This window comes from Megalobrama amblycephala, linkage group LG12 (assembly GCF_018812025.1).
Source record: "Megalobrama amblycephala isolate DHTTF-2021 linkage group LG12, ASM1881202v1, whole genome shotgun sequence".
Lineage (NCBI taxonomy): Eukaryota > Metazoa > Chordata > Actinopteri > Cypriniformes > Xenocyprididae > Megalobrama > Megalobrama amblycephala.
The window spans coordinates 15,719,133-15,780,080 of NC_063055.1; the positions used below are offsets into that span (position 1 = coordinate 15,719,133).

The following is a 60,948-nucleotide window of genomic DNA, read 5'->3' on the forward strand; positions in this document are numbered from 1 at the left end:
GTTCTTGTCCTCATAAATTTTATGCTTCTTTCCCATTTTATTCACTTTATATTTTTTTTTGAAACAGTGTTTTAACATGTACATTCTTTTTGTCTGTAATTGTAATTTTAAACGTATTTGTTTTCCATTACCGTTTTACCCATTACCGTTTCACCCATTCCATCTTGTCCGAAAATCAGTGTTTTCTACACATTTAGGTGTAATGCGATGTTGAAATTGCACTCTCGCTGTTCTCTGCATCTCTTTTTTCGTACCATTTAATTGATTTAATAAAAAGGTGGTGTAACCACAGTCTTACTCATTTTATGTAGCCTACTGTATTATATTTTACGGCGGAGCAAAGATCTTTGAAACATTGTAGCCTGTAAAACATTTAAATGACTTCAAACGCCATATATAGACGTTTTAAAGTCTACAGGTCCTACTTACTGAATAAGCTTTAGGAAACAGTCTGCAAATCTAGAATGGCTACTCCACAAGTTCCTGAAACTTCTGTTGAAAGTTATATTAAAACGGAAAAAAATCTTCCTTACGCTCAGCAGAAAAAACACAGGATTCGTTTGACCAAGTTTCTTCGTGAAGATGAAAATTTTGTGAAACAGGAATTTCTGTTGGAACAAGACGATTCATGACCAAAACCTCATTAAGTTGATGAAACCCTGTGAGGGATATGAAATGGACTTTTGGTCTAAAAGCAGCGACGTTTCTGACGATAAGTGGGACAGAAACTGGCCGGTTCCAGAGGACGAGCATCCTGGGTTTCCTAACCGGTCTGTGTGAGGGAGCTGGTGCAGCAGCCTATAGACAGCTGTACCAAAGCAGACTGCTGTGCTACTGCAACATCTCTTTGATCAAGGAACATTGTCTGGTTGTTACATGGACCGCCAAAAATCAACTTTCCTGATTGTCTGAGCCTGAGACTTCTTTGACTCACACTTTGGGGGATCAGACCCAAAAACCCAAACTTCAAACCATTAATAAACTGTGTAAACTGTTGGACAATCGTGTTTTAAGGACTCGCCCACGGGATATTGAAGAAAGTTTATATCAAAGACAAAGTTTATACCGTGCACCAAGTTGACTTCTGAAAATCCATCTTCATTGCAGAGTATTTCTGAAATGTCTACGCAAAATCTGAAGGAGAATGACCCGCCTTTGAGCTCTGATGAGGGTGTGCACCGACACCCCGCGTGCCGGTGCGCCACGGGCAATGAGTGCCCTCTAAAAGGGATCTTGGACTGTATGTTTAAAGATTATTTCAGAGGACCGATGGTTGACCTGATGCACAGGATCATCGAAGACACGTGCAATCAGGCTGATGATGATGATGATGATGATGATGATGATGATTGTACGGAGGAAACCAAACGTGTAACAAATCTCAAAAGAGAGATGGATGTCGTAAGAGACCTGTCAAGTTCATGGAATTCTGATGTGACGAGCATGTGTGTTTACACCAAAGAACCAATCTGTGTAATAATAAGAAAAGTTCTGGATGTGATGTCTGGATGTACCGAAGAGTTAGGAGTTACTGACATCATATGTATGTGTACATTTGTAACAGATGTCTGTGTCTCACTGCGTTCAAACAATGCTGATGATACCACCATTGGCAAAATTGTCGAAATGCTGGTCAATCATGTCCTAGACCGAAACATGATAGCATGCAGAGATTTTCTTTTATGGTTAGATCACATGTAATTTCATGATGACTGTTTTACTTATGTATGCATTTCTTCAATGTACATTCAACAACTTTAAAATAAAAGTTTGAATCATACGTTGTTATTTATGACCATGTCAGGGCTCATTAAAAAATGGTAATGCAAAGTCTCTAACCCCTGGAGGGTAAAACGTCTATATATGGCGTTTGAAGTCATTTAAATGTTTTACAGGCTACAATGTTTCAAAGATCTTTGCTCCGCCGTAAAATATAATACAGTAGGCTACATAAAATGAGTAAGACTGTGGTTACACCACCTTTTTATTAAATCAATTAAATGGTACGAAAAAAGAGATGCAGAGAACAGCGAGAGTGCAATTTCAACATCGCATTACACCTAAATGTGTAGAAAACACTGATTTTCGGACAAGATGGAATGGGTGAAACGGTAATGGGTAAAACGGTAATGGAAAACAAATACGTTTAAAATTACAATTACAGACAAAAAGAATGTACATGTTAAAACACTGTTTCAAAAAAAAATATAAAGTGAATAAAATGGGAAAGAAGCATAAAATTTATGAGGACAAGAACGGTAGTGCCCCTAAACATGCGGATAAAGTCAAGATATCTAACTATTGCGAGTATTTGAGATATCCATACCTGGGGTCAGTCTGGTTTGTGAAAGAGTTAGAGTCATGTGTGTATGTTGTTAGGCTTTGTTTTAGTTATTCATAGCGGATATTTGTATGGTTACAGTTATTTCAATGTATCTACAAATACAGTTACAGAGCTTGTCTTAATGACGCTGAAACTTTTTATTAACGACAGAGGACGTCTTGAGTCCTAATCATCTCTTGCTCTCTCTCCTACAGACACCCAACTGTACCTAGGGCCTGTAACACTATCATAGTTATTTATGAATATATATATATATATATATAAAAAATATTTTGTCTGACCTCATTGTAAATGAAAACAAGTAATATTTAAGCAGGAGCATATATTAAAATTTAAGAGATGTTAAACAATTTTGATCGTAAAATGGCCTGAATCAACTAACCTTTCACTTAAAATAACTAATCAAGTTACTTTTTATTGAAGTCTTGTTTAGAGTACAGAGGCAATATTTTTTCACAGCTGTAACATGCTGTAACTAAGTGTAATAGCATGTAACAGAATGTACCAGAAAAACAGCAAGACTTGTTTAAAGTTTAAAATGATGTGTCCTTTGACCACAGACAGACCAGAAAGATGAGATCAGAACATCAAAAAGAAAGTCAGTACTACATCTCTCATGTTTTCATTCATTTTCATAAATACTAGCTGTAAACTCAAAAAAATGAATTGTTGGATTTACTTAAAAAATAAGTGTCAAGTGGTTCCACGCAACAATATTGAGTAATTTGTACAAAAAACGATTTAGTTGAACGAACAAAAGAAATTCAAATAAAGCTGACAACATTTCTTTGAGTAAATACAAATAATTTGAATGTCACTGTTACATAATATTTATATGTGCAGTTTACTTAATAATGTTATGTTGATTACGTAAGGTGAACACATTTTTTTTTTTTGAATAATCATTTCAATAAAAAGGATACAACATATCAGAATGCAGCCCCTCACCCCGAAATGCACTCAAAAAATAACTCATTGAACAAACTCAACTGAATTGAGAGCAGGAATTTCATCCTATAAGCATGTGTATATGAGCGCTCACAGCCTAAACACAGACGACACTCTTCTGCATGATGGTAACCACAAAATTCAAAAACATTACAGAAACTACTCTAAATGTCCAACATAACTGAACATTAAACACTAACATAAATTAACAACATCTTTCCCTTTACTGAAAAACACATAAAATAACACTTTAATCCCTAAATTTACTCTACGAATCCACTGCACAGTTAATTATGTCAACAATAATGTGTGCGTTTCACACAGCAATGTTAAGTTGACTGAACAAACACTTACTAAGTAAAGCTGACAATACTCAATTTTAGTAGAAACAACGCAGTTAAATTATGTTCATGTAGTTACATGAGTTTTTTAAGTAATGTGAACAAGGGTGGTTTGAGTGAAACAGTGAAAGTTCATTTTTGACCAAACTCAGAGAGCAGTCTTCATCTAAAACTGTATTTTAACAAAATTAATAAATGATAAATTAACAAAAATTGGAAGCAGGGTGATAGACTGAGAGTGGGGAAAATGGCATTTACAATCTTTTGCAATAGATCAGAAGAGAGCTTTTCTGTATTATGTTTACATTACAGCTAATTGTATCTTATACTGCATGTCGTACACACATGGTAAATTATATAATACCTGTATAATGATTGTTTGAATTTCTTCTTTACAAGGGTATGCAATGCTATAGTTCTCAAATGAGCTTGCATTACAACAGCGTGGCATAGACTCTAACACAACTCTGTACTATAATATGTACACGCATTCTTTAACGTCATGCTGGGATGTTGAAAGAAATGATTTGTTAAACACTTTAAACAGAATTGGTTTTGTCAAAAGTTCAGTCATACATCTAAAAGATGCTTAAATGAATGGCCTGTGTTCATCACACATGTCATGAATTGCAAAAACTTACACTGACAGTGGCCCGAGAGGTTTGAGATGTATCTATAACTTTACTACAGTGTGTAACTTTGTTTACCCATCTCAAACTGGATGAAATCATAACTTTCAGCGCAATGGTTAGATATGTCTCAGTTTTAATCATTTCAAGTGCAAACAACCAGACTCACTTTTCGCATCGACGCTTCACGCAAACCCCCATCGAAGAGATGGATAATTGCACTACAAGATCTATCAATTTATTTTCTCTGTAACAGCGTCCTTTCAATTTCTGAAAATATCATAACTGTATAAAATATTCTCATTGAGTTAATTTCTACATAGAAAATGTTTGGCTTTTTTCTGTAGGGGAAAAAGCAATGTCAGTAAGCTATATTCGATATCTGTTTGAATAAAAAATTATAATCTAAAAAAATTGTTATAAACAGTTGAGACACGCTGGTACAACTATGTAATGGCATGTTGGGTGCCAAAATCTGGATTCTGATCTAAAGCATTATTAAAACCATCATGGTGTGGACCCTTGATACTAAGGTACAAATATTGTATAATGCATGTTGAAAATGACCAAAACTTTTAAACAAGTCCTGTTCAAAAACCACTGGGGAAAATCATTTTTGTGTAATAGTCTGTAAAAAGAAAAACATTGTGTTATCTGGTTTAGTTGTATTTAAAAACAAACAAACAAAAACATATTTCTTGTGTCAAAAGAATTTGGTAACATGATTCTCTTGTTTCATCATGTATTAACTTCATATTTAACAGGCTGATAATGGTAGCATGAACCTAGAAATAACAACGGTCAATGTTCTAATGCAAAAATTGTGTCAGAACACATGGTATGAAGATACGCTTGCTTTTAACTTTTTATTAAAACAATATTATCTTTTTTTTTTTTTAAATGTAATACAGTATTTGATTTTTGGTAAAACTATCTTACATATCTTACGTAGTAATGTGTCATTGTCATGAGCCTTTGGCTATCCTTAATGGTTTCATTGTGTGAGGAACTGTTTGGAATAAAGTAATCTATTTGTTAAAAACATTGCCGCAAACATATTTGTTAGCAGTATTCTTTTGGTTTACTTTATATTTATTATGAATTGAAGGTATAGAAATAAGTAAATCATATAGATCTATGAGACATGCGTCACCTTAAAAAAATGTACGTTTACATGTGAGGATTTTTAAACATATTTAACAGCAAAGATATTTTCAAGCACCGAGTCTGATGTGGACGCGGTCATGTAGGGGATTTGGCCTGATCTTTGGTTTTTAAGCACAATTAAATATTCTCATGAGACCCACTGATCTTGATGGCTCTGAAAGTCCTCAGATGTGTAGATTCACTCGATTAAAAAATGCTGTTTTGAAATTAACACAGTTGAAATAAATGACTACCAGTAGGGTGTTTAACACCCATGCAAAATTGTTGGGGACAAAGGGGCATGTATCCTGCTAGTGTCATCTCCCCCCAAAGGATGCTCAAGGGGCAACAGACAGACTCAGCACAGAGAAGTGACTGATCTGTAAATGACCTCATCAGCCTATATCCTGAGGCCATCATTAATGATTGTTGAGGGTCCCTCTCTGAAAATGCATAGTGATTTTCTTAAAGATGCAACTTAAACTAAATAAGAGCAAAGCTGAGTCCTCGGTTTTACAGGGACGTGTTAGTTGCATCTGCGAGTCGTCAAACACATTTGGATTTTTTTTTTTTTTTTTTTTTTAATCAAAGCAAATTAAATATTTCTAGTTAACATAGTGTTTTTAACATGCTGTTTTCTCAAAAACTTAACCCTAACCCTTCTGCTTGAATCTTTGAGAAACAAGATCTAAGATGACTATGTACAGGTTTTTGAACAGATGTTGTTTAATAAAAAGTATACTTTAGGTTAAATTTAAGCAAAATCATCTGATTGGCATCAGATGTTATCCTGATACTGTAGAAAAAGAATATTTGATTTTTTTTTTTTTTTTTTTATTAAATCTTTAAAGATTTAATTTAAACAATATTTTAATTTTAAAAGACTATTTTTAAACTTTTAAGATTGTGCTTTGAAATAAATTTAGCACAAAAACACTCACTCTGGAATGAGTTAGCTGTCTTAACACACACTGTGACAGAGCCTCATCTGTCTGACTCCACCCTCCCATCTCTCATTCACACTGGAGTTTGTTCCTGGGAGGATCTGGGGCTGTTTAATGAATGATTTTATTTTATTAATGCTTTTTGTTTTATTTTTACTTTTTTGTCATTGCAAAATTAACTTCTTGTGAACTACTAAAAAGTGAACTACTTCTTCAGCTCTCTGAAAATGTAAGTTTTTAAAAAAATATATATTTATTTTTAATTTATATTTTCATTTAGCCTATATTTCAATTGTTTAAATATTTTTTTTTAGCAACATATTTGATATTATTTATATTTAGAATAATTTTAAAATAGAGACAAGTTCCTTTTATAGAACTAACCCGAGGCATCACAGGGTCTGAATGAAAACATTGTTTCTCTCTGAAAATGCTGGGTGATTTTCATATTGAATTATTGAAAATGTTACACAATGTGAGAGATGGCTTGTGAGACCCATACATTTTTACACATACACTGATAATAAAATGTCAAATGTTTGATTTATTAAGACTTCAAAAATATAATTTAAAAACTAAAAAGATTTAATTTGAACAATTGTTTCATTTTAAATGATGTAATTTAAACTTTTACATTTATGCTTTAAAAATAAAAGTTAGCTTGAACAAAATATTGTTTCATCTACCCCCCACTGACCAGTGCTCTCCCCCCTCTGTCTCTGACACTATCATGCATTGTTGCAAGTCACTTGGAGAGACAATGAGAAAACCATTTAGTGTTAAGGACATCAAGAAGGAACACTTTACCCTACTCACTGAAAACTGTAAGATATTTTTATTTGAATTTATTTGAATTTTCATTTAATTTTATTTTATTATAAACTAAGTCTCAGTAAATTTAGTAAGTGTTTTTATTATTCAGTCTGCTAGAAACTTTTGGAGATACAAATGTTTTTCACTTTTGAGTCTTATGCAAGGCTCTGTGTGTCTGTGCGTGTGTGTGTGTGTGTGTGCGTGTGTGTGTGTGTGTGTGTGTGTGTGAGAGAGAGAGAGAGAGAGATTTAGATTTCAGTATAAACTAAAAGCAATTTTTTTTTTTTGATTTTTTTAATTAACTACCAAAATGCACCCCCCATTTGCAAAACACCTTTTGAAATTATACTAAATGATATTTTTGAAAATATAAAGAAGAAAACGTTTACTACGGTACATGGGGACAGATTATACAGAAAACTAAAAAAGTCTATGTAAACCCTACATAAACCATGGAAACCCCAACATGTCTGGACATGTCTACACATAAAATTCCTTTTGCGATGGCGTTGTTAAAATTAATATACCTTTACTTATATGTCCACATTTTGGGTGTTTTATATTTCAAGCTAAAAGCAATTGTTAACCCATTCTGACATCTTTGAAGTTTTTATATAAATAATAATCAGTTTCAGTAAATTTAGTAAAAATAAATTTTGTTTTTTATTATTCGGCGTGTTATAATCTTTTGGAGATATGAATGTTTTTCACTTTTTGAAATGCGTGTATGTGTGTGTGTGTGTGTGTGTGTGTGTATTCTATTTTATAAAATGTACCATGTTTATTCTTTTGTTATTTTGATCTGGCTGTTTCTTCATTAAAATCTTATTTTTGTCACATACACAGAGATGAACCAGAATGCAGATATCTGCTCAATAAATCTGCTCAACACATGTGACCCTCAACCCCCGGAAATCAACCCTAATGATGTACAATTTGCACGGTCATAGTTAAAAAATTATCAATTTGTTCCACATCATTAATGACCCTGGGGGTCAACACCAGAGGTATTTCAAAATCCCCGGGAATCAATGGACACATTCACAACCCATGTCAAAGGTCAACCTTGGAGGGAGGGGTAATATCCCGAGGGCTAATATCATAATTCATAAGGTCAAATGTCAGATCATAGGTCACGTCAGAGGTCAGAGGTCACGATCCATCAAATATTTTGTCATTTAGTGTAGTATATTTACTACTGATTGGATTAGGCACTGCCCTGGTTTATCGAGAAATTCAGAAAACGGTGACAGCTGTCCAAGCCTAACAAGGCTGCCCGTTATGATTGAAGCAGTGGGCAGAGCGGTCAGTACTGAGACTAGGACTATCAACCGCAATATGGATAACATCACGGAGAAGCTCACGGCTTTGCAAAGGCAAATGGATCGATTTGGAGACCAGAATGGACTAAGAGAGTAGCCATGTAATTGAATGCGGCTGCTCGACCTAAGACCAAACAATCCCAATCTTATCTGCTTTCTGTCAACCAGCACTGGCCTCAGCCAAGGCCGCTGTTGGAACATCAACTCCCCCGGAAGAGCACTGCAGTGAGACGCTCTTGTGTTCCTCCCCCCATTCCCACAGACACCTGCTGATTGTTGACTCTGTCTGGGACCTTATCAAGGTTGTCTCCATGGCAATTTGCTGTGTATCGCTATGACAATCCTGCGGACTGAGGCACCTAGATTTGATGCCAGGAGTAGCGACTCTCCAGGCCTACACATACAAGAACTTTACATACATACATACACACACATATGCACATATATAAAGATATGCATTCACCCCCCAACCCCCCATCCCTCGCCTTCGCCGCTTTGTACCGCCAGTCTGACAAGCGGGTCTGTGACCAGCGCCTAAAATGGCTGCAGGACCGGATGGCTGCCTGCCTGTGCTGGGTTACCTCCAGCCCCCACTTCCCTCCCCTGTTGCAAGTCATGTGTTTTCATGTTGTACTGATTATGTGCTTATGTTGCTGAGGTGTTTTTTTTTTTCCTGTTCCCACACTGTACTCCCCACTAGGAGCATTGTCTGGGGGTTGGGTTTTTTTTTTCTCTCTTCTACCCTCCCTCATGTTATGCTGTATTCCTTCCTTAATCTTCTGTCTTCCTGTCCTGTCTATCCCCCCTTGTCATATTGTATGTATGGACAGGTTGATGGCTAATTTCGCTGGTACCTGTGACTAGTGACAATAAAGTACTACTACTACTACTACTACTACTACTACTGTTTTACGTCTACTATATAGTAGGGAAGTATGCGATTTCAGATGCAGCCTCAGGCTAAAATTGCCCACAACCAATTGCACAAGGATTTGATTAGAACTACAAACACGAATAAAGTGTTAACATCCACCATGTTTGTGGTTATTTTAAGTAGAGAGGTTTACATAAAGGCATCTAAGTGTTTATTAATCAGTATCTAATCTGACGAAAGTATATTTATACAATGTTATCCACATTATATTTAATCTGCAACAGCACTGTAAACTTTGGCAAAGATATGTTTGGTCATTAACTTTTTAATGCATCATTATGCAAATTGAAAAAAAAAAAAAAAAAAAAAAAACAATATGAGGGCGGTCTCCGCATGAAAGACCTAGGACATTTCTCTCCGAAACGGTAGGAAATAAAATTAAATTTAATGTGGATGATTTTAACTGTGGCAAGATGATTGGCAGGGCAGTTTAAATGGTGACATGATGCATGTAACTAAGGGACAGAGCTGTCCATTAAATTATCATTAAATCCCAAAGCTTGCCTACTCTTCTGCTGCATACTCAAAAGTATGAACTTTTTCTTCATACTAAAGTACATACTTTTAGGGCATATTGGGACATATTGCCACAGTCATTGCAATTCAATCCAGCATTAAAATTGATAAAACCCGAAAGACAAAGAAAGAAACATCGATGTTGTTAATTTTCTTTAGAAAATCTAGGCCAGGGGTACTCAACAGGCGGCCCGCGGGCCGCATCCGGCCCGTCAGCATTAAATTTGTGGCCCGCATCATGCTACACGCGCGCATTGAATAGTTTTTGCACTAATTTAGTTTGTCCACAAGGTGTCAGCACTGAAACGGGCTGTTGTTTCAGTCTGAAAAGAAACGGAGAAGACAGAACAAGAGTAACAACAAACACAATAGCCGACCGAGAGCGCTCGTTTGAGGGGATTAAAAGATACCAGCAACTCTAATTTTAAACAAGTACAAAGACATTTTATTGTAACTATTTGAGCGAAAAAGACTAGGCAAGCATGAATCTCTCTAGTGCGCATGTGTCGAGCACTTACGTTCGTGAACGCCATCAAAGGCTCGAGACTGTGCGCGCAAGTAAAAAACAAAGTAAACTTATTTTTACATGATGAAATGCAGTTGACATTCCTCAATCTTTGCAGTGTGTAAGTTGCCGAGCAGCATGAAAAACAAACCTTTTATTCTTAATGTCAATGTGTTATAAACAGAAAGCAAGCAGCGCTCCCATTACAGATCTATCACATCATTGAGCTCACGGAGAATATCTTATTCATCATGTTTACAACGTTGGTTATAGTTATATAGTTCAGTAATAATAATACAAATAATAAAACGTTTATTCTCTGAGTATAAATAGGTGCTATAAAAAGTGTTAAAAAGGTGCAAAGGAGTATAAAAAGACTATAAAAAGTGCAATGTTTTCGTCTTACGGACAAACTCTCATCAGCCAGTGAACAACAGCCAGACCTTAAATTTCTTGTGAAAACAATGCAGACATTTCAAATGAATAAGGATTTCTTTTCATCAGTTCTTGTTTTTCTTTATGCATTTGTACATTAAGAATACAGCAAGACAAGCTATTAATCATTTTTTTAAATGTCATTTACCATGTTCAGTGACACTTTAAAAAGGACACCATACTATTAGGACTTAGCTGGAAAATAAACTGCACTTTTAGTAAATAAACAGTAAAACTACAAATATTGTCTTAAGTAGGCCTGAATAAAAGTCTTACGATCCAAGTTATAATTTGTGGCCCTTCGAGTTTCATTTGGTTAAAATGTGGCCCTCTTGGCCTCTGAACTTGAGTACCCCTGATCTAGGCAATTCACGAGGCTGAATCCAGCTTCTTATTCGCAGCTTCTTATTGACGCTATCCGGTCCACCTTAAAAGACGCGACGCTTCCGCGTTTGTAGCTTCTTATTCACGCTCAGTTTAGGGACAGTGCGGTTTTTTGTTTTCTGCTTTTTGTGTCTATTTTCAGGATTAAAGGAAAATAAACTATTATGAAATGCAAATAGCACTGATATATCAGCGAAAATATGCTGCAAAAATGTAAAGGCACTTAAAATATAATTATAGTATTCTTTGTTTATTGAACGTGTCATCAGCTCAACTTGAAGGACCGTGTGGTTTTTCTCTTGTTCACGCTTTTTATGCTATATTGTCTATTTTTAGAAAAAAAGAATAAACTATTCTGAAATGTAAATAACACCGAAATATCTGTGAAAATTACTGTACAATTACAAAGGTATATAAAAACAATTACATCATTCTTTTTTGCACGTCATCATTTGAATGCATTAATGAATCAATTGAATAAAAAATTTATTCATGCAAATATTACAGATTTCAATATCACAAGGTAACTAGAGACTATCAGCTCCAGCTCCAGCTCCAGCTTGGATCCAGCCTTTTATGAAGACTTCAGATGAAGGACTCCAGAACATCAAACATGGATGATTATACAAAATGATCATGTTATCATTGCTTTGCATGCACACTACTTTTGCTTAAAAGAAGTAATATCTTAATATCTTAATAAAAGAAGTAATATCTTAATATCTTTTACGTTCTGATATCATCTCATAAAAGAAGACTATTGTGTAATTAAATTACCTTTCAGGGTGCGTTAAAACTTGCACTGGGGCATTATTCCCAATGTACTTGAATGTCACCATGCACATTTTCAGACATTTTTACTGTAGCATTATTAAGTTATGGACCCATGAATTTGACAAATGTGACAATACATTTACAGGAGAAATTGCACTTTTGGCCCAGTTGGAGGCGCTATATCTCAGCTGCCTTTAAGGGTGCGTTCAAAGTTGCACTTGGGCCTTATTCCAAGTACACTTGACTGTCTCCATGCACATTTTCAGACATTTTTACTGTAGCATTTTAAAGTTTTGGACCCATGAATTTGACAAATGTGACAATACAGTAACAGGACAAATTGCACTTTTGGCCCAGTTGGAGGCCCTATATCTCAGCTGCCTTTAAGGGTGCGTTAAAAGTTGCACCGGGGCCTTATTCCAAGGACACTTGACTGTCTCCATGCACATTTTGAGACATTTTTACTGTAGCATTTTAAAGTTATGGACCCATGAATTTGACAAATGTGACAAAAGTTTCATGAGAAATTGCACTTTTGGCCCAATTGGAGGCGCTATATCTCAGCTGCCTTTAAGGGTGCGTTAAAAGTTGCACTGGGGCCTTATTCCAAGTACACTTGACTGTCTCCATGCACATTTTCAGACATTTTTACAGTAGCATTTTAAAGTTATGAACCCATGAATTTGACAAATGTGACAAAAGTTTCATGAGAAATTGCACTTTTGGCCCAATTGGAGGCGCTATATCTCAGCTGCCTTTAAGGGTGCGTTCAAAGTTGAACTGGGGCCTTATTCCAAGTACACTTGACTGTCTCCATGCATATTTTCAGACATTTTTACTGTAGCATTTTAAAGTTATGAACCCATGAATTTGACAAATGTGACAATACAGTAACAGGACAAATTGCACTTTTGACCCAATTGGAGGCGCTATATCTCAGCTGCCTTTAAGGGTGCGTTAAAAGTTGCACTGGGGCCTTATTCCAAGTACACTTGACTGTCTCCATGCACATTTTGAGACATTTTTACTGTAGCATTTTAAAGTTATGAACCCATGAATTTGACAAATGTGACAAAAGTTTCATGAGAAATTGCACTTTTGGTCCAATTGGAGGCGCTATATCTCAGCTGTCTTTAAGGGTGCGTTCAAAGTTACACTGGGGCCTTATTCGAAGTGCACTTGACTGTCACCATGCACATTTTCAGACATTTTTACTGTAGCGTTTTAAAGTTATGGACCCATGAATTTGACAAATGCGACAATACATTTACAGGAGAAATTGCACTTTTGGCCCAATTGGAGGCGCTATATCTCAGCTGTCTTTATGGGTGCGTTAAAAGTTGCTCTGGGGCCTTATTCCAAGTACACATGACTGTGTCCATGCACATTTTCAGACATTTTTACTGTAGCATTTTAAAGTTATGGACCCATGAATTTGACAAATGTGACAATACAGTAACAGGAGAAATTGCACTTTTGGCCCAATTGGAGGCGCTATATCTCAGCTGCCTTTAAGGGTGCGTTTAAAGTTGCACTGGGGCCTTATTCCAAGTACACTTGACTGTCTCCATGCACATTTTCAGACATTTTTACTGTAGCATTTTAAAGTTATGAACCCATGTATTTGACAAATGTGACAAAAGTTTCATGAGAAACAACACATTATCAATTTATATTTTCAAATCCGTTAAAGGATTATTAGGCTGCATAATTTAGGTCAGCCAGGACCGGGAACACTTCCTATAACACCAGATGTACCCGTTACATCTGAAAAAGAATGGCATCTACGCTAATATTAGTCTTTCTGTTTATCCAGAGGTTTACCGTAGTCAACCGGATCCGGGCCGTATCCAGCTGAGACCAAGGACCGGTGCCATGACACGACCACAGCGCAGCCCTGAAGTATCATCAGAGATCGAGTCAACTAGATCATCCATTGTGAAGGCCTCATCGACAGGACAGCCAGTGCCACAGTTCCTCAACAGACCGTCCATACCGGCGTGATGAATACGATTCTCAACTGGACACGACCACAATGCAGCCCTGAAGTATCAGCAGAGATCGAGTCAACTGGATCATCCATTGTGAAGGCCTCATCGACAGGACAGCCAGTGCCACAGTTCCTCAACAGACCGTCCATACTGGCATGATGAATACGATCCTCAACTGGATGGAACTTAAATAAATACTTTGATTGTTGTGATCCTATCAGACTTATGATAGCAACCTGAATTGTAACAAAGCACTGTTTGCCAGAGGAGAACTGGCCCCCCGACTAAGCCTGGTTTCTCCCAAGGTTTTTTTTCTCCATTTTAACACCTATTTGCCACTCGTTTTCAACCTGATGTCACCTGATGGAGTTTGGGTTCCTTGCCGCTGTCGCCTTTGGTTTGCTTAGTTGGGGACACTTGACATTTGATATTCAATATTATTCCTGACATTTATTCAACAGTGCTTCTGATCTGCCTGCATTGACACTATTCTTTAAGAGCTGCTGTGCAGCGAAATTATGTACCAGTTATCAATGTAAAGCTGCTTTGACACAATCTGCATGGTAAAAAGCGCTATATGAATAAAGGTGACTTGACTTGACTTGACAGACAAGTTATTTGGGAATAGGGTTCCAGTTCAAATTTGAACGCACCCTGAAAGGCAGCTGAGATATAGCTTCTCCAATTGGGCTAATAGTGCAATTTCTCCTGTTACTGTATTGTCACATTTGTCAAATTCATGGGTCCATAACTTAATAATGCTACAGTAAAAACGTCTGACAATTTGCATGGTGACAGTCAAGTGCACTTGGAATAAGGCCCAAGTGCAACTTTGAACGCACCCTTAAAGACAGCTGAGATATAGCGCCTCCAATTGGGCCAAAAGTGCAATTTGTCCTGTTACTGTATTGTCACATTTGTCAAATTCATGGGTCCATAACTTAATAATGCTACAGTAAAAACGTCTGACAATTTGCATGGTGACAGTCAAGTGCACTTCGAATAAGGCCCCAGTGCAACTTTGAACGCACCCTTAAAGACAGCTGAGATATAGCGCCTCCAATTGGGCCAAAAGTGCAATTTCTCATGAAACTTTTGTCACATTTGTCAAATTCATGGGTTCATAACTTTAAAATGCTACAGTAAAAATGTCTGAAAATGTGCATGGAGACAGTCAAGTGCACTTGGAATAAGGCCCCAGTGCAACTTTTAACGCACCCTTAAAGACAGCTGAGATATAGCGCCTCCAATTGGGCCAAAAGTGCAATTTCTCATGAAACTTTTGTCACATTTGTCAAATTCATGGGTTCATAACTTTAAAATGCTACAGTAAAAATGTCTGAAAATGTGCATGGAGACAGTCAAGTGTACTTGGAATAAGGCCCCAGTGCAACTTTTAACGCACCCTTAAAGACAGCTGAGATATAGTGCCTCCAATTGGGCCAAAAGTGCAATTTGTCCTGTTACTGTATTGTCACATTTGTCAAATTCATGGGTCCATAACTTTAAAATGGTACTGTAAAAAGGTCTGAAAATGTGCATGGAGACAGTCAAGTGTACTTGGAATAAGGCCCCAGTGCAACTTTTAAAGCACCCTTAAAGGCAGCTGAGATATAGCGCCTCCAATTGGGCCAAAAGTGCAATTTCTCATGAAACTTTTGTCACATTTGTCAAATTCATGGGTCCATAACTTTAAAATGCTACAGTAAAAATGTCTGAAAATGTGCATGGAGACAGTCAAGTGCACTTGGAATAAGGCCCCAGTGCAACTTTAAAGAAACCCTTAAAGGCAGCTGAGATATAGCGCCTCCAATTGGGCCAAAAGTGCAATTTCTCATGAAACTTTTGTCACATTTGTCAAATTCATGGGTCCATAACTTTAAAATGCTACAGTAAAAATGTCTGAAAATGTGCATGGAGACAGTCAAGTGCACTTGGAATAAGGCCCCAGTGCAACTTTGAACGCACCCTTAAAGGCAGCTGAGATATAGGGCCTCCAACTGGGCCAAAAGTGCAATTTGTCCTGTAAATGTATTGTCACATTTGTCAAATGTCATGGGTCCATAACTTTAAAATGCTACAGTAAAAATGTCTGAAAATGTGCATGGACACAGTCAAGTGTACTTGGAATAAGGCCCCAGAGCAACTTTTAACGCACCCATAAAGACAGCTGAGATATAGCGCCTCCAATTGGGCCAAAAGTGGAATTTCTCCTGTAAATGTATTGTCACATTTGTCAAATTCATGGGTCCATAACTTTAAAACGCTACAGTAAAAATGTCTGAAAATGTGCATGGTGACAGTCAAGTGCACTTCGAATAAGGCCCCAGTGCAACTTTGAACGCACCCTTAAAGGCAGCTGAGATATAGGGCCTCCAACTGGGCCAAAAGTGCAATTTGTCCTGTTACTGTATTGTCACATTTGTCAAATTCATGGGTCCATAACTTTAAAATGCTACAGTAAAAATGTCTGAAAATGTGCATGGAGACAGTCAAGTGCACTTGGAATAAGGCCCCAGTGCAACTTTGAACGCACCCTTAAAGGCAGCTGAGATATAGGCCTCCAACTGGGCCAAAAGTGCAATTTGTCCTGTTACTGTATTGTCACATTTGTCAAATTCATGGGTCCATAACTTTAAAATGCTACAGTAAAAATGTCTGAAAATGTGCATGGAGACAGTCAAGTGTACTTGGAATAAGGCCCCAGTGCAACTTTTAACGCACCCTTAAAGGCAGCTGAGATATAGCGCCTCCAATTGGGCCAAAAGTGCAATTTCTCATGAAACTTTTGTCAAATTCATGGGTCCATAACTTTAAAACGCTACAGTAAAAATGTCTGAAAATGTGCATGGTGACAGTCAAGTGCACTTCGAATAAGGCCCAAGTGCAACTTTGAACGCACCCTTAAAGGCAGCTGAGATATAGCGCCTCCAACTGGGCCAAAAGTGCAATTTCTCCTGTAAATGTATTGTCACATTTGTCAAATTCATGGGTCCATAACTTAATAATGCTACAGTAAAAATGTCTGAAAATGTGCATGGTGACATTCAAGTACATTGGGAATAATGCCCCAGTGCAAGTTTTAACGCACCCTGAAAGGTAATTTAATTACACAATAGTCTTCTTTTATGAGATGATATCAGAACGTAAAATATATTAAGATATTACTTCTTTTATTAAGATATTAAGATATTACTTCTTTTAAGCAAAAGTAGTGTGCATGCAAAGCAATGATAACATGATCATTTGTATAATCATCCATGTTTGATGTTCTGGAGTCCTTCATCTGAAGTCTTCATAAAAGGCTGGATCCAAGCTGGAGCTGGAGCTGATAGTCTCTAGTTACCTTGTGATATTGAAATCTGTAATATTTGCATGAATACATTTTTTATTCAATTGATTCATTAATGCATTCAAATGATGACGTGCAAAAAAGAATGATGTAATTGTTTTTATATACCTTTGTAATTGTACAGTAATTTTCACAGATATTTCGGTGTTATTTACATTTCAGAATAGTTTATTCTTTTTTTCTAAAAATAGACAATATAGCATAAAAAGCGTGAACAAGAGAAAAACCACACGGTCCTTCAAGTTGAGCTGATGGCACGTTCAATAAACAAAGAATACTATAATTATATTTTAAGTGCCTTTACATTTTTGCAGCATATTTTCGCTGATATATCAGTGCTATTTGCATTTCCTAATAGTTTATTTTCCTTTAATCCTGAAAATAGACACAAAAAGCAGAAAACAGAAAAACCGCACTGTCCCTAAACTGAGCGTGAATAAGAAGCTACAAACGCGGAAGCGTCGCGTCTTTTAAGGTGGACCGGATAGCGTCAATAAGAAGCTGCGAATAAGAAGCTGGATTCAGCCTCGTAGGCAATTCTTTCTTTCAGGGTTCGTACGGTCATGAAAAACCTGGAAAAGTCATGGAATTTTAAAATGGCTATTTCCAGGCCTGGAAAAGTTTTGGAAAAATTAATTAACCCACAAAGTTTTGGAAAAGTCATGGAAATTTGTTTCACAATCTCCATTCGAATATAGTTGATAATATTAGTTAAATTACAATAGTTAACGTTCGCACTATCCGTCACGTGACGTTCTCTGCGTGGGGTAACGCAGTTTCAGCAAATAGTATTGTGTAGCAATGCCAGGGAAATGCAGATTTAAAAATGTATGGCTTCATGATGAAAAGTATGCAGCTGCGTGCTCGACTGCTTCCAACCCAATCGCTGGCTTTTTCACCCGTGCGACTGACGTGACACCCGCTCCCAGCTGCGGTGCTTCCCTCTCATCCACTGTAAAACAAGGGACCATTTTGAGTGCTTTATCCAGAAACGAAACCCTAACTGCAGAGGTAGGCTACTGTGCAGGAACAGTGTTGCTGGACACTTTTATTTATTTTTTAGTTTAACATTGTTGCTTCCCCTTGATTTATGTTAATTTTCTCCCATGGATTACGTTAATCCATTTCTAAGCGGTTCTCAGGGTTTTATGTAGCCTATGTTATGAAACTTTGTTGGGGCCGTTCACACAGAACGCGTTTTTCTATTCCAATGCGCTACTTTCCTATTGTTTTTCTATGTAAACACGCGCTTGACGGATGTGCATGCGTCTTTTGCAGCGCCTCTCACATGAGCGCCGCGTTTTTAAGACGCCATGTCAAGTTAAAAGAATTTCAACTTTTACACGCAGCGCCGCTCATCAATGTCAGTTCCAAAACAGTGGACCAATCAGAAGCACTCGGAGGCAGGGCAAGCGTTGCGAGTTGGCATGACAACTGTTTTATATAATGGCAACATGGAGGAGGCGCTCATTATTATCTTATTTTCTTTTTTTCCATGTCAAAACTTGTATCTGTAAATTCAGCAGTTTGCCTATTTCTATTATTTCCATTATTGCATCACGTCTCAAAGGCGCGTCTCGAGACTCTCGCGTTCTATGCTGCGCTTTTTTAAAAACCACTCCTGAGCGCCGCGTCTCACGTTTTTAGACGCAAAGACGCGTTCTGTGTGCAAGCGTTATTTAAATAAATATTTCATATTCTACTGTACACTACAAAGCTTGTCATTTATTTTAGTAAAAATATGCTGGGTGTAACATGGATTTTCTTCTTATTTAACATGTATACATAGACATTTCATGAAACATTAGGTCATGAAATTTTACTTAAAGTCATGGAAAAGTCATGGAAAAGTCATGGAATTTTATTGGTAAAAATGTGTACGAACCCTGTTCTTTAGACAACTCAATCACTCAATTTTATTAAACAACGCCTATTACTGCTACACATTTGCAGGTGGTAATGCCACGAGTCCTACCTGTCGCAACATTACTCGGCCTTCTCTTATAAAATAACATTTTTATCATAGCAAAATCTACACATATTTGTCAAAATAAAAGTGTTAGTGTAAAACATGTTAAAGATTAGTGGACAGGCTGCCAATTAATTAAATGATATTCCTCACAAAAGCGGTTTATTCAAATGAAGCCTCTCATCCATTGACATCCATTTAAAAAAAAAAAAAAAAAAAAAAAAAAAACGCCCTCTTCAAATGTAGCTTTTTTAGGCTAAGGTTGCAGTTTTGTCTTGCCTTCAAGTGACTTTGGCCGAATCCCCTCTCCGAATGGTTAGCACGCAGGAAGCGGAAGTGTCACTGTAAGCGGAAGAGGTAATTTACTGCCCAGAACAACCGAAGAGCGAGGCGGAGCACGGGAACCGAATTGTGTCTTTTTAGCGATTAAAGTTAGAGTAAACGCCATCCAGAACGTAAGTATACATTCCTTGTTCGTTATATCACTCCCCATGTGTCTTACATAACGTGTTTTCATTCCCTTGCGTAAATGATCTTTTGATCCGTTTTTGTGGGCAGCGGATGGATTTAGCAGGTTGCTAAGTGCTTCAGGCCTCACTTTCTGTCAGACGCGGTGAATCATTAGTGTGAAAAATCCGAACTTCCTGTCTGCATTTTGTGTTAGATAGTAGTATAATGTTAGCAGTATTGTTTATGAGATTGGGATTCATTACACATTCTCTAAGAATTTGCTTTTTTAAATGAGGATGTGTAGTTAGCCTGCTAGTTCACGGCAGCTGAGCATGACAGAGTGAATTGAGTGGCTGAACGTTACGACCGAGAAGAGGATAAATTATGAAATATAATTTTTTTGAAAGCCTGATTACAAAAACAAAAGGCTCACTGTTAAAAGCCTTGTCCTAAGGACTTCAGCATGAACTGAAAATATACAGTACAGTAGTCTATTGTGAGCCAGTGTAAATTTCTTATAAAATGGAATGGCCTTTGCATGGTCAATAATGAAATTATTTTAATTAAACCATATTGTTAATTAAAATAATATGAAAAAACATGCCAGTTATTATTATTATTATTATTATTGTGAATGCATCAATGTTTTTGAAAAAGGAACATCTAAAAATAAATTGACTGTTTCAAATAACAGCACTAAGCTGCGTGCACTGAAGCTGAAGAATGAACACTGGTAAACAAGCACTTTGTGGGTTAATTAATTCAATGAAAATGCATCCTATATGAGAATAATCAGATATTTATACAACATAAACCTGATATTTCAACTTATATGTGCACAAAATGACAAGATGTTATGAAACTTCAAACAAACTTTCTTTTGGCTTGATTTTTGTTCAAAATGATGTCACAGCAGTTCATTCTTAGATTTTGCTTGAAATATATCAAGGGCCTTTAGTGTGTTACATGTTTCTGTCTTGTGCTTTTTAGAACCTTAAATTCCATTTAATTTAGTGGTTTATGTAAAATACTGTTCTCATTAGGGCTGCACAATTAATCAAAATCGAATTGAAATTTTAAATAAACCGTCTGGCTTAGTGCGAATATGAAATCACAAAGGGTGCTATTTATAAAAAAAAAAAAAAAAAAAAAAGATATGTGCAGCTTGTCAGTGAAGCACATCTCTGTGATCAGTAGGAAATTCTGCTCCATCTGACAGCACTACGAGTTTGAGTCACTTATAACGTACATTTGAAAAAGCAAGACACGTCAAACATCTTTCCAAACATGAGAAGCATTTATGAACCTCTTGTCCAACAAAAGACATTTAGTAACATGTTTTTACTCCAAACTCACTTCATAATGTCAGTCATGAGTATTTGAAATAACATGCTTCTGTGAGATGATGTGGCTTCTTACACAGAATAAGGCACACAACATATTATTTCATAGTATTCTATTCAGTGATAAAGGCTGTCGATTAGCATTGCATTATCAATATATTTTATTATTATGAAAATACCTAAGAAGGCTTGAAGAACTCAGATAAACCATATATTGTTGTAGTCATGTGTTTCAATCAAAGCGTTTCAATATTAGGGCTCCAGACTGCAACTAGTCACATTTTACAACTGTTTTTCCTGCCTGTGCGAGCAAAATTTTGTTATCACCACAATGTTGCCCAACATAAAAATGGCAAACGTAATGTCAGTGCAGTGGCAGCAAGAGCTGGAGCTACTCACAAGCTGATATTGATCACGCAACACTGTTACTACACAGCGCTGGGAGATCCAGTAAAGAAAACATTTGAATTTGCCACAGAATTCATAACAATTTTCGCCATGGATTTAATGTAGTAATACTAAATGTAACCATGGAAGTTTGGCAGGAATAGTAAAATGCTTTTAAGTACTTACATCTTTTTCCAGCCCTTCAAAACTCTAATATTACCATATTTAAATGTTATTTTTAATGTGATGACCAAAACATTATTTGTTCATCCTTCATAGATTACCCCCATTTATAAAAATAAAAATGTTTAATTTAAAAATAAATGTAGGAAAACTCACACTTATTTAAAAATAAAAAAGACATTAAATTACCATTGTAACCAGTAGGTGGCTGCCATTTCCAGTCCCTAATATATATTTTCAATCATTTTGTTCTTGAATTATTTAGACGGTATGAATGATAATGCTGCCCTCGAATGTTAATCTGGAGCCTTGCAAACTTAAAATAAAACTGCATATTGAATATTTTTTTGTAAGTCTAATTATTATCAAGGCATTTGTGAGTAATACAGTCAAAATGGGGGAAAATGTGAATAACCGTGCTGCAGGTTGATTTAAGCTATGCCCTTAAATTTTATGCTTGTGCTCCTAAAATTTTCAGTAATGGGCTACAGTACTCATTAAAAAAAAGTCAGCCTGGAGCCCTGAATCTTCTGTTTGTTCAGCTACAGTGATGGTATGATACCCATAGGGATTTCCTGGAATGATGTGCGTTATCTTCTTCGGGGCACATTTGGAGTTTCTGTGTGCGAGCACCCTCTGGCTTTCTGAAGGAGCAGCATTTCCTACTGATCATGGAGCCGTGCTTCACCGACAAGCTGCATATAAAAAAATCACAGCCAAATCACAATTTCGGTTTAATTCAAAACATGCAGCCCTAGTTCTCATACCTACTCATATCTGATTCTCAGTGTAAAATGGACAAGAGCGACCTGGTGCAGAAAGCCAAGCTCGCCGAGCAGGCTGAGCGCTACGATGACATGGCAGCAGCTATGAAAGCTGTTACCGAGGGTGGCGTGGAACTTTCCAATGAAGAGCGCAACCTGCTCTCCGTGGCGTACAAGAATGTGGTAGGTGCCCGCCGCTCCTCCTGGCGTGTCATCTCGAGCATTGAGCAGAAAACCGAGGGAAACGAGAAGAAGCAGCAAATGGCACGCGAGTACCGTGAAAAGATTGAGACTGAGCTGCAGGACATCTGCAATGATGTGCTGGTATCTCCACTTCTTTCTCTTGACCTTCTAATCCTTTTATGATGACATCAAATGATTCTGAATATGTTTATTCCTTAACACATTTTCTTAAATAGAAAATATTTTGTTCAGTTGGCAAAGAAGTTAATTTCATTTTAATGTGTTAAAAATGTAATTTATAATATTTAACCATTCTTCAGAAAGAGCCATTTTTTCACAATATGAGCCATCCTGATGCTCCCAACTTGTCTTGACAGGGTCTTTTGGAGAAGTTCCTAATTCCCAATGCTTCTCAAGCAGAGAGCAAGGTGTTTTATCTGAAAATGAAAGGCGATTACTATAGATACTTATCTGAGGTTGCATCTGGAGAAACTAAGAACGGTAAGTGCATTATAGAATTGGTTTAACTTTTTCTTCAATAAAATTTCTCCTTGGTTGATTTGACAGTGTGCTATCCATTCATCCATCCATCTGTCTGTCTGTCTTTCTCTCTGCCTATCTATATCTTCTGTCTATTAGACGTGTCAATATTCTGTAATACGATATATCATGATAATAAACATGCATGTTATTTTTATCATTGACAACTAGCGTTGTCACGATACTGGAATTTATAACTTTGATACGATACTATGAAAAATATCAATATTCAATACCATTTTCGAGACCATGGGGAAAACTGCCATATATACTGCCATACGGTTATTTTAATTATTATCTCATAATTTTTTTTTAAAAAATTGGGTAATTTTGCTGCAATGGCTTACACACAACACAGGGCATTATTTGAAACTTTGAACTAAATTTACAAAAAAAGACAAGTAAACAGTCAGTAATAAAATGAGTTAAACAAATTGTAAACAATAGCACAAATAAATGCAATAGAATAATCAGACAAATGAAATAAACACAGCTTCAAGTTTTTCAGGTGGGCCTAAAAGTAGTACTCGTGTAAGAAATATTAGAGAAATTAGAATGATGAAATTAATATATAATAATCATATGTACAATAACACTGGATAGTCTTCATTGTAAAAATTTAAAGGGTTAGTTCACCCAAAAATGAAAATAATGTCATTTATTACTCACCCTCATATTCTACAAACGGAACACAAATTATTTTTGATGAAATCCGAAGGCTCAGTGAGACCTCTATACATGACAGCAATGCCATTGAACTTTGTAAGATCCAGAAAGGTACTCAAAACATATTTAAAACGGTTCATGTGAGCTCAGTGGTTCAGTCTTAATATTATTAAGCGACAAGATAACTTTTTGTGCGCTAAAAAAACAAAATAATGACTTTTCAAAGACATCTAGTGGTGGCTGATTTCAAAACACTGCTTTGAATCTTTTGTTTCGAATCAGTGATTCAGATTGCGTGTCAAAATGTCTTTGGTGCTCCGAATCACTGATTGGAAACAAAAGACTCAGAGTAGTGTTTTGAAATCGGCCATCACTAGATATCGTTGAAAAGTCGTTACTTTGTTTTTTGGTGCACAAAAAGTTCTTTCCTCACTTTTATAATATTAAGATTGAACCACTGAACTCACATGAACTGTTTTAAATATGTTTTGAGTACCTTTCTGGATCTTGAGAAGTTCAGTGGCATTGCTGTCTATAGAGGCCTCACTGAGCCATCAGATTTTATCAAAAATAACTTAAATTGTGTTCCGAAGATGAACGAAGGCCTTACAGGTGTAAAACGACATGAAGGTGAGTAATAAATGACATTATTTTCATTTTTGAGTGAACTAAACCTTTAAGACAGATTAATTCTTACAAATAAAGTTACAAAAGTTATTCAGCCAAGAGCAGTGAGTGATTTTCTTTTTTGTCTTTTGTTCTTTGATTAACATGACAGACAGCAGCAGGTATAGACCTTATGTAGGCCCGCCCCTTTTCAGCGCTGCGCTTGTTGTGTTCTGTCTTCCGGTTTGTATTTCCACAGCATGAAGGTAAGATCTTATTTATGAATGAACCACTCGTTTTAAAATTTTCCCGGTCTACTGACATTTGTTATGAAATCTACTTCAGACATTGCAATACTCTGAAATTAATCTTAGGCAGTGATGCCATAGAAATATACAGAGCTACCTCAAAAATAGAAATTAAAACAGAATTCTAAAGATGGCTGCGCACTTTTTTCTCTGGCAAATAAGGTCTATATTAGGCTGCTGTCACTTAAGAGCTTATGAACAGATCCAGTATACTGTTACAGTATACTAAGGGTGCAACAGTTCAAAATGCTCACAGTTCGTTCATATTACGGTTTTAGGGTCACTGCTTCGGTATAGTTCGGTATATGCTATGTTCAGGGAAAATAGGACTACTGTCAAATAAAAATAAAGAAAATAAGAACAAATAATCAAACTACAAATAACACCACAAATAAATACAATAGAGCAAATATTAAAATAAATAAACAGTGCTTTTCAGATTTTTCAGGTATCTAACAGTAGTTTTCAGGTACAGAAAATGGATAATGTAATCAAATATAAAATAACACTGCATATTATCTTCACTGTATAAATTAAATAAATATTAATCATTATTTAGTTACAAAAGCTATTCAGTCAAGAGCAGTGAGTGATTTCTTTGTCATTTGTTGTTTGATTTAACATTAAAAACACAGGCAGCAGGAATTTTTTTTCCCTATAAGACATGCACGATCCTGTACATATACTGTTACACATGTGTTGTCTTTCTCGACTATTATACATTCACTTAAGACATAACCGACTATGTTTGCTAGGATATTTGCCAAGACGGGCATGTTGACATCATTTTTGTATGAATTTGTCCGCTGAAGCGCAAGACTTGAAAAAGAACTCAGTATTTGCACGCTTCGGATGAGCGCACACACAAGTCTTCTCACAGTGCGCGTGAGTTCTCTTTCACATCTTGCTCTTGAATGTTTAAATTAGCAAGGCTTAAATGAGTTTAGTTTAAACACAGATAGCAATGTGTGCTGTTCAGGTCTCACCTGCGCACGTGCGCTATCAATACCAGAGTGATGACGGCGTAAATGACTGGACATTAGAGTATACGGCACTCGCATTGAACAAAGTTTACAAAGAGTGACTGTTTTGTCCACGCTTTCTGATTATTGTTGTTGTAACATTTTTAGAAGCCAGAATGCGCATCCATTGACAGATCGCACATGCGCACATCCATCCAAGTGCATGCCGAACCGTAAGTGGAGAACAGTACGGTTCGATTTACAGAGAACCGTTGCACCCCTTCAGTATACTGTATACAAAATATACCATTTACTTTCCAAAACTGACTGTTTCGCTGAATACTTGCCAAGACATTTTTGACATAATTTTGTGTGTATTTGACCGTTTAAGCACAATAGAGAAACTCAATTTGGTGTTTTGCAAGCTGTTTGAGAGGCGGCTTTATCTGCGGCACATATATATTTAAGTGGTGCACACGCTTTTGGTGTGAGCGAAATATTGATATTTTTGACAACACTAGTGGGCAAAGAATATTTCTTTTACAAATTATTTTAAATTTTAGTATTTTAAATTTACAACACTGTGTGTATGCTGCTTCAAAGAGGCATGTGCACTCTGATGTAAACGATCCTAGAACATAAAAAATGTGCTATGGTCTGACGATACAAAAATTTAACTTTTTGGCCAAAATTGTAAAAAGTATATTTGCCGCAAAAACGACACAGCACTTCAGCAAAAGAACACCATACCCACAGTGAGGCAAGGGCTACTTTTCTTCAGCTGGAACTGGGGCTTTAGTAAATGCAGGGACCCAGGTGAAAAAAAGTGCACTAAAATACACAGTATTTTTTCAGTACACTTAGTACACTTCCATAATGTACTTATATTGCTCTATTTTCGTGCACTAATTTTGTACTTAATATACTAAAACTTCTTCTTTAGTACTTAAGATAATCTTAAGAACACCTAAGTGTACTCAACTCAGGGTATTCGCAGGGCATTAAAAAAGATTAAAAGTCATTAAATGGATTTTGTGAAAATTAAGGCCTTAAAGGTGCCCTAGATTCAAAAATTGAATTTACCTCGGCATAGTTAAATAACACGAGTTCAGTACATGGAAAAGACATACGGTGAGTCTCAAACTCCATTGTTTCCTCCTCCTTATATAAATCTCATTTGTTTAAAAGACCTCCGAATCTCAACATCTCAATGTTGTACGCCTCCAATATTTGCATATGCCAGCCCATGTTCCCAACATTATGAAAGGCATTAGACAAGGGCAGAACGTCTGGATGTGCACAGCTGAATCAACAGACTAGGTAAGCAAGCAAGGACAATAGCAAAAAATGGCAGATGGAGCAATAATAACTGACATGATTCATGATAACATGGTATTTTTAGTGATATTTGTAAATTGTCTTTCTAAATGTTTCGTTAGCATGTTGTTAATGTACTGTTAAATGTGGTTAAAGTTACCATCGTTTCTTACTGCATTCACGGAGACAAGAGCCGTCACTTGCAGTCTGTATAATGCACAAACACAATTTCATTCTTTATAAACCTCTCCAACAGTGTAGCATTTGATGTTAGCCACGGAGCATAGCCTCAAACTCATTCAGAATCAATGTAAACATCAAAATAAACACTGTACGTACACGATTAGACATGCTGCATGACGAACACTTTGTAAAGATCCATTTTGAGGGTTATATTAGCTGTTTGAACTTTTTTTTATGTTGTTTAAGGCAAGCGCGAGCTCTTGGGGCGTGGAGCACGAGAATTAAAGGGCCACACACCCTGAATCGGCTCATTTCTAATTATGCCCCAAAATAGGCAGTTAAAAAAATGAATAAAAAAAAATCTATGGGGTATTTTGAGCTGAAACTTCACAGACACATTCAGGGGACACCTTAGACTTATATTACATCTTTTTTTTTAAAGTTCTAGGGCACCTTTAAATGGCATTAAAAAGCATTAAATTTTATTGCTACAGGCATTACATTTTTTAGATAGTTTTGAAGAAAAAAAAAAATACTACCAGTTTATATTGAATATAGCCTTCAAAATTAATAACTTTGCTGTCGCAAAATATGTACATTGGTATTCACATGTGGAACCAGTTTGGTAATTGCCTCCGCTCCGGTACAAAATTGCCGTAACGCTGTATGAGACAGTGGCTGGCTGGGACAGTGTGCATCAGTGTTGCCACCTTAGCGACTTTTCAGACCCCTTTTGCGACTTTTTCCCAAGAAAGCGCACAGATATACTTGTTAACCAGATCTAGCTTCCGAGACCCCCTGGTACTGCCGCACATGCGCGAGATTTTGCTTGCTTTCACCTCTCTCTGCATCTGCTATTCAGTGAGTGGCTGAGAGGAGCAGCGCATGTGCGCTCTGTCAGAGAACAAATAAAATAGATACTATTTGTTCTAACCTGAGTGATCATTTTATGTGTACATATAGCCAAAATCACAGCAAATGTCTTTATCTTATGTGTATTGTGATTTTGTCAGACAACGTCTCGATTATAAATCAGGATTTTAGCGCTGGTTTAACATGTCAGGGCTCGACACTAACGCTTTTCAATTAGTCCGGGATAAGTGGATTTTTTTGAAGGGGTAAGTGAAAGAGAATTTTCTTGCCCGGCTGGACAAGGACCTGATTAAAACGTCAATTAAAAAAAAAAAAAAAAAAAAAATGGAGAAATGGAAACATGAGTGAAGCACACACAAAAAGAAACTCAGTAACATACTGTGGTAAAAATTCAAAATGTGGAGTCACAGTTAATATTAAGTCACTTACATTTTAGAAGGAACATTGACTGTTTTTTGTTCTATTTTAGCAGCGAAAATAGAAAACAAAAATCACAGCAGAACTATAGCGTAGCAACACTCAATGTGCATCCTATCCGCCCTAAATAGTATTGAATATTACTAATGTCACATACTATTTAGGATAGATAGAATGTTCATCGAGATGCAGGCTCAGCCTTGTTTTCGTTATTGAATGATTCAGCGTTGAGTCGAAGATTCAATGACCCATTCATAAACAACTACCTCATTCTTGAATGAATCAGCCTTTGGAATGAATCGTTTGAATGAATGACTCAATGGGGGTCACAAATCTATCACAAATATGCAGATTTAAATATGTCAAAGCTGCAATATTCTGAAAGGATATTGCTTCAGAAATTTTTAATTTATATTTACACCACAAAAAAAAATCCTCTTTTTTTTTTTTCAGACAAGCAACCCTTTTACTTGTCATTCACTTGTACAAGGCTTAATGTCGAGCCCTGTATGTAGTCTTAATGGGCCGCGTTTCCTTGTATCATCATTTCATGTTGTCTGACAACAAAACCAGAAAAATATATAGATGAAACAATTTTATTTGGACTTTGGCTGTATTAAAATATATTATGTGAGCAAAAAGGGTAGCACCAGAGAAGCAAACAAATCTAAAGGGCTGACACTTGGCAAAATGCAACAGTGACATGATGAATATTCTAATTGCCGTTTGACGTCATATCTATCGACATTTAGCGACATATATATATATATATATATATATATATATATATATATATATATATATATATATATATATATATATATATATATATATATATATATATATATATATGGCATTAAAAAATAAAAAATTGGCATTAAAAAGCATTAAATTAGATTTGATGAAACCTGCAGAAAACCCTGCAACTGTGCTATTTTGAGACACCATGAATATGAACTAAAATGTGCTTTTAACATTTTAATACTTATAGTACACGTTAATACTTATAGTACACTTGAACCCATCTTTCACTTTTAAATATACTCATCAGACATATAAAATACACTTTTCAATTATTTATAAGAATAATATATAAATATATACAAAATGTATTTATAATGTATTGCCCACATATTTTTATACATTCATTTTTTTTCAAATGTATTGTAACTGTTAATATTCCCTTTATGTGATATACTTAACTGCATGTTAATGGTGTCTTTAAATAATACTGTCACGTGAAATGAGGATATAGTGAATGTAGCAAACCTCAGTTTATTTAGAAAAATAGCAGCAGAAAAGATTGCAAAGGTCAGATGTTGTGGGTGCAGATGGCAAAGTATTTCTTGGTAGTGCAGAGACTGCAATGGGCAAACCAGTCCTCCGACAAGAATCCAACAGGTAATCCAAAACTGCCTTGAATAATCCAGTATAAGTGTATAACTTCTACAATTTTATTTAGCACCAAAAATTAGAATGTACTACAAATGTACTTGCTTGTATTTAAGCTTTTTTTTTTTTTTTTAAGTGCATTCAAGTATTTATTTTTTTTCACCTGGGGAATCACGCACAGCTCCGTGTACTAGTCGATTTTAGCACAGAACCTTCTGCCATCTGCTAGAAAGCTGTAAACGAAGAGAACTTTAATCTTTTGGCATGACTGATCCAAAACACACATTTAATTCAAAAAAAGAATTGTTTCAGCAAAGAAAGATTGTTTTGGAAATGGCCCAGCCAGAGCTCACATCTGAATCATCTGTGGGGAAAACCTGAAGAGAGCCGTGCACAGAAGATGGCCTCGCAATTCAAAAGATCTGGAATGTTTTTGCAAGAGTGGGGAAGTCAAGATAAGCCACGAGCCAAAACACTTAGAGCCAATATACCAATATCCAAACAGACTAAGGGCTGTAATAAAATCAAAGGGTGTTTCAACTAAGTTTTAGTTCAGGGGTGTGCACTCTGCAGTTATTCCAAGTTTTTCTATTTGTTTCAGAAGTTGTTCATTGCATAGGCTGTAATTTTTTACATTAAACGTGCAAAAGACAAATGATTTTTTCCATGCATACAGTGACGTTTAATTAGCGCTTCTCAGATGTCCTCGTTTAGGCTGTTTAAGTGTCTACTTTGTGGAAACAAAATGGATAAGCTACAACAGGAAACATGTCATCAGTGTCTGTAACATTTGTCCAGCTGAAATATAGAGGGGTGGCCAGTTGTCGAAGAGCTGTAATACGACTGGTTTAATTTATTACCTGAGAATATGACCCCCGAACAGCAAAAAGAGTTCTTTACCCAAATTTAATTCAAGAAACTTTATTTTTATTTTTTCGGCTAAATGAGAACTTTTGGTATCTGCAAAAAATTCACTATTGAGTCACTATAGGCATGTGAATGTATCAAATTTTCATGTTACGATAATTCCTTGAAGCTGAAATGTAAAAATGTTTATGTTTGAAAATAAATACAGGGCTCAACGCTAAGGATTTTTCTACTGGCCCGGTCGGGCCAGTGGTTCAAATTTTACTTGCCCTGCCAAAATTTCACTTGCCCTACAATAAAAATAAATAAATAAATAAATAAAGTAAAAAAAGAAAAGAAAATGGGCCTATAAAATAAGTCTAGCTGTTGTTTTTTTTTTGTTGTTGTTGTTTTTAACATGTAACTTAAGTTTATGACACCAAAAGCTACTAGATTAACTCACTTAAATTTTAAATATTGTTAGACAAGTAAACAGTAAGTAATAAAATATGAACAAATAATCAAATTACAAGTAACGGCACAAATAAATACAACAGAATAAACTAATGAAATAAATGGTGCTTTTCAGGTTATGGAGGCTTAAACAGGAGATTTTCAGGCACAGAAATTGTAATCTAATGTATAACTAGAACTATAGATTAAACTTTAATAAAGTTAATCAGTCAAGAGCAGTTACAGGTGCATAAAGAATGTTTTGAAATGTTAAAAATATAAAACGTTAAATAGTGTTATTTGAAATTATTTATAAATTTAAAAGTTACTTTAAATGTGAAATTAAACCTGCCAGGAGGTTGCAGTATGTCCCTGTTAATGAGCGAATTAAATAATTCATTCAAACAGCTGATTTATGTAGGAAGTGTTGCTCGAAGATGCAAAACAATTCTGTGGACTTTGTTTGGAACTATTTTTTGTTGGCGAAACAAGCGATTTGGGGCCAGCTGCATAAACATAGCCATCATAGCCAGAACTAGTATGATCAACTAACAGTTAGTTAGGGGTAATCAGTCTTACTTTTCGGTATTAAATTAGACCAATCTAAGTTTTTATGTAACTGATTTAAAAAAGTTATGAACAGTCTTAAAGAAAAAATATAGCTGCAAGCAACAATTACGGGGCCAAGCACAAAGAAGGCACATCCAGCCAGCGAACACGGCTGTGAGCATCAGACCAAGTGCATCAGTGAGCAATTAAATACCTATTAAGATCATTTTATGCAAAAGAGTTGAAAAATCACAAATACAGTCAATAATAAAGATTTACTGGTTTATCACTTTCGACCAATAGGTGGCACTGTGATTAAATTAATGAGGTATGGTCAGAGTGAGGTGACAATGACACTCCCAAAGTTTGGTGTCAATATGTGAAAGCATTGCAGAGATACAGCTTTAAGAGTCATTTTGGCATCAAACCTCTAATTTGTTGCTGTGGTAAATGAATACGGTCTATCAACATGAAATCCATAACGTTTTACCAGCATGGTCTGAAGTTGAAACTATACGATTTTGGTGAAAATTGGACGAACGGTCTAGGAGTAGTTTGAAAAAGTATGTTTTTAAAGAAAATCAAAATGACTGGCAGGAAGTTTGGCAGACTATGGCAAAATTGGCATCAATGTTCTCAGCATGACCCATGGAATCTAATAAGACGAGTCTTATTACAATAGGCCACATTTATATAAATCTGTTAGCATTTTTTTTTTTATTTCATTATAGAATTTGACAAGGAGGCGCTGTCTCAAAACCTGTTCTTCAAATCTAAGCCTTCAGAGCATGGTGCTGATGGCACATCCTGAGTTTCGTAATGATACATCAATGCATTCATATAATATAGCATTTTATTTCATAATACTGTATTGTAGTTAATGGAAATTTCATGTTTTGTTCAATTATAGCGCCACCAAGAGGCACAATCCCACCAATTTTTTTTGTGTCCTCAGGGTGACCCCATACATGTGTGTGTCAAATTTGGTGCAAATCTCTCATTTCGTTCTGGAGTTACAGACATTTAGATGTATGAGATCATAAAAAATAACCCATGAACAACTTTGTTTTGATTTTTTTTGCCACTTCCTATTAAAATTTTGACATTTGACATTGACATTTGGTTCCATGTTTCCTACACTGGTTTCGTCTCGATCGGCCTAACGGTTTCAAAGATATTCACAATTGTTTTTTAAGTGCTAAATCACCACGCCGCACAAACCGTAAGTCAGAAATTAACAAGTTGGACTCGTTGGACTCAGCAAGGATTCAGGAGTCTAAGGATGTGACTCCCGTGAAAATAAGTCGACCAGATCAAAAGTTATAAGCATATGAAAAAATAAATTCTCCACTAGGTGGCGCTGGTCCGAAACTTCTCAGGCTCCTTCAGGGCATTGTGCTGATGACCCATACCGAGTTTCATAACGATACGCTAATGCTGTCGTAAAATACAGCATTTTAGCACAAAATTCAAAATGGCCAATATGGGAAATAACTCGGCATGATGCCCTGAAACTAACAAGACTAAAGTTATGATTTTTGGACAATCCCATCAGAAGTTATAAGCAAAAATAGCCATTTTTCAGTAGACCAGATAGGTTTCTCCAGACCAGTTGGTGGCGCTGCGCCGAAACGCTGCATGTTGCCTCAGGTCATGCTTGTGATGACAGGTACCAAGTTTGGTCTGAATATGATAAAGCTTTGCGGAGATACAGCCTTACATCTATATTTGCAAGCACTACGTACAATTCGTTCACGTGTTTTTCGTGTTTTTTGAAAACGGAATCGACTTGAATTCCATAACTTTTTGTCGGCGTGGTCTGAAGATGATCTGGTTCAATTTTCATGAAAATCGGAGTAACAGCCTAGGGGGAGTTCCAAAAAGTAGGTTTTTCAGAAAATTCAAAATGGCGGAAAAAATTTAATGAATGGTGGATTCCATTTGTCTTGACCCGTCTTGGTTCGTCTTGACCCAAGGAATCAGAGGAAAAAATAATTTTGTTTCTATCCTTTTGTTTCTAACCCTTACAGTTCAAAAGTTATTAATATAAACACAAGTGCAACTTTGGACAGCTGGTGGCGCTAGAGGGATTGAGTTAGAGACTCCAAATTAGCTATGGACAAAGGTCAGACTGTCCTCTAACTGTGTGCCAAATTTCACAACTTTCCCTCAAGCGGTTCTATGGGCTGCCATAGACTTCCAGAGCGGAAGAAGAAGAAGAAAAAAAAAAAAGTTAAAAAAAAAAAGAACGCCAACGGATACAATAGGTGTCTACGCACCTTCGGTGCTTGGCTCCTAAAAATTTGATGACTAACTTTTAAGACTAGACGTAGCAGTTTATGCAACCAGCCCTAGGTGTCTAAAACGTAATTCACTTAATATAAACTGCTTGTTTATTAAACTGTATGTAGTATAAAATCAATATCACGATTTGTAATCATGCTTATATTTAGATAAAGACGGTGCTCTTCGTGTAATATTGGTAAACTATATTAAATTATATAAATATAAAAAACATACAGGGGAATTTTTGCCCCTTATTTTGAATTCTGCATTCTAAATGCATTTTAATAGACTAAATCACGCAGTGAAATCATGCACTCTAAATATGCACGCACACTAGTCTTACTAGACTACATCACGTAGTGTATGCATGCACTTAATGGGTGTGTTTTTGTTTGTTTTTTGTAAAGTGAGAGACAATTTTAAATTGTTAAATCAACAATTACGATATCATAGATGATATATAACACACACCCTACAGCACTGGCCCGATCGGGCAAGTGACAGTTCCGTCAGCTGTCCCGAGCATCGTTCACACTGGCTCTGGGCCATCGGGCAGTCCTTATTGTCGAGCCCTGTAAATATTCTCAACTTTTAAAAAGGGTGTCAATATTTAAGTATTTGGTGCTGTGATGAAAACCATTGCGAAAACAAAAATGAATGGCTGTTTAAAACATTTAAATACTGTTCAGAAACAGTAAGTAGCACAGCTGTGGTTACCGGGGTAAAGGCTGCATTTCTGCTTTTCCATAAGTACCATCTACTGTCAGTTTAATTCAGTGCACCTCCACTCGTTCTGCCATGCTTCCCATCCATGTTCAAAAAATCTGAATAATTCGTAATAATTAGTCACGGTATTTTGAAGTGGCCACAGTACAGTGCATGTTCATTATCGCGTATTACCGTATATCGGCATGTCTACTATCTGTCTGTCTGTATGTATGACATAAATACATTAATGAATTATAAAGTATATTTGGCTTTTATGAATTAGGTAATCTTCAGTTAGGTTGTTTTAATAAATTTATCTTTGGGAGCAACAGTGGCAGTGTGCCAATTTTTTGTTTATTTTTAAGTGCTTTATTTGAATCGAGCACCTGCCTAAAGTTTTTTTTTTTTTTTTGGGATGTGCACACATTTTCTTTATCCTTCTTTTATGAATGTGATCAACACAATATGAACTTTTTGTTCTTCTCAGCCACAGTTGAGAACTCTCAGAAAGCTTACCAGGATGCTTTTGAGATAAGCAAGAAGGACATGCAGCCTACGCACCCTATACGGTTGGGTCTTGCACTCAACTTTTCAGTTTTTTACTACGAGATCCTCAACTCTCCTGAGAATGCCTGTCACCTCGCCAAGACAGTTAGTATATTAAATTACTAGCAGCATAAGGGGCAGTTCACACAGAATAAGTTGTTTAACAAAAGCTGGACTGTTTTCAACTCCGAGCATTGCTTAGGGATCTCAATGCAGCATAAAGACAATGTACAATCGCCAAAAACATGTAGTGTAGTACATGTAGTTTGTTTTATTTTTTTAAAGACACAGATGTAAAAACTCGTCCTGTGTGAACAGCCCCTATACACTTAATCACATAAATTTGAATTTTCTCTTTTAAATTTTATTGAATGATGTTTGAGCCATATCCATTAGAAGCGCCAGTATATTTCACTCATTCAACCCAAATGAGAAATCAGAGCTTTTGTTACAGGCTTTTGATGAAGCTATTGCTGAGCTTGACACTTTAAATGAGGACTCCTACAAAGACAGCACATTGATCATGCAGCTTCTAAGGGACAACCTCACTGTGAGTCCTCCGTTATACGTTCTGCACCAGTTATGTCTGTTTTAGTGCTTTATTCTGTACAACAGCTAAATTAATATACATTATATTGATTAATTTATATATTAATACATTATATTGATTCTTATGCCTGCAGCTTTGGACGTCAGAAAACCAGGGCGACGAAGCAGGCGATAATGAGAACTAGGGGAGCCACACTGATCTCCAAACACCCACACATCCATTTTAAATACGCAAATGGCTTCCACCAACCCTTCACCTCATTCCACCCTAAACCACCCACCCCTCTCCATTCAGTTCCCAGCTCCTCTCCCCTATACCTTCTGAATGATGATCAGCACCCATAAGAAGACGCTCAGTGAAGCCCCCTACACAGACACCAGTGGCTGGGAAGGGGGGTGGGTCACAGGGTGACATGCTGACATTATAGCAGGTCCAGTCATTTTGTTTGTGAATTTAATGTGTACTGATTATCTAACCCTGTCATTTATGTGTCTCTGAATGACTGTAAGTGACTGAGTGACTACCGTTAATGGAGAGTAACCGAGTGGCTGTGTGTGTGTGTGTTTGAATGTATATGTTTGAAAATGAGAATGACTGTATTGGGGATCGGGGGTTGTGAACTCTAATTGTCCTTCCTGATAATTCCCTTTGTTCCACTTTAGCTGTTTGTGCATTTATCATCCTCTTTCGTTTGTTTTGTTACGATCATATTTTTTTAGTATAATTCATTACAGGTTTTGTTGTATGGTTATTAAACTGGCAGTTTATTTTCACCAAATACTAATTCTGTCTTCTCTGCTATCTTGTTTGAATCTGTTCTGCTGTACTTCAGTCAGTAAGCTGTACTTTTAATTTCATATTTTTAAGCACAAGCAATGACATTTTTTAACACTGATGAGAGGACACTAAAGTATTTCAAACTATTAAAATTGTATAGTAACTTGAATGAGTAAAGCCAGATTTTAAGTTCCCTTGTAAACAAAGCCCTAAATGTTAAATAGTTTCTGCTTCAACATGATACTCTTTTAAAAAAATATCTGAAAGTCAATATAAATAAAAAAGTTAAAAATTTTAGCAGGTTTTAAACATATTGAAATGGTATATTTGAAAAGTCTCATATTTTTGCCACCAGGTGAGAATACGTTCAAAAAGTTCAAAAGTTTGGGATCAGTAAAAAAAAAAAAAAATGTATTTTGAAAGAAATTAATTGTTTTACTTAACATGCAATAAATTGGTCAAAAGTGACAGTAAAGACATTTGTTACCAAATATTTATATTTTAAATAATGGTTTTGATTATATATATATATATATATATATATATATATATATATATATATATATATAGGAAATGTGGACAAACCAGACAAGTGAATCACTCAGATGATTCTTTCAAAACATAATTCTAATTCAGAATCAAGGTTTGGGCTCCAGCTCGTCTGCAGAGAAAACCAATGCTGATTACTTTTTACGACATCCATGTTTCCTGACAGACGGAGAAGTGACAAACTCAGCCATTTGTAACACCAAATGGTCACCAAAAAGATAAAGAGTCTTTGATCACCAGATCAAAAGGACAGAGACAATGCAAACCTTCTAGGCAGAAACACACCAAGCCGACGGTCGGCCATCGGGCAGTTTTTCTTCGTCGGCCAACTAAATTTCCTCAGTGTGTTCCACACTGTCGGTTGAAGTTGGTCCTCGTCGGCTTTTTTCGGCCGATTTGACATGTAGAATCGGCGTCGGGCCGTCGGCGAGAGACAGAACTCTGATTGGCTGTGTAGTATAGCAAACCAGTCAGTTCACGAGAATATAAGCAAAAGTTATGAAAGCAAGCAAATAAGACATGACGACACAGACAGAAGGTTGTTCCAATTTTATGTCATCTTACCTGAGCACTCGAATGCACGACTATTTTCATAATAACATGAGCGGAGTGGAATAAAGAACATGATCAGCATGATTGATATTCAAAACGGTAAGCAAGCCCTGCTTTATTTATGGTTTGTATACATGCAGTCATAGTTTCGCTTTCCGTTTTTGAATGATGAATATAGACAAATATATCTGCTTAAATAGACAGATATCTCATTTATACGCAGGCGCAGAACGTGTGTGCTAGTTGACAGTCGGCTGAAGTTCTTTCGGTGTGTTCAAGCACATATTTTTTCCCAGACGCAGCCGACATGAGCCAACCCCGCAGTCTGCTTTCGTCGCCACTAGTTCGTCGGCGTCGGCTTGGTGTGTTCTGGCCTTTTGGTTTCTCTACCCCTTTTCCACCAAGGCAGTTTGAGTGCTGGTTCGGAGCCAGAGCCTAGTTTCAAATCAGTTCTTTGTCTTTCGACACACAAAGCACCAGCTCCGAACCAGAAAAAGCGGTTCGTAAGTAGCACCAAAACATTGCTGGGCTAGTAGTAAGAACCGCTTGCGTCAGGGGCTGGGGGCGGGGTTACCGTGACCAACAAGAAACTTATGACCGCCATTTTTGAAATAGCAGCTAATCGAGCTAATAGCAGCTCGATCGTAATCTCCGTCTATATACAAATTACGGCGAGCCGTGTTTGGATGCCGATGTAGGTTCGCAAAGTCATGAGCATCAACAGTAGTGAAACATCCGCGATTGTTGATAGAAGGCTTGTTCAAGATGCTTCGGAGCAGCGCGGACCGATTCGGCGGGTGCCGCGGATCCGCGGGAGCGTTTGTAGAGCATACGACTCCTTGTGCTTTTGCAGGGGCGCCATTGGCACGGGGGACAGGGGGGTCAGGACCCCCGCAGTTTTTAAAAGATAGAAGTCGACCCCCGCACTTTTGATAAGGGCTGCTTCTATAGAGTCTGGGAACGTGACGTCAGCGACGCATTGCATTCTGGGACTTTAGGTCACCGTCAGTACTGTAGAGACTGGGAAATAGTGGAGGAAGATGTTAAATTTATATTATACAGTTAAAAACATATTACAATGGTGAACGCTGGCTGTGTTATGAACTATCTGCATATACTGACCAGCGTGGAAAACGGATGTGAAATGAAGCGCCATTTTGTCCCATTTTCGGGACATTCTAAAACGCTTAATGTGGCGTAATGTAAGTAAACATCATACTAATAGCCCAGAATTTGAACGCAACGCGTTTAATTTCACGTTAAACGCTTTCCTCCCATAGAAACTATGTACAGCAAAGCAGATGAGCCCAGAATATGAACAAAATGCGTCTTATTACACGTTAAGTCACTGTCCATTAAGCGTGTTCTTTATGGGAGGAAAATGCGTATGTGTTAAGTGTTGCGTTCATATTCTGGGCTCATCTGCTTTTCTGTACATAGTAAACACCAAACTAATAAAGCATACTAAGTTTAGTTTGTTAATAACACTGTTTTAGTAAATTAAGCCACGTTATGCATTTTCACATTATGCGTTAGAATGTCCCTCATTTTCTGCCTTCCAGCTTAGAAACGACACAATGGTGAAAGTGAAACTCAATGAAAATAAACTTGAACAAAATGTGGCTTTGTCATTTGTATTTATTACAGATATGTAAGTGCTCACGCCATTAATAATGTACGAAAACACGTTTAGAACTGTCATTTGTGATATAGCTCGTTGCGATCACTCTCCGTGTTCATAAAGCAACATAAAGCTCTGATTCATTGTTCTGCTTGTCTCGGTAAGAAACTATGTATTTATTCTATTTAGGTCCAGTAAAACTTACTTGGTGTAGCGACTCCACAATATAATTCATTTCAGAGCTGCATTACAGAGGGTCATGCTCTTTTGCTTTAACATGAAGAAATCAGGGCTATATGATGATATGCTGGCTGAGATCAATCTATATTGTGTTTATTATTTTATCTGGCAGATATATATTTAGTTATTAAAAACTGCAATAGAGAAATCACTTTGGTCCTGTTTGTGGTCCGATAGGAGGCGGCAGTGTGATTTCTATGCGTGTGCATATCGTGTCCTGGCCACAAGACTGGGCGATCGAATGAACACAAGAGATTCAAATATTAGTCCATTTATTCTAAGCAAGTGCAAGCAGCTCTCAAAAAAATTAACGTAAATACAGTCGTTTTCTCAACTGGTGATTTGTATTTGTTGTCATTGTACGCTCCTGAGCGTGACCTAAATCATGGCGGCGACTACCCAGAATGCAATGCGCAGTGACGTAGTTTGCCAAGCTCTATTAGTCACACTATATCATCTTTTAGCTTAGGATATTTTCTTTCAAATCAGACCATTTTCACGTTTCTGTGAGCTTCCGTTCGTAAATAATCAGCTGTTTTGTCGCGGATGTGAACAGGAAATGCGCTCTGAAACACACGATCTCCAAACCATTGATCAAAGCGTGCTAACGTTTTAGGACAGGTTGATGTATAATCATGCCCGAACGTTAGCGTTTGTCAATCAAGCCAAACCGTCCATTCAGAAACCGAGAAATTTGACACGCGCGAGCTGGCTTGACTGAAGTTTTCGTGAGGATTTATAGTTTATGGACTGTTTTGATTTCGGTAATTACATCTTGAAAGGCAAAAGCATTGATGGCATCTATAAAAGAGATATCTGAAATAGAAACGAAAGTGATATTACCTCATCCAGTGGAGGACGCACGAGAGGAGATCTGTGCGTTTCATTGGTATGTGTATACTGTAATACTGCATTTACAATGCTTATCAGTGGCGTGCACTTTGATCGTGAAAGTGCCTTTTGCGGTCGCTTCGCGGTGCTCCTGTGTTCCCGATGTGAACGTGAGCTCCAGTCCATTACAATTTAGAGCGGTTAAGGCCCGGGTATACTTCATTTCCGCGTTCCGTTCAGTCTCGCACGAGCCTTTCAGAGAATTTCATTTGCCCATGAGCGCCGAAAGACCATGGGAAAGACCCCCCCCCCCCCCCCCCCCCCCGGAACGCAGTTTGGTCCCCCTCACTTTGAAAATGTCTCCTGCGCCCCTGGGCTTTTGGATCGTTCTCGAGGAGCTTTGGTTGTCATGCGCCGATCGCTATGCGAGAAGCCGATGCATCTCGAACAAGCTTGGTGTGTTTGTGTTTGGCACTGCAGCGCTAGCTTTGCTGTGAAATATGAGACGTATACAGTGACGTAAGACCTGGCTCTGTGCTGGCTCTCTAGCCCGTGGAAAGGCAAACCGGTTCTTAGAAGGCTCGTCAGTTGAACCAACTCCGAACTGGCACTAGCACTAGCTCTGAACTAGCACCCGGTTCGTGCTGGTGGAAAGGGGGTATAAGGGACCTAACTTCACAGAAAACCCAACACAGGCTGTTATATAACTAAAACTGCATCAAAATTGTTCCAAACAATTTTAAATTGACTTATCAAACATATTTTAACTGCATACATCTTAAATTGTGTCCATAAGTACTACCTGTAACCTGTTTTGCTTTAGAAGACCCACAATCCATGTAAATGTGTTAACTCTTGAATGACTGACTGAAAGTATGCCTTATTTGGACTTGATTTAATTCTTTTTCTTTAAGACCCTGCAACAAATCATCGACATGGAAAACCCTTCTCTGCACGCCAACGAGGGAAATTCACATTTAAAGTCAACGCAAGCAAGTACGTCTAGATTAAAACTAAACTGGTGCATTTAAATGAATGATTCATGGTTCGTTCAGGTCTTGAAGTGCATTGCTAGGAATTATGTCCATCATATCACACTCTCTCTCTCTTAAAACTCTTTCTCTCTCATTTCCTGTCTTACTGCAACGCGTATGAGTGTGTGTGTGTGTGTGTGTGTGTGTACTTGTCTACCTATCTAACAGGGGACATTGGTGTCGTAACACATTCACGAACAGGGGACCACCAAGCAAAGATGGGACATTTTTCAGGTCCCCACTTGGTCATGCTTTAAATCATGTTAAAATCAAGTAAAAAACGCTCTGGTGAATTTTTTTCATTTTTGACCAAGTGGGGACCTACAGGTGTGTGTGTGTTTAAGCCCATACTCAGCAGCACCCCTGTAGGCTGGAGCAGGAACTGCAATGGTCCCATTAACACACGTCGTTCACACTCCTCTATTGTTTGAATGGCTTGCTGTCCTAGAGAGGGTCTGAGAAAACTTACTAGTTTCAAACTTTGCATTACATTAATATGAAATTTTAAACAGTATTTCAAAATATATACTCATCCAGTATAAAATGAAATACAACTGTCATCAACAGAGATAAAAAACAAAACAAAGCAACTGAACAGGTGTCACACTATATCAGGTGACGATTCAAAATTTTATATCGACTTGCTGCGTTGAAAATGTTCAGCTGATTTAATCAAATTATGCGAACTGAATGTCTTTTTTTACACAGGCACTTTAGTTGAACCAACTGAAGATTTTCAATAAAACAGTCAACTTAAGATTTTGAACTTTGACCTTGACATAGAAGTCTTTTAAGTGTGTTTTAAGTGTCTGGGTTTGTATGGATATCATTATTATTATATATTATATATTATATTTAGTTATATGGGGTACAACAGTAAACAGTAAAGTTGGGTTGCAAGAAAAACTACTTGTGTCTGCTTAAACTGCTCATATTGCATGCACAGTTTAACTAGTGTGGAAATTGGCATGGAATTTTGAATAAACAAAATGCCTTTGGTCCCCTGTTAAATGGTAATATATATATATATATATATATATATATATATATATATATATATGCAAGAACTGGTATTTAGTGTTACTATGAACATTGCTGCTATATTCAGAGATATTCAGAATATGAAATATTGCTAATTGCACTTTACCATCTAACAGGGGACCAGTGTCTTTTTGTGTAGTAAAATCACTACTGCACATGCAAATGCTGCTGCTGCTTAACTTTAGCATGAACACTTTTGCTTGTGTGGAATTGGGCATTGAATGATGAATAAAAATAATAACATCTAAATTAACATATTTTGCTCAAGTCAAAAATATTATTTAACATCAATGAACCAAACCAAATACATCAGTTTATACCAACAAAACTAAGTTTTGTTTTAAATCAAGAAGAAATTGCTCTTTAAGGTAACAGTTGTGGGTCATCACTTTAGTCAAGTCAAGTCAAATCACCTTTATTTATATAGCGCTTTTTACAATGCAGATTGTATCAAAGCAGCTTTACATTGATAACTGGTACATAATTTTTGCTGCACAGCAGCTCTTCAAGAACAGTGTCAATGCAGGCAGATCAAAGCACTGTTGAATAAATGTCAAGAATACTGTTGAATATCAAATGTCAAGTCAAATGTCAAGTGTCCCCAACTAAGCAAGCCAACTTTATACAGTGAATATTGATTTGATTGAACAAAATGCCTTTAGTTCCCTAAAATCTCCCTCCAGGTCCAGGACGGCAGCCACCCCACCTCGTCCCAGGAGCACGGCATCCGGGTCTCCGTCCCACCTTTCACAAGGCTCCAGCACCACCGCCTCAGGCAGCCTCTCGCGGTCTTCACACTCCCGCGCTGCCCGAACTCCGCAGCACCGCGATCCCCCTCAGCAGCGAGGGCTCTCCGACAGCATGTCCCTCCTTCCTCCCGGGTTTCGGCACCAATGTAACGTGGTCAGTAGATGTGGGAAGAAGGAGGCGGGAACCGGCGAACGTTCAACAAAAGTTTAATTCAAGATAAACAAAGAACAAAACGAAAGTAATGCCGGCAGACCCTCGCAGACGTCTGCCGGCCACACAAACATAATAAAACATAACGTAAAGTCCAGGCCTGGTCCTCTCTCGTCCTCCACGGTCGTCGCTCCTCCTTTTATGCTCCCGGAGCTCCTCCGTGAGAGACTCAAGGCCGGTGCGCCTCCCAGGTGTAGCTCGTTAACTCTCGCGCCACCGGCCTCGCACCGTTCCCTCACGGCTCTCGCCCGCCCTGGTCGCCACACTGATCATTATCTGTTAACCGAAAAGATTAGAAGGTTAAATTAGAATTAAATTATAATGGATAAGAGTCTGTGACCCATTAAAATACCACAAGTTTAGTTTTACATGTGCAAATAGCAGCATAAAGCAGCACTGTGACGAGCAGGGCGGGCGAGAGCCGTGAGGGAACGGCGCGAGGCCGGTGGCGCGAGTGATAATGAGCATCACCTGCGAGGCGCGCCGGCCTCGAGTCTCTCACGGAGGAGCTCCGGGAGCATAAAAGGAGGAGCGACGATAGTGAAGGACAAGAGAGGACCAGGCCTGGACTTTATTTTATGTTTTGTTATGTTTGTGTGGCCGGCAGACGTCCGCGAGGGTCTGCCAGCATTACTTTCGTTTTGTATTTATTTATTTTGAATTAAAGTTTTGTTGAATGTTCGCTGGTTCCTGCCTCTTTCTTCCCATATTTACGAACTGTGTTACAAGCACATTTTATCTTTTTTATTTTATAAAATAGCATATTGTTTGGTGTTCATTTGTAAATGGTACATATTTTACATTTCTGAATGTTAAAATAACATACACAACTTATCTTTTTTTCCTCTTAAAAAACAAATTTTGACTGATATGTGTAGCATATTACTTTAAAAATTACTTAAATTGTTTACTACAGGTATTAATCGGTCAAAAGTCTTACTGTCGTTTGATTATGGTCATCCCTAATATGAACTCAATTTTTTTTTCTGAGGATTTTCAATGAAATCAACATAAAACTGAGTTTTGATCCAAAATAAAGGCAAGGATATAAAGGTGGTAAAGGCAACCAAACAGGTGTTGCACTTTACCATCTAACAGGGGACCAGTTTCCTTTTGTGTAGTGAAATCACTATAACATGCACATGCTGCTGCTTTTGAACTTTACCATGTACACTTTAACTTGTGTGGAACTGGGCATAGAATGATGAATACAAAATTATAACCTAAAAAGGTAAACTAACTCATTTTGTTCAAGTCAAAATATTATTTAACATCAATAAACCAACCATGGCCAATAAACCAATGTACATACATCAGTATATACCAACAAAACAAAGTTTTATTGTTTAAATCAAACAGAAATAGCACTTTAAGGTAACAATTGCAGGTCATCACTTTATATAATGAACAGTCATTCTGTTAAACAAATTGACTCTGTTAGAGTCCCCTGTTAGATGGTAAAGTGTGTGGTTTCTTTGTTATTTCTTGCCATCACAAACACACTGTAAAGATTTTGGAGGTCAGATCTCCAAATTTTATATTGACTTGCTGCATTGCTGCAAAATTGTCAGTTGGCTCAAATAACTTTTAGTTTCAGATCGACTTTAAAATTTTAATTTAAGTTGAGCCAACTGTTTAAGACTTAGATGCAATAATCAACATAAAACTTAGAATTTTGATTTTTAAACAGCAGGATTTATGTATTGTCTGGTTTTATGACAACTAGATTAACTAAATATTATCAGATTATCACTGAGTACATGAGTACATCATCACTGATGTTCAGCAACATCTAATTGTTTTGATAGTATTTTGATAGATCATTTTTTAGATTCTGAAAATATATTTCAATATGATATTACTAAAGAAATATAGCAAATTGATGTCTTATTTAATGTAATATTATGTTCGGGTTTGAACTTAAGTTGAACAGTTTTGAAAAAAGCATGTACGTATAGACAAGGCCTAATATTAATACTTGCTCAACTGCCAAATGTGAGTAAAAACTGGTGTTGGCGAGCATATAAAACGGTGTCACACGCCAGTTGGCTGGTAGTTTTTATGAATTCTAGCAAAGCATGAACGTGAACAAACAAACAATGATTGGGACAGTTGACGGGTCAGCGCTGCATCATCAAGAGAGTTTAAGCCTTGACCATTTAAATATTCAAGTGCAAGGAGGCACAAAAGGGAGCTCATTTCGTGTGCTGTGAGAAAAGTTTTGTGTGTGCAAACAAGCGCATGAGCTGTCTTGCATGACATTTTGCTCTTAAGTGGACAGATTAATTAAAAAATATGTCAAAAATAGCGAGTATCCCAGTAAACATAGTTGGTTAGGTCTTAAAGGTCCTGTTCTTCGTGATCCCATGTTTCAAACTTTAGTTAGTGTGTAATGTTGTTGTTAGAGTATAAATAAAATCTGTAAAATTTTAAAGCTCAAAGTTCAATGCCAAGCGAGATATTTTATTTAACAGAAGTCGCCTACATCGAACGGCCAGTTTGGACTACATCCCTCTACTTCCTTCTTTAATGACGTCACTAAAACAGTTTTTTGACTAACCTCCGCCCACAGGAATACACAAGAGTTGCGTTTGTAGAGTGTGTTTGTCGCCATGTCGTCGAAACGCTGTTATTTTCATCCCGCAGTCCAATCACCGGGTCTGATTCCGGCTCAAATTGATAGGGTAAAATTAAAGACATGTTTACAATAACACTGAGCGCATGCATCTCCACGTTATGGTAAGAGGCGTGACTTTTCCGGGCACGGTGCGCTCAGAGCTGTCGAATCACAACACAGGAACCGCTGGCACAATCAGAACTCATTACGTATTTCTGAAGGAGGGACTTCATAGAACAAGGAAGTCATCAGCCCGTTTTTATGACAGTGGAAACAGCGGTATACAGATAAGTAAATTATGTGAAAAATACTGTGTTTTTTTACACGCGAAATATGAACACATGTTATATTGCACACTATAAACACAATCAAAGCTTCAAAAAACCACGAAAAACGGGACCTTTAATATACAGTACCAGTATATTAGATCCATGCATTGTCTGTGTTTTTAATGTCAATCAAACAACAAAGGCAAAAGAAAATTATCCCTCGCTTCTGTTGACTGAATAACTTTTGTAACTTTAATAAGTATTCTTTAATAAGAATGTTTAAATTACAGTGAAGGCTATGCAGTGTTATTACATTTCCTTACTTTATTTAATTCCTGTATCTGAAAACTACTGTTAGACCTACCTGAAAAACCTGAAAAGGACGGTTCATTTTATTTGTATCATTTGGATAATAATTTTATTACTGACTGTTTACTTGTCTTTAATAATGTTTTACTTTTATATTAGGCTTTTATGTTAGGCTTGTGGTTTTAGATGTGGTCTTGAAATTGAAATAGAGAATTTTGAATCTTCACTGGTATCTAAAATGTTGGTGTCATTACTGCTTGTTTTGGCAAAAACAGTTTCATGGCCAGAAAAAAAACATTTATGGCTAGAAAATGTTAAGTCACTGTCTATACACAAGGGGAAACCTAGGAGGAACAATTTTACTGTAACATCATGTAAAAAATTGCAGTGAATTCTGAACAGCAGAAAACAGCAAACACGTATTGTATAATGCCTGTCGATAGTGTTTTATGAGTGACAAATTGTGTTTGTTGGGTGAAACCTTTGCTAGTATTCTTGAAAAATGACTTGATTATGCGATTTGGTAGTTTTAGTGCATTTTGTATATGAAATTAATCGCTGTGAAGCTAAAAGGTTGGTTTGCTGTACTGGGTGAATAAGACACTACAAATTCTGTAGTGTTACAGTGCTGCATAAATGGCAGCAAGGTTTCTTTATGAAATAGCAGACATGATAGCATAGATTAATGCTAATAATTTTCATAATTTTTGAAAAAGCTCCAAATAAACTTAAAGGTTTGGGTGCAGTGAGAAATTCACACAGATAAAACTAAAAACTTAATGAGTCAAACAAGCTCTTTTTGTTTAAGAGACCATTTAAAACTGTAGTCTAAAAATTGAATGATTTGGCCATAACTCCTTGATATTTTAACATAGGTAATTTCATGTGTATTCAGGATTGGGCTTGGATTGTGTAGAGTGCACTACCCTGTAACGTCTGGATGGATCCGTTCAGAGTCAATAAACTTTGGAGTTTTCAGAACGCTTTTAACCTGATGAACTTTGTTTGTTAATCACTAACTCGGCTCCGGACGACTGTGACTTTCGGCAGATTTGTGGACCTGTGAGGGTAAACAGAAAACTGCAACTTCCTCACTTTGGTGACTTCAAAAGGAGCACCCCCCCCAGAGACTAACCAGATCCACATTCCAACACCCACACACACGGGCACACACACAAAACACACACACAGACGCATACAGAAACACACAAACATACATTTTTGACTGTATATGTAAGATACAATTATGCCAACATATACCCATCCTGTATTTTGAAGCGTATGCATGTTTCCTAGTGTTTAAATGAGTGTATTTGTGCTAGTGTGCATTTTAATGATAGAATTCTGTCTGTAAACCATAACTTCTTTTATAGGCATTTCTGATGTACCGAGTTTGATCTCTCCGTAAAGCTCCGGACACGAGCTATTCACTGAGATATGTCACACAGCTGACAAATGCATTTTTCTATGTGTTTAATGATACTGTGAAGAACGCACTCCATTTCGAAATCTGATCTGATAGTCATAAATCATGCAGATTAAGTCGTGAGGCCAAACAAAGGGAAAGCTTTCCCGCCAACTTTGCACCCATGTTATTGGCTACCCCACCTCAAGGAGGTGTGTCGGCTTATCTGTCATAAAAGCAAAGACGCACAATTTCTTAGTGGTTCTCCTGGTTGTCTCCCGATCGTCTCGTGCACGTCTCTCCGGACGCCTCAGGTGACCGCGCTTCCCAACCACACGCGCAGCTCGGGAGGACTACTTCCTTAGACTCTCTCTCTCTTCGGCTAAGTTACTCTTCAGTTTAAACCTCATTTGAAAAACCCCGCCGGAGAAACCCTCTCGGAAAGGACCAACCAAGCCAAGCGCATTGAAACTGCTACTCACGGACTTGAACCAATAAGCAAGTATTATCATTTATCTGAAATTTGTCTAAACTGATTTCTGTGCTGGCTCTCTCAAAAGGGTTTAACTGTGTAATTTGCCATTCTTTGATCATCTTTCTTTCCCTGTCTTTTCTTTATTTTCACTCTTGTGTATATATATGTGTATACTTCTGTATATATTTTAGACGTATAATCTCTGTAGACATAGCTGCATATATTAAACACTTAATTCATGCTCGATTGTTCTGTTCGTTCTTTCAACTGAAGACCAAGTCACTTTAACGTTTTTCGATCGCTTTATGCTAACAGCAAGTTATTTTCATGGCCAGAGAATAACTCCGTTTATAATATTCTGTGAGGGACTTAGTTTGCTGGACAAATGAACAGTTTCTCTAAATAATTATTAAACCAGAACTAATCATATATGTAATTGATTATAATTCGTTGTAATTGATTCACAATATATGTTTAATTCCCCGTTGGGTCGATATATGAATCATAATTTATTCATAACCTTATGAATTATTATATTCATATTTCATCCATAAATTGATTAATAACCGCTACATTCGTTACATTTATTTGGTGGAGAATTTAAAGGCACGTTTTAAACTTGGTTTTTGGTAAAAGAGCAATGTAGAATAATTTCGTATGATTTAATCCCTTCACCGCCTGGTGGTGAGTTGACGGTCGCCCCAGTGAGTTCCAGTGAGTGGAGCTGCCTGGCCTGGCGGATCTTGCACTAACTGTGTGTGAATCGGGGACATTCTGACCTCGTATCACGGGCAACACGCAAGGACATCAGCGAGTTGTGTATCAGGTACAGGGAGGCAACGAGCCCAGATTGACTACAAACGGCAATTTTGTTTAATTTCCCTGCTCAGGCTTCTGCACGACAGAACCGCCCGTTTGGAGTAACTGCCCGTAAAGGGGACAGACTCTGAGTTCAGGGAAAACTCAATTCTGACCGGTCACGCTGGCCGTTGGCGCAAGTACCTTACCGAAGTGCGCAATTGTGCTGATGTTCCCTGTTTGAGAGGTTGCACCGTGTTACAAAGGGGACAGGTGGCCACGGACACCGCAGTCGAGTGTTTGAACGTCGAGGAAAGGTTGTCTGCCATTGAGTTCTTGTCTGAGCACCCACAATTCACCCAGGCCTAAATTAGTGACATACAGTCACTTCACCTAATTGAAAGCCACAGAATATTACATATTCTTCGATTACTCAGGTGCGGGCCAAACCTCATACACTTGAGCCATACCATCCCTCTAGGTTTTATGACGCAACAGTGCACTCGCCTGGCCCCGTCATAAACCCAGCTGTGATAGGAAGTTTAAGTTCACTTCTCCCCTCTAGCCCTTCTGTCTTATTTTATTGTTTTATCCTCTCTATTTGTTTACCGGTCTATTTCATTTAACTGCATCCATCCTGTTCTGTTCTGTTCTGTTTTTGCTTTTCTACTGTGTTTGTTTCTTTCAGTTCATGTAAAAGCAGAGCCTGTGAGAGCCATCACGGAAAACTGAGTAATAGATAGACGACCGAGCAGCGAGAGTCATCAGAGGACTCTTAGGGCTACCGCCTGTCAAATTCTTTGTTTAAATCCAGCACTCACCCACACAAATTGACCCGCGTGGTCCTTTTGGCTATTGACAATTAAGTGTCTAGCCTACATTCCACTAACTGTCTGCACCAGTTAACTGGAACCAAACCAAAGAATTATATAATCATGCATTATTATAAGTCGTTAGTTCTGCGCGTGCTTGCATTGGTTTTGTTTGTGCTGTCTTTCTCTCGCCAACAGCAAGCTAACGTGTTCAGAGCAGCCAGCCCCAGCACCCATGGGGACGGACTCAAGACCGGGTTGGGCTCCCTGACCAGCACGATCCTGCCCAACGACGCTGTGGATCCCCAGCACCTAAGCAACGAGCAGCTGGACGACAACCTAAATCGACTAATGGCCCACAATCCAACGCCGAGCTACAAAGAATGGGCGAAAGTCATCCGAGCCATGGCCCACAACCTCAAGCTCCAGGCGGAGGATGCCCGGAGGAATCAGGCCCAGATTCATCGTCACCACGATCAGCGACTCGTCGAGACCCAGGACCAGCGTTGGACAGCGGACGAATCCAAACCCGAGCTGCAGGAGGAGCTGCAAAGACTTCAAAAAGCCCTTGCAGAGCTCCACCTGGAGGTGGAGCGTAGAAAACTGACTGGAAAACTCCAACACAGCGAAGCTCCCCTAGCCAAAGCAGAGACTAAGCGGAAAGACAGACACACTAAAGCCCTGACCTGTGAAAATCATCTCAAACAGGCCCAGAAAGGAGCTATGGCTCCGAAACAACAAAGAGACTATGTGAATGAACTTGACACTGGTTACAGAGTACTCAAAAGTGGCATGGGAGGGAAAACACACATCACAGAGTTTCCCCTAACCAGTCAAGAAGCCCTAATTCCAAATGGGGTTAAAAGTCCACTGCCCAAAATGACCAGCGGCCAAGAACCTTCGCCGGCAGCTGTCACATCCAACCGCCAGCACCTGCAACAGGCTCTGATCCAAAAGCTTTCTGACCCTGCATCAGATCAAGGGCTCCCTGCTGCCATGGACCTAAAATGGGGCAGACTGAAAAACCCATACACTTGCTACAGCCAACTGCAAATGGCCTACTTCAGAGCACGTGGTCAGCCAGCAATGGAGGAAGGTTTCATCTTCAACACTCTGCTTCTCCGAGAGCTGCACCCTGCGGTGAGTGATCACCTGGCAGCCTTGGCCTGCTCACGCAGTATGTCTACTCAGCAGCTGCAAAACTGGGTCGATGAAGCTCACTCCAAGCAGAACCCTGCTCCTGAAAAGACTGTAGAAAATCCAACCAGCTACACAGTCTCCGATCACTGCCCAGGAACCTGTCCTTACCCTTTTGAAAAACTGAGAAATGAAGCTGAAAGACAAAATCAGACTCTCAAGTCACAAAGATGTGAGCTGAAGGTGCAGTCGCACAGTCCAAATGAGGTCCACCTTGAACACACAGCTCCCACGCACCACACCATTGGTCGAGTGAGCCTGGTACCTCCTGTGCGTAGCGCAAATGGACACGTTTCTCTGTTTCACCCACAAAGACCCGCTAGACTGTTTTGAGCCCTTATTGAACGCCAGACCGCTGAAAATCTGGGCTCAAGTGTGTGAACTTCTGCCTTCCCAGTCACCCAGACCACCTGAGCCAGACGGTCAGGTCACAGAGGTCGCGGGAAATCTCCCAGCTAACCGCGGGAACCCCGTCTCAGAGCACAGTTCAAGTTCGCTACCCGGCGTACTTCAACTCACCATAGACTGTAACTCCCTCTGCTCCAAGGTCACGACAGACTCACAGCTGAATGATGGAACTACAACAGACATTATTCTCACACTGTGGGCAGACAACTCAGCCTTCAGCCACACGCTGTTAAGTGCTCTCAGTGAAGGAACACCGGACCTCCCATTTGTCAACAAGCAAACACACTTTCCACTAGACTTTCGTCTGCCAACCATGATGACTGTCAAGTACATCTGCGTTTTGAACTTCAAATGGAACAACCGGCATTCAACCCATCACTTCCTGGTCCTTCCAGACCTCCTGATGCACTCTAATGCTCACACGGACAGTGCAAATGAGTTGTTGTGGGCCCCAATGACTGTACAGCTTCCTGTTGTTCCTGTCAACACTGCCAACTTCCTGTCAGGCCAGACCACCCAAGAGGTCTGCATCCTGATCCACATACAGGAAACTGTAGTACCACCTTACACCAAAGGGGGTGCTGTTTGGCTCCACACAGGAAACTGTAGTACCACCTTACACCAAAGGGGGTGCTGTTTGGCTCTATACACAGGAAACTGTAGTACCACCTTACACCAAAGGGGGTGCTGTTTGGCTCAACAGGCAATGTGGTCAAACCCTAAGCCACATGCTGGGCTCCTTCACACTTTCACCTGAAGGCGTGGAACTTGGACTCACTCTAAAAGCCACACCCCTAACTGAAGTGTCATCCTATGTAGTCCACAGTTGGCTCAACGAATGCATGGTCACAGACCTCAGCATTCCCGAAGCCTACCATCTAGAATGGATAATGGACCACAGCCCCTATGACATTGAACTCAGGTTAACAGTCATTAACTTAATACCAGCTGCCATGGTCCCAGAAGGAAGTTTAAGCAACACAAGTTTCACAGCATCCTTCAAGAACACCTCGCTGTACCCAGAGTCGCTAACCAGCCTGCCTGTGAAACTCAGGAAAGCGCTGCACCTCTGACAGCCAACCCGACAACTAACACCACAACAGAGGAGCCATTCCCAAGGTTTGAGCCTAAAGGCCAACAGATCCAGAAAGATGCAAGTGCCCTAAAGAATGACGCAGACTGTCAAAGACTCAGAAACGTCTTGAACAAATTCAGAGGGACATTTGACAAAGACTTTTTATGCTGTGGTCTCACTAAACTTCACACAGTGCAGGGTGCAACGCACCCAAATGCTCCTCCCACCTTCATCAGGCAGTACAAAGGTCACATCGCCCCACATGAACCAGTGCGGGAGTTTGTTCATTCAACAGAAGGAAAAGGTGTTATCTGCCCATGCAACAGCAAACCAGACAGCAAGTGGCGACTCACCATTGACTTCAGGAAGTCAAAGCAGCAAGTGCCACTGCCACGACGTGCCAGAAAGCACAAGTCTGCACGGAGCGGAGACTCAGCTGCCTGCCAAAACTGCTATAACAGCACACCAGCGTTGACACTTAAGGTAAAGGTACCTCAAAGAGAATGCGTGCCAAGAAATGCCCATGGCCTACGTCAACGGACGTTTCTACATCCATAAGGGCATCCCACAGGCAAGTAGGGTAGCGGTAGCCTACCACAACAGCAACCCACGGCTGTGCCCGGCTCCCCACTTTAGCAGGTGTAGTTTCACCAAAGACTTTCAGTACTTCTGCCCAAACCAGCTCTTCCTCAGAAACCACACTGAAGGAATGGGCCGGTTGCAGCCCATGACCAGCGACACACGCTGCCCGGCCAAGCCTCGCACCCCAGTCATCGGAACACAAGCCGAGATTGTGGGTGATCGACTACTCATCCACACCCCCACTCATGCTGCCATCCTAATCTACAATCAGCACAACACCGCCACTCGTGGCAGCCTGCCCAATCCAAGTAAGAGGATCCAGGTACCCCTGAGTTCCATCCTTCATCGCAGCCATCTGGCAGTGCACTGTCTCTCAAGCAAAGAGGACCAGTCAGAACTGGAAATCCCATCCTCCTCCAGGAATCACCATCACGCCTTAGATCCAGGACTGGAACTGAGGATTGACAAAGGGGGGTCCCAGCTAAGTGACAGTACTCCCATCGATGCAGCCCTCCAAGCACTCTCACGACTGCCTGTCCTGACCAGCTCACCTAAAGCCCAAGCTTGGACTGCTGCCAACACAATCCGTTGCCTCTCCATGGCAATCAAGTACGCACTCGCCCTGGGTCTGGCCTTCATCCTATCCAAAGGGACCAAAGGGATGCAAGAATCCACGGCCAAGTGCCTATCTGCCCTTCCTCAAGTACCAGTAGGAACCACCTGCTGCGTGACCATCCGGATCCATGTGCCATCAAACTTGGTTAGCGTCCAACGAAGTCCGCACAGGAACTTCGTTGGCCGAAAGGGGGACTGTAACGTCTGGATGGATCCGTTCAGAGTCAATAAACTTTGGAGTTTTCAGAACGCTTTTAACCTGATGAAATTTGTTTGTTAATCACTAACTCGGCTCCGGACGACTGTGACTTTCGGCAGGTTTGTGGACCTGTGAGGGTAAACAGAAAACTGCAACTTCCTCACTTTGGTGACTTCAAAAGGAGCACCCCCCCCAGAGACTGACCAGATCCACATTCCAACACCCACACACACGGGCACACACACAAAACACACACAGAGACGCATACAGAAACACACAAACATACATTTTTGACTGTATATGTAAGATACAATTATGCCAACATATACCCATCCTGTATTTTGAAGCGTATGCATGTTTCCTAGTGTTTAAATGAGTGTATTTGTGCTAGTGTGCATTTTAATGATAGAATTCTGTCTGTAAACCATAACTTCTTTTATAGGCATTTCTGATGTACCGAGTTTGATCTCTCCGTAAAGCTCCGGACACGAGCTATTCACTGAGATATGTCACACAGCTGACAAATGCATTTTTCTATGTGTTTAATGATACTGTGAAGAACGCACTCCATTTCGAAATCTGATCTGATAGTCATAAATCATGCAGATTAAGTCGTGAGGCCAAACAAAGGGAAAGCTTTCCCGCCAACTTTGCACCCATGTTATTGGCTACCCCACCTCAAGGAGGTGTGTCGGCTTATCTGTCATAAAAGCAAAGACGCACAATTTCTTTGTGGTTCTCCTGGTTGTCTCCCGATCGTCTCGTGCACGTCTCTCCGGACGCCTCAGGTGACCGCGCTTCCCAACCACGCGCGCAGCTCGGGAGGACCACTTCCTTAGACTCTCTCTCTCTTCGGCTAAGTTACTCTTCAGTTTAAACCTCGTTTGAAAAACCCCGCCGGAGAAACCCTCTCGGAAAGGACCAACCAAGCCAAGCGCATTGAAACTGCTACTCACGGACTTGAACCAATAAGCATGTATTATCATTTATCTGAAATTTGTCTAAACTGATTTCTGTGCTGGCTCTCTCAAAAGGGTTTAACTGTGTAATTTGCCATTCTTTGATCATCTTTCTTTCCCTGTCTTTTCTTTATTTTCACTCTTGTGTATATATATGTGTATACTTCTGTATATATTTTAGACGTGTAATCTCTGTAGTCATAGCTGCATATATTAAACACTTAATTCATGCTCGATTGTTCTGTTCGTTCTTTCAACTGAAGACCAAGTCACTTTAACGTTTTTCGATCGCTTTATGCTAACAGCAAGTTATTTTCATGGCCAGAGAATAACTCAGTTTATAATATTCTGTGAGGGACTTAGTTTGCTGGACAAACGAACAGTTTCTCTAAATAATTATTAAACCAGAACTAATCATATATGTAATTGATTATAATTCGTTGTAATTGATTCACAATATATGTTTAATTCCCTGTTGGGTCGATATATGAATCATAATTTATTCATAACCTTATGAATTATTATATTCATATTTCATCCATAAATTGATTAATAACCGCTACATTCGTTACAACCCCCACTGCTAATTTACATTTCAATACACTTAGGCTTCAAAAAGGCCAGGTTATCACAGATGAGGTACAGACAAACAAGCTCACTAACTACCAATACTGTTACCAATGTCTAAGAATCTGTGGAACTTCTCAAATAAACAAGAGAAGATGCTGGGATTTACTCAAATTAAATGAAAACAATTTTACCACCGCTAGGACACATTTCTTTCAGCTTCACAACAGTTAATCTCACATTCAGAATGCACTAAAACTACTAAAATACTTAATGTGTCAAATCATATCATTCTTCACAAGACTAGAAAAAGGTTTCCCCCAACAAACACACTTTGTCGCTTTGTCAAAAAACAGGTGCATTACACAATGTTTTCTTTTGTAAAATTTCTTTACAAAACAAGAATGACACTGTTTACTGTTTATAATTCACTGCAGTTTGTTACATGACAAATAACCTTTTGTCATGTAACATACAATTCATTTCTCACTTAGACACAAACATCACCAAAGCTTTAAGTTCTATACAGGCCAAATTACACATGCTTACATACTCTTTACAAAACTGTTCAACTTAAGTTCAAGACCTAACACAACACAAAAACGAGTAAGACTGAACTTTGCTACATTTCTATAGTAACACCATATTGAAATATATTCTGAATCTAAAAAACAACAAATACAATCAAAATAATTAATGTAAGATGAACACCTACACAAGTGTTAGTCTTTGTTTCATCACCATCTAATTTTAACATGGATTATATAACAAACTACTGTGAATTATAAACAGTAGATAATGTCATTTTTGTTTTGTAAAGAAGTACAAAAGAAAACATTGTGTAATGCTCCTGTTTTTGTTGATGTTGTTTTGTTTTATGAGTGACAAAGTGTGTTTGTTGGGGGAACCTTTGCTAGTCTTTTGAAGAATTGAGACATAAATTAAGTGTTTTTGGTAGTTTTAGTGCATTTTGAATGTGAAATTAACTGCTGTGAAGCTGAAAGCTGGTTAGGTAATTTTTCAAAACTCTTCACTCAGTTATCCTAAGCATTGATAAATGCATCCTAGCAGTGGTAAAACTGTTTTTTTTATTATTATTTAATTTGGGTAAGTCCCAGAATCTTCTCCAGTTTATTTGTGAAGTTCCACAGATTCTTAGACATTGGTAACAGTATTTGTAGTTAGTAAGCTCTTTTGGCCTGTACCTCACCTGTGACAAAACTGGTTTTTGAAGCATATTGAAATGTAAATTGTCAGCAGGGGTGGTGCCGCAAGCTCAATTATAAATACACATGAAATTACCTATGTTAGAATATCAAGCATAATAATGAGCTATGGCCAAATCAGACCACTGTTTTAAATTATATCTTAAACAAAAAGAGTTTGTTTAACTCATTAAGTTTTTAGTATCTGTGACTTTCTCACTGCATATTATCATTCTGTGACTTTAGTCACTCAGGATGGTGGTGTGAACGATCCTATTGAGGCAGTGATACTTTGACCATCTACATGTGTTTGTGTAAATGTGTTTAACACTAATTTTGAATGATAAATAAGGCCACATTTACAGCTGCTATTACAGTTTTTTCAATCACTATAGGACACATTTCATAATTATTCACACGGTAATTATTTAGACAGAAATTTGCAACATTTCTACAGTAGTATCATATTGAAATATATTTCAAATCTAAAAAATGAAATACTATCAAAACAATTAGGTGTAACTGAACACCTACATGTCAGTCTTTCATCATTTTCATCATCTATACAAAAGGGGAAGCTTAGAAATAATTTTGTACACTAATGTAAACATGAACAAACTGCATATGCATAACAAACTGCAGTGAATTCTGAACAGCAAAAAAAAAAAAAAATGACATGATTTGAGACATGATTGAAGTGTTTTGGTAGTTTTAGTGCATTCTGAATGTGAAATTAACTGCTGTGAAGCTGAAAGTTGGTTTGGAGAACTGAGTGAAGAGTTTTGAAAAAGTGACATAAATATTGAAAAATGTGTCCTAGCCAGGGCTTGACATTAACTTTTTTGCTCACCAGCCACTGTGGCTAGTGGTTTTCCAAAGTTACTAGCCACTCACAGTGCGCATAAGTCGCAACTTACTGCAGATTCAATAACTACAGACCTCCAAGCTTCGTGTGGCCTTCAGATTAGCTCAAGAACAGTGTGTAGAGAGCTTCATGGAATGGGTTTCCATGGCCAAGCAGCTGCATCCAAGCCTTACATCACCAAATGCAATGCAAACCGTTGGATTTAGTGGTGTAAATCATGCCGCCACTGGACTCTAGAGCAGTGGAGATGTGTTCTCTGGAGTGAGGAATCATGCTTCTCTGTTTGGCAATCCGATGGATGAGTCTGGATTTGATGGTTGCCAGGAGAACGGTACTTGTCTGACTGCATTGTGCCAAATGTAAAGTTTGGTGGAGGGGGATTATGGTGTGGGGTTGTTTTTCAGGGGTTGGGTCCCTCCAGTTTATGGCCCCTTAGTTCTAGTGAAAGGAACTCTTAAATGTATTGGCTCTTAAAGCTCACCAATACATTTTGGACAATTTAATGCTCCCAACTTTGTGGGAACAGTTTGGGGATGGCCCCTTCCTGTTCCAACATGGCTGCACACAAGTGCACAAAGCAAGGTCCATAAATACATGAATGAGCGAGTTTGGTGTGCAAGGAACTTGACTGGCCTGCACAGAGTCCTGACCTCAATTCGATAGAACACCTTTGGTATGAATTAGAGTGGAGACTGTGAGCCAGGACTTCTTGCCAACATCACTATCTGACCTCACAAATGCTCTTCTAGAAGAATGGTCAAAAATTCCCATAAACACACTCCTAAACCTTGTGGAAAGCCTTCCCAGAAGAGTTGAGGCTGTTATAGCTGCAAAGGGTGGGCCAACTCCATATTAAAGCCTATGGATTAAGAATGGGATGTCATTAAAGTTGGGATGTCAAAATGTCACATACATGTGTACGTAAAGGCATGTCTCCCAAAACTTTTGGCAATATAGTGTATATAAAGGGTGTGAATTACACAACGGCCTTCAGGGGGATTAGAGAGTTGAAGAGCTGCATGATTCTGGATAAACTGAGAATCATGATTTTTTGTTTTTGTTTCAAACAGAGATCATGAACAGGCAACTAAACAAAATAACATGAATTTTACTAGAGCTTCTGACAAAATATGAATCGCTGCAGCCTAATTAAAAATGTTTAATTAATTTGAATGAATTGTTTAATTTGAATGAAAAAATGGTTATGAATGAATGATAAATAAATACTGAAGTTGTGGATATTTTCAGCAAACAGTTTGCTTCAAACATTCAGTTTAGCACCATTAAAAAGCCAACTGTCATTCAAAAGCCATAAATCATTCAACTGAATGGTATATAGGCCTATGCATTTTAAACAAATTATTTTCTTTATATTCATGAAAAACATACCCCTGAATGAGTGCGGTTTTATTATAGCACATTTAAATCAACAGCTCAGGTGAAGTTAATGGTAAGAGTATGACCCATTTCAGGGGTGGCCAAAATTACGATTTAAAATCAGTCAGAGCTAGAAATGTATCTTCATATTTATAGGTTATACGCTTCATAATAATGCTGTTATTTACATGCCCATATGTACATGTCTGCATGTTATTTACATGCTGACATGTAAGAATCTGACAATTAGCTGAACTTATACTTGTTTAATTAGTGACGCTTAGCCTATATTTTAAAATCTTTATTTGAATTTGGCAACATTTTTATTTTAAAATCTTTATTTGAATATGGCAACATGTGTTACAACCATGCCTTCCCGGACTCCAGTTCCTACGATCCTCTTTGTCTGCACACCTGAACTCACTTCCCTCATCAGCCTTCCCCCCATTTCTCTGGATTCCCTGCACTTGTTGTCTTTGTCAGCACTCCCTTTAAGTTGGACTCACTCCCTGCACTCCTTGGTCAGTTCTATTGTTTGCTTAGATGTTATGTGTTTGTTACTCTCTTTCGTGTGAATAAAAGCCCTATTTTTGTGGATTTCCGAATACGCCTCGTCTCTACAGCAACACAACGTAACAACATGACACCTTGTTCAACAATATTTTTTTTATGAATAAATCACTGACAGAGACCCCTTCCCTATCAGTCAATCACTGTGGGCATAGTTAGTAAGCATGTTGACATCATCCATAGCAACGAGGTGTGATGGAATTTTTGAACTAATTAATAATGAACTAACATTTCTTTTCTTCTACAGGCCTAATAATAACAATAATCTAACTTAGAAATAGAGAAACAGTCATTAGGACTGAGTGTTGTGATTCAGAAACATTCTGCTGTGCTGGCTAGACAGCATCCTTCTGGGGATAAAAAATAGTCTTTGAGAGGTTGTTTTAACCTATTGAGTAATCTGAACTATTAACCCTGAGACATTTTTTGATGATCCTGTGATTCAGTTGTTCTAATCTAAATTTACTCCGGCAGTAAGCGGGACAGAGGAACTGAGATGTTTTTCTTAAATCTAAACTAATCATATTGAGACTGATGATAATGAGTAATAGATCATGCCATGCTGACTATGAAGTGTACCTGAAATCCTATAAAACCTGTTGTATTCCTTTGTTCGGAGAGAGATTCTCTGGAATGATGAGAACTCTCCCGGCCGTGATTAAAGCATATTCTGAGGCAAAGACTGGAGTCTGTTTGGTTTTTAGGCTGCAGCAAACCTAAGCACTAGAGATCTTTTTCTATACTATAGTGATAGTGTTTAGTGGTGAGGAGCACTAAAGAGCTTATTATCAGGTGATAGTGCCGGTGGGGAGCATTAAAGAGCTTAGTATCAGGTGATAGGCCCCCAAAACAGGCCGAGATGTCGGCCGACTCGAACAGGTATTAAAAGTACGCTCAGTAGAGTATAAATTTATTGGTTTATGGTGTCAGGGACACCCAGGTTTATTGGTTGATGGTGTCAGGGACACCCAGGTTTATTTGTTTATGGTGTCAGGGACACCCAGGTTTAACTAAGTCAGGTGCGTAGGGAAAAATCTACCAGTTTTGGCGAGCTTCCAGGAGCCCAAGGGATCCTCCCTCCGTCCGGCGGTGGGGGCCAGGGGCCAGATAGTTTTAAATTTGAGTAAGAGGAACTTGATTATTATTTTTCCTTTTTCTGTTTCTGTATTCTGCCAACTTG

General features: G+C 38.2%; 1 protein-coding gene and 1 long non-coding RNA gene across 2 annotated transcripts; both read left to right on the top strand.

The window, feature by feature from the left end:
- Positions 1 to 19,644: 19,644 nt before the first annotated feature.
- On the top strand, positions 19,645 to 36,637 carry ywhabb (tyrosine 3-monooxygenase/tryptophan 5-monooxygenase activation protein, beta polypeptide b). Its single transcript, XM_048209136.1, has 6 exons — positions 19,645 to 19,802; positions 22,499 to 22,798; positions 23,035 to 23,158; positions 35,251 to 35,414; positions 35,764 to 35,859; positions 35,993 to 36,637. The coding sequence occupies exons 2-6, from the start codon at positions 22,505 to 22,507 to the stop codon at positions 36,041 to 36,043; spliced, it is 729 nt and encodes a 242-aa protein (XP_048065093.1). The 5' UTR covers positions 19,645 to 19,802; positions 22,499 to 22,504; the 3' UTR covers positions 36,044 to 36,637.
- A 1,062-nt stretch (positions 36,638 to 37,699) lies between these two features.
- Positions 37,700 to 43,234, top strand: LOC125279456. Its single transcript, XR_007187389.1, has 3 exons — positions 37,700 to 37,836; positions 41,344 to 41,425; positions 43,188 to 43,234. It is a non-coding gene; the product is annotated as an uncharacterized LOC125279456 (long non-coding RNA).
- The last annotated feature ends 17,714 nt before the right edge of the window (positions 43,235 to 60,948 follow it).

Excerpts from the sequence above, each read along its gene's own strand:
- ywhabb (XM_048209136.1), top strand. The coding sequence starts at position 22,505 with ATGGACAAGAGCGACCTGGTGCAGAAAGCCAAGCTCGCCGAGCAGGCT. Across the intron at positions 22,799-23,034 it reads ACATCTGCAATGATGTGCTG|GGTCTTTTGGAGAAGTTCCT; the intron begins GTATCTCCACTT and ends TTGTCTTGACAG. Across the intron at positions 23,159-35,250 it reads ATCTGGAGAAACTAAGAACG|CCACAGTTGAGAACTCTCAG; the intron begins GTAAGTGCATTA and ends TGTTCTTCTCAG.